This window comes from Panthera pardus, unplaced genomic scaffold (genome assembly GCF_024362965.1).
Source record: "Panthera pardus isolate Hobbes unplaced genomic scaffold, ASM2436296v1 HiC_scaffold_6, whole genome shotgun sequence".
Classification (NCBI taxonomy): Eukaryota; Metazoa; Chordata; class Mammalia; order Carnivora; family Felidae; genus Panthera; species Panthera pardus.
Window position 1 is genome coordinate 62,871,755 of NW_026526991.1, and position 58,042 is coordinate 62,929,796.

The 58,042-nt window shown below is 51.5% G+C and overlaps 3 protein-coding genes across 4 annotated transcripts; 2 read left to right on the forward strand and 1 right to left on the reverse strand.

Annotated features, from left to right (window-relative positions):
- The first annotated feature begins 7,027 nt into the window (after positions 1 to 7,027).
- Positions 7,028 to 15,085, forward strand: KRT84 (keratin 84). 2 transcript variants are annotated; one of them, XM_053895702.1, is made up of 10 exons: positions 7,028 to 7,252; positions 7,388 to 7,602; positions 8,781 to 8,989; positions 9,594 to 9,654; positions 10,139 to 10,234; positions 11,180 to 11,344; positions 11,516 to 11,641; positions 11,746 to 11,966; positions 12,421 to 12,452; positions 14,115 to 15,085. In XM_053895702.1, exons 1-10 carry the CDS (start codon positions 7,051 to 7,053, stop codon positions 14,456 to 14,458), a joined length of 1,671 nt encoding a protein of 556 aa, XP_053751677.1. In that variant the 5' UTR covers positions 7,028 to 7,050; the 3' UTR covers positions 14,459 to 15,085. The 2 variants fall into 2 exon arrangements, with proteins under 2 accessions (XP_053751677.1, XP_019274999.2); XM_019419454.2 differs by having other exon boundaries at positions 7,028 to 7,602.
- An 11,362-nt stretch (positions 15,086 to 26,447) lies between these two features.
- LOC109249149 (keratin, type II cuticular Hb5) lies at positions 26,448 to 34,630 on the forward strand. The gene is made up of 9 exons (XM_019419447.2): positions 26,448 to 26,954; positions 29,473 to 29,681; positions 30,255 to 30,315; positions 30,444 to 30,539; positions 31,253 to 31,417; positions 31,680 to 31,805; positions 32,230 to 32,450; positions 33,169 to 33,200; positions 33,637 to 34,630. The coding sequence occupies exons 1-9, from the start codon at positions 26,535 to 26,537 to the stop codon at positions 33,828 to 33,830; spliced, it is 1,524 nt and encodes a 507-aa protein (XP_019274992.1). The 5' UTR covers positions 26,448 to 26,534; the 3' UTR covers positions 33,831 to 34,630.
- A 4,753-nt stretch (positions 34,631 to 39,383) lies between these two features.
- On the reverse strand, positions 39,384 to 51,443 carry LOC109249151 (keratin, type II cuticular Hb5-like). The gene is made up of 9 exons (XM_019419450.2): positions 50,929 to 51,443; positions 48,028 to 48,236; positions 46,481 to 46,541; positions 45,795 to 45,890; positions 44,885 to 45,049; positions 44,524 to 44,649; positions 43,420 to 43,640; positions 40,930 to 40,961; positions 39,384 to 40,220 (listed from the first exon to the last, which is right to left on the reverse strand). Exons 1-9 carry the CDS (start codon positions 51,349 to 51,351, stop codon positions 40,069 to 40,071), a joined length of 1,485 nt encoding a protein of 494 aa, XP_019274995.1. The 5' UTR covers positions 51,352 to 51,443; the 3' UTR covers positions 39,384 to 40,068.
- Between the last annotated feature and the right edge of the window lie 6,599 nt (positions 51,444 to 58,042).

Below are 58,042 nucleotides of genomic sequence, written 5' to 3' on the forward strand. Positions count from 1 at the left end.
CCTGTAAAATGGTGCAGGCACTTTGGGAAACAGTCTGGTGGTTTCTCCAAATGGCAAATACAGACCTGCCATTCGACCCAGCAATTCCTCTCCGAGGTATATACCAAGGAGCGATGAAAACACGCGTGCACACAAAAACTTATATGTGAACACTCATAGAAGCGTTATTCACAACAACCAGAAGGTGGAAACAACCCAAATGTCCACCAATGGACAAACAGATCATCAAAATGTAGCGTATCCACACAATGGAGTATTATTTGGTCATGAAAAGGCATGAAGTACTGATCCGTGCTACCACACGGATGATCCTTGAAAACATCATAGTAAGGAAAAGAAGCCAGACACAAAGACCACGTGTTCTATTACTCCATTCCTATGAAAGCCCAGAATAGGGAAATCTGTAAAGACAGAAAGCCAACTAGTGGTTGCTTAGGGCTGGAGGGAGGAGAAGATGGGGGGCAGGGGGTGATAGCTAAATGCTTCCTTTTGAGGTGGTGAAAATGTTCCAAATTTGGCAATGGTGACAGTTTCGTGAGTCTGAGCATATACCACCACACTGTGTATTTTTAAGTGAGTGGATTCCATGATATGTGAATTATATCTCCATGCAGCTCTTTGGTTTTTTTAATGAGGCCCTGGCCCCAGTCCGTGCCTCCCAGGGCATACAGCCTAGCAGGGCATAGAGACCTGGAACGGGAGATTACACATGTGAGAACTGCTGTGGAGGGGGTCATAACTGAGGGTCCCACCCAGCCCCAGGTTTTGGGATGGTCCCAAGGAGGAAGGCAGGCAAACTGGACCCTGAAGGGAAGTAAGACTCAGGGGAAGAAAGCCCGGTGGCAGTTCCAGGCCAAGGGCCCGGCAACTGTGAGCCAGAGCACACCGTGCGTGAGCCAGTGAGAGTCAGGAGAGTGGGACATCCGCACAGGGGGCAGGCAGGCGGGCACGCAAGAGCAAGGCCTCCCAGCATCCGTTCCCACTTGCAGCCCCGTCGCTCTGGGCCTGGCCCTAGAGCCCTGCTAAGAAGCAACTTGCTGATGAATATACAAAGCTCTGAAAACTACAGGGGTGCTTTGGCCTGGAGTCAGCAAAAACAGAGATTTCAATAGACCACCCACCTCCAGCTCACAGATGGCTCCCTGAGGCCCAGGAAACACCCCACCGGAATAAAGGAGGGGACGGGTTCGCCACCCTCACTGTGAGGTGGGCTCCACATGCCTACGGTCCCTTTGGGACTTCCCTTTCAGAGGGCAGAGGCCCAGGGAGAGAGGAGGCTATCTGAACAGTCCACGAGGCAAAACTGGCCCCAGTGGTGGGAGACCCAAGCTCTGTCCTGGAAGGGAGCCCAGAGGCATGGGCCATCCCCCTCCAGACTGCCCACCATGCAGTCCCCCTCAGTGTTGTGCAGCACCACCCCCATTCTTCCTCCCTCCTCCCACTAGGAGCTGACTCAAGGCAGATGGGACAAAAGTGCCTCCTGGTGGTGGCCCGATGGTTCACATTCCATTCACCTAGGCACCTGCACCCAGGGCCAGCCCTGTGCAGAGAGGGTGCTGGGATACAGACAGAGAGGATCTGCGAGACCATCGTCTGCCTGATGTCTGAGTTTCACTGCATCCCTCTGGGCCTCGGGAATCCAAATCCTGGCCTCTTCCAGAGCACCCCTCTGAAGACAGGACGGGAACAGCCCAAAGGGGCCTGGGGACAGTGGAAATACCCAGAATGAAGCCCCTTGTTTCCGTGTCTGTCTCCCCAGAATGTCTCCCATTTCTTTGTCCCTCTCCTCACCAGGACCTCTCTTCTCCCCACGAGACCATTCCCAGCCCCACCTCCTCCTCCCTCAGGTCCCCTCTGCCCTGCCCCGACGGCCCTTGTCTGGCCAGGATCCCTTCCTCACCCCAGTCCTCTCAGTGGCCCCAGTGCACCCGCCACTGCTGCTCTCCACCAGGGCTTGGACTGGGGGAAAATGGCCTCCGAAGCAGCCCTGCGAACAGACCAGGGAACAGGATCGCTGTGTCTGCTGGAAGGCACCCAGCTGGGCCCCAGCCATCCCAGGAGCTAAACGCAGTGCCAGGCACACAGCAGTGCCCAGCAAGGCTGTAGAAGCGCCTTGACCGGTGCACCTTCCAGGAGCGGCATTTTCACCCTGGTCAGGTGACAGCTGCCTGGGCAACGTAAGGAACTGGGATTACATCTGAGAAAAATCCTCCTGCCTGGAAGAGTGGGGATCCCCAAACAAGAGGGGTGCTCTGTCTCTCCGGGGGAGGTGTTTAAATTCCATCCAAGTGTCATTAGTCTGAGAGGGTAGAGGGGTGGAAGGCCTAGGCAGGGGTGGGCTCAGCCTCTCCCCACCACTCCCCTCTTTCTGCTGGGGGACTCCCAAGCTTCCCTTCCCACGGGGGGGCTGCAGGTCCCAGCATGAACACCTCCCAGGGAGTGTCTTTTTCCAGCACAAACTTGTCTCGGGGCAAAACGGAAACATTTGGAAGAAGGCGGCTTTAAGCAAAGCCTCTCAGCCTCTGGGATTTCCCTGTCCTTCCCTCCCACACGCACACACAGCCACAGCATGCCCAGGGTTCCCAGACCCAGGACAGGGCCTCTCCCCACGCTTCAGGGGCTCTGCCTCCCCCCACGGCACAGAGGGCAGATCGCTGGCACCCATCCCACAGCCATCCTGGGAGGAGCCGTGGCTGGGCTCAGGCCCCAGATCTGGGGATTGCACCCGGACTGACTGACAGCAGCAGGAAGGAACTGTCAGGGCAGCAAAAGCTCCCGCCAGCCCAGAGTTTCCAGGGCACCTGCTGCCTACGTGCCACCCCCCTACCCTGAAGAACCTGCTGAGGGTTGTGTTCTGCATCATCTGGTGGAATGACACCTCAGAACTATAAACTGCTGATGGTGATAGCTCATTCCAGAACCGGAGTTATGCCTGACTGGTCCCACCTGCCCCGCCTGGTCAGGCCCGCAGGAAGCAGAAGCCAAGGACAGCCCCAGAATGGCTGGGCTGGCGGGTGATGAAAGTGAAGTGTGACTGTGGTGCAGGAAGAGGCGGTTGCTGGATAGGAGCAGGGGTGGCCGTCTAGCAGGGAGGGGAGGCTTGTGCAAAAGAGACGGGAGGAGCAGAGAGAGGGAGGGAGGGAGGAGAGCGAGGGGGAGAGATGGACTGCAGTGACCACACCAGCTGCCACAGCGTTGCCCCAGACATTTTCACATGTATCTCCACAATACTGTGAAGGAAAAGGAGGTGTCAGTACATTTTACGGATGAGAAAACTGAGGCTTAGAGAGGTTAAAGGACTTCCCCCAGGTCACCGGTATACCCCAGAGGGGGCATGTTTGCTGCCCAACACTGTTCGAAATGGCCAGTGAGCAGTGATAGTAACAAACAGACTGACACTCAGTCAGTTGTATTATAGTTTTGAAGTTCTCTACAGACAAGAACCCGCAGCAGAGCCCTGTTCCCCATCTGCCCTCGGTGCACCACCGTCCAAGGTCACTCTGCTGGCAGGTGGCAAAACTGGGAATGAACCCAGGTCCATCTGACTCCAAGGACTGTGTCAAGTCCCTGTCGTTGGCCTGGCACACTCACCGGTGTTCTCAACGCCTCTTTCCCACTTTCACATCCCCAGGGGTCCTCCATTCTCCTTCCCAACCACCTAGATCCCCTTACTCACAGCCCCAGAGGCCAGACCTGGAGGACAAACTGGGTTGGGTCCCCAATAAGCACTTGAGATTCTACCCCGCCATCATCCTCAGGGCCATGCCTGTCCACTTTGGAGCCCGGAGTCTCCTCTTCATGAAATATCCCCAAAATCAAATGCTCAAATTCCTCTTCTTCCTACTTCCTGCTCCTTTCTCCCCCTTGTCTTGCTTTGAATCTTTGAGGTGTATTCATGCATTCTACAAAACTAGGCATTCTCATCATGTGCCCCACTCTACTAGGCCCTGGGGACACAGAGTGCACAAAATGCACAAGTGCCTGCATCCTGCAACTTGCATTCCAGCCAGGGAAGGCAGAAGACCAGCAAGCAGACCCATACAGGAGAGGCCCCCTGATGGCAACAATGAGAGGAGGGATCGGGAAAGCTTGGGGAGGGGACTTTAGGGGATGACCTATGAACAAGGACCTTGAAGAGCTGAGGGACTGGGCCACGAAGCTATGTGAGGAAAAGAAGTTCCCAGTGGAGAAACAGCAAGTGGGAAAGTGTCTGAGGCAGGACTTTTCCTGTCTGTTTCATGGACAACCAGAAGGTCAGGGTGGCTGGAGCCTGGTAAGCACCCAGATGGATAGAGGGAAATGAGGTCAGTGAAAGGGGACCATAGACTTCTGCATGCCATTTACTCCGTGGGATGGGAAACCAGGAGGGCATAGAAATGACATGATCTAACAGGTTTTTAAAGGATCACTCTGTGCTGTTAAGAAAGACTGAGGGGGAAAGGGAGACTAGCTGGAGGGCACACCAATGGGCCCTGTGAGAAGTGATGGGCTTGGGCAACATGGTAGCAGTGGGGTGGTGAGAGGGAGTAGGAAGTCTGGAGTAGGATTAGCCAATGAATTGAATGTGGGCTATGAAAACAAAGCAGAGGAAGCAGGATGACGCTCAGATTTTTGGCCTGAGCTACTAAAGGGATAGTGAGCTTGGCAAGTAGAATGTATTTAGTGGGAATGGCATTGGGAAAACAGAGTTGGATACATTAGATTGAGACACCTATTTGATATCCAAATAAAGATGTGGATTATTAAAATGTAAGTGTGAAGGACAGAAGGGATGTTCACCATAGCGATATGTCTTGGTAGTCATCAGTGGATAGACAGTTTTAAAGACATGAGACTTGGGGTGCCTAGGTGGCTCAGTGGGTTAAGTGTCCGACTTCAGCTCAGGTCATGATCTTGTGGTCCATGAGTTTGAGCCCTGCGTTGGGCTCTGTGCTGACAGCTCAGAACCTGGAGCCTGCTTCCGTTTCTGTGTCTTCTCTCTCTCTCTCTCTCTCTCTCTCTCTCTCTCTCTCTCAAAAGTAAATAAACATTTAAAGTTTTTTTAAGGCATGAGACTGTATGATGTCACCAAGGGAATGCATGTAGATAAAAATGTGAACAGGTACGAAGCTTGGGCCCAAGGATGCTGCAGTGTGTAGAGGTTGGGGATACGATAAGAAACTGGCAACTGAAAAGAAGCTGTCAGTAATATGGCAAGACAATCAGGATAGCATGGTGTCTGGAAACCAAAAGAAGAAACGATTTCCAGGAAAGGGGAATGATCAACGACGGCAAATATAGCTTAGAAGGTAAGTGAGGGCTGAGGACAGACCATTGAAGTTAGCAACATGGAGATCACCAGTAATCTTCACAAAAAGAATTCTCTCGTTATTACTTTCCTGCTTCTCTCTTTACTCATGCACCTGATAGCTGGGTCTATGGAATGGAGTAGTAAACTAGGAACAGAGGGAAACTTCCTCAATTTGATTTTTTAAAAATCTACAAAAAACCTACAACTAACATCATACTTCATGGTGAGAAACTTGAAGCTTTCCCACTAAAATTAAAAATAAGGCAAAGATGCCCCCTTTTACCCCTGCTTTTCAACATCATACTGGAAGTCCTAGCTAATGGACAAAAGGAAATAAATGCTGTAGAGATTGGAAAGGGAGAAAATAGTGAAGCCTCAAGCTGGATAGCTCAGGGCAAAAGCACACACCTCCCTCCAAGTAGAGCCCCAAGCATCCTAAAGGATCCCAAGCATCCAGTCAAGCACAACAACCACCAGGCACAGGGCAAGTAGAATGAACCATGTGTCACACTACAATAGAAATGGCAAACACTTGTTTTTGGATCCTGAAAGAGCTGCAATATTGATAACAATGATAATATCCAGTTGCTTATAACTTTCATTTTCTGTCCAGATGCTTATTCTTTGTCTCCCATCCAAGTACCATCCAGACCTGACCCTGCTTAGCTTCTGAGACCTGATGAGATCAGGTGTATTCAGAGTGGTATGGCCATAGGCCAGACACTTATAGCTTTGGATCTCTCCAGCCTAACCAAAGATTCATCAATAATGCAAGAAACCTGCACACAAGACTATAGATCAACCCTAATGTGTATTTGGGGGGTTCAAAATCATGTGGTTAACTTTCCACACAGGTACATGGCCAAACCATTGGCATGCTTTGGCCTCATATTATGCCATGGAAGTATTGACTAGTGGAAGTCCTTAAGCTAAATCTTCCCCCACCATTGAGACTGTCTATCTGTGTTCCCTCAGCATCATGCACATTGCCTGGGACAGAGTAGGCAACTGATAATTTTTGAATGAACTAAAACTTAGTGAATTAATCTCTTCTGAGTATCTCAAATCAGACATGCGTCTGTACTAACCCAAATGAGCTTTCCTGAAGGTTCAACTCTTACATAGGCAGCCAGACTGGAGCATGGAGAACAGATAAGGCAGTACAAAAGGTTTTTGGCCTACTTAATCCATCTATAGAGATGCAATAAACTGTATTCTTGCCATACCATTTGTTACTCGGAACTGTGCAGACCCTGTCTTTTCTGTACACCCCCATCTATTCAGGAGTTTATATCTGTATGGATGCATCCTTTTGAACCTCTTGCTGGAGTTGTTACCAACCTAACTTTCTGGTGGTTAGCCACAGTAACAGTGAAAAAGTCTATTGGATTTATGACCAAGGCAAATTAATGTCCCCATAATGGCAATTGTGGTGGACTTGTGGGAAAAAATAAGACCATAATGTTTGTGTTTATGTGTTTTTAATGTTTATAGGTGTGATGTTGTAGCCCTGATCTTGAGGAGAATAGGTGTGTCTGAGATTAGCTCATTATTAATAAACTTACAGGCATGAAGAGTTTCTGCTAACTACCCAAGCTCATAAATGTGTCCAAATGGATTTTTTTTGTTTTTATGGGGCCAATCCTCAGATCCCCAGACACATAAAAGGGGAAAGAGGGATCCACTAGCCTCAGAGGGACTCCCAGCTCAAGCTTGCCCCACTCTGCAATCCCTGCTCTGTCCTCACCCAGGAAGTCATCATGTCTTGCCGCTCCTACAGAGTCAGCTCTGGTCGCCGCATGGGCAACTTCAGCTCTTGCTCAGCAGTGACCCCCCAGAACCTGAACCGCTTCCGGGCCAGCTCTGTCTCCTGCAGGAGTGGGCCCGGCTTCCGGGGTCTTGGCAGCTTTGGTAGTCGGAGTGTCATCACTTTTGGATCGTGCTCACCCCGGATGGCAGCAGTATGCCCTCGTCCCATCCGCTGTGGAGTTGGCTTTGGTGCTGGCAGTGGGATGGCCTTTGGCTTTGGTGATGGGAGTGGTGCTGGTCTGGGGTTTGGGGCCAGCGGTTGTGTTGGTCTGGGATTTGGAGCCCACAGTGGCCTTGGTTATGGCTTTGGCGGCCCTGGCTTTGGCTACAGAGTTGGAGGAGTTGGAGTCCCAGCAGCCCCATCTATCACAGCAGTGACTGTTAACCAGAGCCTGTTGACCCCCCTCAACCTGGAGATTGATCCCAATGCCCAGAGGGTGAAGAAGGATGAGAAGGAGCAAATCAAGACCCTTAACAACAAATTTGCCTCCTTCATTGACAAGGTACTTATAACAGCTCAGTCTCTGGGTCTGGGATGGTGAGAGCTAAAATGCATTGGGGTGTCCTCTCCCTTAAGAAGAAACAGTCCAGGCCTGGGGAATCAACCTTGACCCAGAACCTTCAGGCACCGCAGTATGATTTCTGGGTCACTCTGCTGCAAAACAAGGACAAACGAGGAAATGCTGCAAGGTGGAATAGACTAAGACAGAGGTTGTGTCTTCTTGAGGAGAGAGGAGCATCCAGCCAAATCTGAGGGAATCTGGACAAACTAAGTCCTACCATCTAGTCACTTAGAAATATCTCCCAAATAAGCTAGAAATTAAGACTTTGGCCAGATGTTGGCTACATGTTTAAAAGGTTTTATCCTTTGAGATCTTGGTGGCCTTTTTGAGATTGTCATAGCTTCTGAGGCTGTGTGACCACATCTGTCCAGGCTCAGGAAAGTGGAGTATGGAGTAATTTTTGCACAAAACAAATAACATATACTCCCCATGTGGGATACCCAGGTTCAGCTGAGTTGCCTAGATTGAGAGAAATAGTAGGGAACTACCAGAGGAAGTCATGATGGTCAGACTCATGAGAGAAACAATGATGTGGAGCTGACATCCCACAAACCATGTCTCCATGGAGCAGGAATGCTCTGTGTCTGAGAATAGAAACTCACCTCTGTGAGCTTCAGGTTCCTCATCTCTGAAACAAAGTGTTGGAGCAAATGATCTCCAAGTTCTCCTCCAGCTGATGGAGCTCTTCAATTCTCAGCTGATGGAGTATCCGGGATGGTGGGTATGACTTATGACCTGAGAATTCCTACCTCCTAATGCTTTATCCCACTTCAATATACTTTATTTTGCTCCTCATTCCCTGTGAGAGATGGCCAATATCAGTTTTTAGATACAGGTAAATCCCTGCTCCCCTTTCTTGGAGGGTAGAGGCAAAATGGTACTGTGGTGCTTTGGTTCGAAAGTTTCTGTTTAGCTGAGCCTGGCTGAGCATGAGGAGGGGGTCACAGACCTACTCTTCCAGCTTTTACTGAGCTAGAAGATGAATGAAAAGCCAACAGGCAAGAGGACAATGTCAACATGGGGCTGAGAGTCATCTATGGCCACCTGAAGAGCCGGTCAACGTGTAGGCGACTCTATCAAGCTCTTCAGGTGCCATTTCTTTGACCCTGTGGATTTAGGTGCGGTTCCTGGAACAGCAGAATAAGCTCCTAGAGACCAAGTGGAATTTCCTCCAAGAGCAGAAATGTGCCAGGAGCAACCTGGAGCCCCTCTTTGAGAACTATATCACCAACCTGCGGAGGCAGCTGGACATACTGAACAGTGACCGGGCCCGGTTCGAGGCTGAGAGAAACCACATGCAGGATGTCCTAGAGGGTTTCAAGAAGAAGTAAGTGGCATCTGGACTGCATAGACCAAGGATAGGCAGGGTTTGGTCCCCAAAGCAGCTGCCAAGTTCAGATAATAGCAGCTGGACAGATCAGAGTTGAATGCTGGTTTCAATACTCAGCCTAGAGATAGGAGTGGGGAAAATGATATGTAAGACAGGAGGGGGACGCCCTCTGTGGTTCCTGAGTAAAAACTAGTCTTGGTATTGGGCATGATTTGTCCCTAGTCTTGCCTGTGGGAATGGGTCCGTTGAGTCCAGAAAAATAGTACTCAGGTGCAACAATGAGTTGGGTCCTACATCCTCTATGTTCAAGTGCAATGACTCCAAGTCTTTTCTAGCAGAGGAGCATAGCAATGGTCCACATTTTCAGACCCCAAATCTAATTTGAGAAAGTAAAAAGAATTTGGAAAAACTGAGGGTCACAGGCTCATAAAAGGTCTTAAAGATGAGACAAAGATGAGATGTGAACATGTAGGTGCCAACAAGGACCTGTGCTCCTGGATGCAGCAGAGATGTTTTAAGAGGCTCACTAGGAAGAGGAGAGTAACTGGCTCTCAGCTCAGAATGAGAATGAGAATTCACCCTCTCCATCCTTATCATCCAGGTACGAAGAGGAGGTAGGATTCCGGGCCAACGCTGAGAATGAGTTTGTGGCTCTGAAGAAGGTAAGGGAGAGCCATAGGTCCAAGCAAACTTCTCCTCCAGACAGAAGAATGTTCCAAAGACACCTTCTGCCCTGGAAACTGCCCAGGCAGCCCTGTGGAGTCTGGGACCACTCGCACAGAGTGGGACCTCTAAGGTCATAACAGGTTCCCTTTGGAGTTCCGATTTGGCCTCAGATTATTTAGGACTGGGTCTTCACGAGAGCAGAGGTCTGAAGAGATGACCTTTTAAGAGTCTTAGATTATCCAGATTCTCCTTGCCTCTAAATAAGCATCAGAAAATGTCTACAGCCCCCAGGGGAGTTTTCATGTTGTAGTAGGGAGAAGAACAGTAGTCACTAAGCTGCATTCCAAGGACTCCACCATCCATCGCAAAGCTGGCCTGGCCCAGTGGGGAATGGCCTGATTTTTCCACCCATCTCCAGATCCTGCCAAGCTTAAACGGTGTACAAGTAATGGCCATTTTATCCTTCTTTCTTTTATGTAGGATGTGGATACATCTTTCTTAAATAAGTCTGATCTAGAGGCCAACGCAGATACCCTAACTCAGGAAATTGACTTTCTCAAAGCCTTATACATGGCGGTAAGCATTCATCCCCTTCTGAGCTAAACAAGGAGATCAGTGCTTGGCCTGAACTCCCAGGAGGAGGTGGGGCGGGGGGGGGGGGCGGGGTTCATCTGGACTGGCATAATTTCTAACGTTTGGTATTACACATCTTCCTCCCATTCAAATCTATATCCTCTATATGTTGATGTGTCTACAAATGGATAAGGGAAGGTAAGCAGGCAGGCTTCTTGGCTGCCTGACTCAGCTCTATGATAAATTCCTTGGATCTATGATCCAACTCCTTATTGGCCAATCCAAAGACTGGGGTCTAGGAGTTTCACTTCCTCTCTACTGGTCAAAAGACTCCAGAAAACTGATTTGCTAGGAGGTGTAAGAAAAATTGTGGTTGACCTACTTAGCTGGATGAATTAGTTACGTTTTGCTTTGTAAGTGGTCTGTTTGGTCAGGTACAGAGCCAGCCAGTGCTAATGTCTGGCTCCGAGTGGAAAGGCTGAAGAAAGCTCCCTCTGGAGCCCTTATAGTCCAAGCCACTGGTTCTATTAACGACTTGGGATATAGGAATTCCTAGACCACCATGTTCTAGAATATTATCAACTCTCAATGATCCACGAGCAGCACAGCCACTTTGTGGATATGCCAGGGAGAAGTTTCGGCCCTAGCACGGCTCTCACTCCCCTCCACTGAGCTCCTAGGCACCGTGTATTCACCTAAGCAAATGAAGTGTGAAAGGGAGTCTTCAAGTATATAATGAGCGTTTAAATTCAAACTGAAATGGTTTGCAGTTCATGTCCTTTCCTTTGCCCTCGGTTTGGATGGTCCACTCCGTTGCTTTGATCTGAAAAAAAGGAGCAATGCTTTCTGCTCCTAAAGCCACTCCTGGGGCCCCTGGGGCCCCTGGGGCAGAGTCCCGGCCACTGATGGGATGCTGAGCCCATCTGTCTCACTGATCCCCCAACACAGGAAATCCAATTGCTGCAGTCACACATCTCGGAGACATCAGTCATCGTGAAGATGGACAACAGCCGGGACCTGAACTTTGATGGAATCATCGACGAAATCAAGGAGCAGTATGAAGAGGTTGCCAGGCGCAGTCGGGCTGATGCTGAGGCGTGGTACCAGAACAAGGTGGGTGGCGGAATGGGGTGGGGGGCACTGAGGAAGAGGTGTGGGCAGCCTCAGAGTAAGACTCATGTACAATGGAGTGGATGCAGCAGAGGTCTCAAGCCCCCATCTCAGCTGGGGCTGTGGTCTTGACTCAGACTTTGGATCCTCGTAACATCCCTCGCTTGCCCCTAGTACGAGGAGATGCGGGTGACAGCCGGCCAGCACTGTGACAACCTGCGCAACACACGGGATGAGATCAATGAGCTGACCCGCCTGATCCAGAGACTGAAGGCAGAGATTGAGCACTCCAAGGCTCAGGTGGGCAAAGGAGAGGGGAGGAGAAGGAGGGGCAGTGTTTCTAGCCCCACCTGGGGATCTGCTAGTCCCCGCCAAAGCCCACCTGCACCCTGCCCTTCCTGCAGCGGGCCAAGCTGGAGGCCGCGGTGGCCGAGGCAGAGCAGCAGGGCGAGGCGGCCCTCAATGACGCCAAGTGCAAGCTGGCGGATCTGGAGGGCGCCCTGCAGCAGGCCAAGCAGGACATGGCCCGGCAGCTGCGAGAGTATCAAGAACTGATGAACGTCAAGCTGGGCCTGGACATCGAGATTGCCACCTACAGGCGCCTGCTGGAGGGCGAGGAGATCCGGTGAGAGTTCTCCGCGGGAGTGAGGTCAGACTTAGGCATCTAGAAAGACTCAGTGGGGGAGGGGACCAGGTGAAGAACCGCTAACTTGAAGTTAACAGTCTCTTCTCTGCAAACATTAGTCCCTTTGCCCTCACCAAGGAGTTAGAAGACGGTTCTAGATTTTCGCCCCCCAAATGAGAGTTTGTAGACAGGCTGCACCGGAATCACGGGGAGTTCTGCTTCACTGATTATCTGTTTAAAAACAATAATAATAACACATTTCCTCAAATATTTTGATTCAGTAGTTTTGGGGCAGAGTCTAGGAACATGTATGTTTTTTCAAAGCTCCCGGGATGCTTGTACAGCTAGGGGTAAGAACCACCGGTCCACTCTGCCAAGAAAGCCCTTTGGAGAGCAAGCGGGTTTTCAGGGAATAGCACTGGTTGTGAGCTGACTTATTCCTTTCCATCCCCAGGATCTGCGAAGGTGTTGGACCAGTAAACATATGTAAGAACCTTAAGTCTTTTCCTCTTCACATTTCTCTCCTGGGGCTCTGCAAATTTCCTTTCAACCCAGGCCCACGTTGGGATCAGGAGCCCATGGCTGGGCTGGCCATGACAGTCAGGGAAGCAAGGACCAGCAAGCCCCTGGACTGGGGACATCGCCTTAGCTGAGGTCCAAGATCTCCCCAGAGCCTTCCTTCCCCAGGGTTAAGCAATCACAAAGGTTTGCAGGGCTTAACAGATGGGAGAGGGTTCTGGAAGAGAGTCAGCCTTTTTTCTTTGAGTGGTCTTGCCCTTCAGGGACAAAGGCCAGAGACAGAATGAAAAGATCTGTGCCAGCGAGTTGCCGCATGCCCATGGCTGGGGATGGGACAAAAATGAGCGGATGTCTCCCTGCTGCTGCTGCTGCTGCTGCTGCTGCTGCTGTCAAAGTATTGTTTGTGGCCGAGCGTACAGGGGGTTATGCTGGGCACTGCAAGGTGGGGGCACAAAGACCAGGAAAGATCAGCCCCTGCTCTCTAAAATTACAATCTTCTTTGGAAGACAAGCCCTCTCCACTGTCCACCTAACCCTCAAAGCCCTGAGGAGATGAATAGGCATTAGTACCCCTTTTTTATTCACTTAGAGAAAATATGTGGTTTGCCAGAAGCCACAAAGCTAGATTTCTGATCCAAAGGTTTAAATCTACACAGGTGCATGGTGGAGCTGAATGCTATCCTGGGTGGGTCAGGTAGTCACAGCTACTTGTCCTCGGATGTCCCTGCCCTCAGAGAGGGGGAGGCAGCAAGGAGTGGCTTTCTGCAAGAGGTCAAGCTTGAGTGAAGGTCACAGATGGTAGGAAGGATTCTGGTAAAAGGGGAGGAAAGGAGGGGCGCCTGGGTGGCTCAGTCGACTCAGCATCTGACTCTTGATTTCGGCTCAGGTCATGATCTCATGGTTCATGGGATCGAGCCCCGTGTCAGGCTCTATGTTGACAGAACAAAGGCTGCTTGGGATTCTCTCTCCGCCCCTCCATCTCTCTCTCTCTCTCTCTCTCTCTCTCTCTCTCTCTCTCTCTCAAAAATAAATAAACATTAAAAAAAAAAAGAGAGGAAAGGACCGGGAGCCCTCTCCACAGACGGGGCTGAGCTAAGGAAGCTTTAGTTGGATTGGCATCCTGGGGTACAGAGGCAGGCCCAGGGGATACCAGAAGGCTACAGAACAGAGCCATCAGTGGGTGGGAAGAGAACTGACTAGCGACTCTTGTTGGAGGGACAATGTGGGGACCACCAAGGGGCATGATATAATCGGGAGAGAGAAGCCCCAAGCGTTATAGGAGCTACTGCTCCGGTATCTGGATAATCCAGCTCATGCCCAACCTGACTTCAGCCATATATAAATGACAGCCAATTTATGGCTATATGCAACCTGGGGGATTGGCTGAATTCTTCCATTTTAATCTGAATGTGCAACTTCAGTTGAGTCACGGCCTTGGAGTCACCCAGACAAGAGAAGGGAAAAATGGGTGTCATCTGTGTGGACGATAGGGACCACTTGCCCAGGCCACTTCCCCTGATGTCGCCAGTCCTGTCCCCTCCTCCGCCCCCCTCAGTGGGGAGACCACTGGAGGACTGGGCCCCAGGAGTGGGCAGCCCACCTCGCTGACAGTTTCCCCTCTCTCCTACAGCCGTGAGCAGCTCCCGGGGTGCCGTGGTGTGTGGGCCTGAACCCCTGGTCGCCAGCTCCACCCTCTCCCGCGGTGGGGTCACTTTCTCGGGCAGCAGCAGCATCCGGTCCAGCAATGCCTGTGGCTCCAGCCTGGGTGGGACCCGGATCATCACGGCTGGGGGGGACCTGCTGAATGTGGGCTCCCGGGGTGGCTCCGTGCTCACGGGCGAGGCCTGCGTCCCCAGCGTCCCCTGCCCGCTGCCCACCGAAGGGGGCTTCAGCAGCTGCAGTGGGGGCCGTGGCAGCCGCAGCTCCAGCATCCGCTTCGTGTCCACCACCACCTCCCGCCGGACCAAGTACTGAGAGGCCAGTGCCAGCCAGCCACTGCCCAGGGAAGAGCCATCTCAATGTCACCTGCTTCTGTCCCCAGAGGCATCTGGACTCTGGGCCAGAGGGGATTCCAGCTACCCCTCCTGCCAGGAGGCCGACACTGCCCTCCCCAGGGATTGATCCGCCCAGCCCCTGTCCTCTGGGGGGATTTTCTCACTACCTAGACACTCTGTCCGCAGTCCCAGTACACTGGCTTCTCCCTGACTCCCCATTCCTGTCCTTTGAATCACTCTCCACCATTGAACAGCCTGAAGAAATGCACATTCAATACAGTCACACAAATCAGTGCGCCAGGGAGAAAAGGAACCGTCCAAAGCCAAAAAGAATGTGCTTGGGTAGCATTGCCACCTTGGACTAATTTGGAGAATGGAGAGTTGGCTGTCCCCACTGCAGGCGTCTTTAGCCCACTGTCTTTTGCTTCCTTCTTCTTCCTTTCCCTGGCAGGAGAAGGTTCTTTCCTTCTCTTCCTCCCCCAGAAGGACTCTCAGTCCTTCGTGGCCCGAGGATCTCTAAGTCCCCTGAGATGGTTCTTCTCCAAGTGGCAGATGTCCTAGCTGCTTCTCTCCCAGGGTCATTGGTTTAATTCCAGCATGTGAGTGCACGAGGTGGGTGGGGTGCAGATGGGGAGGTGGGCTCTGCTGTGCTGCATGTGCCCCGTCCCTGTGGGTGGTGTGAAGGAGGCCCAGCCCTGTCCGCTGTAGAGGGGTTTATGTCTACAAGCTGCAGGGAGGGCCTGGGTGGGGGCACAGGGGCCTGTTTATACTTTTCTTTGCGTTGCTGGGTTTTCAATAAACTTGCCAAGCTAACATCACCAGGACTCTGGCCTCTCCTTCCAGATCACACTGCTGATGGGGGGAGACTGCCTCCTAGACTCCACCAGCCCAGCCCCCTGGGGACTTGCTGAGGGCAGAGGCTGCTGTCATGGGCACAGAGGAGGCACAGAGGAAAGAGGGCTCGGGACCCTCCCTGGAGGACCTCGCAGCTCAGGGAGGGAGAGGAAAAATGCAGCAAAGGCCCTGAGAACAAGTGCCCAGCAGCCCACTTCTCTCCCGGAGAGAAGTGCCCTGTACCTCACGACCAACACAAACCCTTCTACCTGTTCCCCAGCCTCCCCAGCCCCGCTTCTTCTGGAATCATTACAGGACCCTCATCCTTCTGTCCTCACTCTTGTCTCCAACCGGTTCACTCACCATGGCACTGTTAGAAAGCCCTTACTCACACAGAAAACTGATCATGGCTCTCCCCTACTTATAGCCCTCAGTGGTTCCCCATTGTCTTCTAGTGAAAGCCCAAACTCTTTAACATGGCGGAACATGAGCGTTCTGCGCATATACTTCCTCCCTCGCCATCCGTTCCATGCACCCCACGCTGGCTCTCCTCCTTTATTCATTCATCCAGCAGACTTTTGATAAACGCTTAATACACGTCAGACACAATGCTGAGAAAACAGCAGTGAACAAGACTTCGTCCCTGCCCTCAAAGAGCTTATAGTCCAGGCTGTGACCGGTAAAGAAGCACTTATGACTTGATATGCTAAGCGCTGGGTTAAGAGTGGAATCCATGCTGCGATGCACGGAGGAGAGGCCCAACTTAGACCAGGAGCATTATTAAAAGCTTCCTGGAAGATGTCATGTCAGAGCAGAGATGTGAAGGATGATGAATTAGCCGTACTGACAAGGAGGAAGTACTCCAATCAGAGGAAACAAGGTGTGCAAAACCCAGGAGGTTGGAGAAAGCACGCCCAGTTTGGGGATCTCACTGGGGCTGAATATAGCATAGCCTGCAAGGGACAGCACAGGTGGGGGCAGGAGGCAGCCCAGGTGCGCTCTCACCTTGAGAGTCCTCCTTCTCAGAGAGCAGGAAGCACACCCTTCATCTTTATAGATACTGCCTTGCCCACTCCTCAGCCAGCAACCTGAGAGCTTGCATGTTGCTCTGCTCACAGCTGAAGGCCTATCTGGCCCTGGACTCACCAGCCACCCACCCTCCTGCTTACAGGAGCTCCATACCACCTCCACACCGGTAGGCATTTCCAGAGACACTGGAGGCACATTGCAGGAGTAGGACTTTCCTTCCATTGAGCTCTCTCAACAGCTTCTCTACTGCCAGATTCCTGCACCCAGACAGCTGCTGTAATGTCAGCCTCCCACAATGCACAGCAGCAGCAGCACCCAGCAGCCAGGAGCTTCCCCAGCACCCTTCGTGGGAAGTTTCATAGCCAGTGCCCCCTGAAGAACACCTCTTCCTAAAAAGCTTTCCCCCAGCACCCTAGAGGGTAGATTTCTCCTAAGTTCTGGGTGGGAGATTTCCAGCAAGTTCCATTGATGTGGCATCTCAGTGACTTCCCTGGAATACAGTGAGCAGCAGCTGTGCCCTCTCCAATGAGACCAGGAGCTCAATAATGGTTTTTCCTTGGGGCCCTAGAGGTAGTGACTGTCCCTTACATCTGTCATTCTATACTCTCTAGAGTTCTCTGGACTTCTTACTAGCCACTCTCTCATGACTCCAGTCCTAATATTATCTATATTAAGCTTCCCCTGTTCAAGTTGCTGTGCAGTATTATCCCCCGATTGAACCCTGACTAACACATGCCACTTGGACAGCATGGCTTCCAATCTCTAAGACCAGACACCAAGCCAACATGTGGACTCCTCAGGCTCCAGTCATTAGTTTCGTCTCTTCTCTTTCTATCCTACCCCATAGGTGATCTCACCCAGTCAGTGTTATGGCTTTAAATGTCATCCATAGGTCAATGACTCCTGAGTTTATATCTCCAGTCCACACCTCCCATTAACTACAGGCTGGTATATAACAGATTGCTTATTGACATCTCCATTTGTGTATCTAATGGGCATCTCAAACTAAACACATCCAAAAACAAGCTCTTCTTCTTCCTTCTTCCCCCTCCATACTGTTCCTTCCATATTAACAGCATCTCCTTTCAATTGCTTAAGCCAAAAAAAAACACTTAACAATCATCTTTAAACCGTTTTTCTATCTTGTATCCCCATATTAAATCCATCAGCAAATCCTGTCTGCTTAATCTTCAAATAATATCCAGAATCCAACTGCTTCTCACCACCTCCATGACTACCACTGAGATCCAAATCACCACCATTCTTGCCTGGACTGCTGCAGAAACTTCCTGTCTGGACCCTCTGTTTCTCTTCTCATCTCCCCTCAGTATGTTCTCAAAAAGCAGCCAAGGTGATCCTGTTAAAACTAAGTTGACTTTCAGTTGCATCCATGATGAAGTAAGCCTATTATAGCCTGTCTCTCCCACTGATAACAACTAAAATCTCTGGATAAAATCCAACACACTAGAGGACTCTGAAAAGTAAATAAAAGCAGGTAGATCATGGCAGGAAGACAAAAGTGAAGAAGCAACCATGTTTTTCTTTCCCCTCTGCCCACATGGCAGGCCCCCGTGGTAAGGCTGTGAGTCATCAGCACAATCAACTATAACTTTAATAGAAATCCCATCTTTCCAGCCAGAGGAAGCAGGAAATGGGGCCACTGTGGACAGGAAAATATGAAGGGGTAATCTTCAGGTTTTCCTCTTTTCTCTCATAGGTTTGGCCTGAGAGCAGATTCCAGTCATGAAGCCATGCAGCAGCCATGATATGGCAGCAGAGACTCCAAGATAAAGCTGATATTTCTGGAAGGAGGAGCCAGGAAAACAGACCTCACAGAGGAAGGATTGAGAGAGGAAAGCTGGAGAAGGGGATTCTTCTATGTGTAACTCCACAACTCGTATAAGTCTTGGGCTGTCCCTTGAGCAACACATGCATGAAGAGATCCAAATAGCAAGCCAAAGCCTTGAGAACTGAAGTAAGATTGAAATCATTGCACATGTTTCAGACACACCCCTAAGTGGAACAGACACAGGACAGACACAAGTCAGCAAGCAAAGAAAGGCTTGGAAAATTGGACTAAGTTTGGAACCTCTTCCCGCAGATGGAGAACATTCAGTCTGAACCTAAGTAGGCAGATGCCCTACTAAAACAAACAAAACAAAACATAAACTTCTTCAGAAGATTTTAGCAGGACCAAGAGTCTATACATCATAATATTTAAAATGTCCCAGATTCAATCTAAAATTTTTTTGATATCAAGGAAGCAGGAAAATGTGACCAAGTTTTAAGGGGTAAAGAAAATCAACAGATGCCAATCCCAAGGTGATACAGATGTTGGAATGATCACACAAAGATTTTAAATTGCTATTATAATAGTGTTTCATTAGATAAAACTAAACACATTTGAAGTGAATTAAAAGGTAGGAAATCTCAGCACAAAATAGAAACTATAAAAACAGAACGAAATGGAAATGTTAGAACAAAAAAAAAAACACTGCATATAAAATTTAAAAACTATTAATGGGCTCTACAACAAAAAGGAGAGGACAAAAGAAAGTCAATAACTTGAAGACAGATCAATAGAAATTATCCAATATGAAAAATAAAGAGAAACAAATATTGAAAAAATATTTTTAAGTTAGAGAAAATGGGCTATTCAGCAAGAAGACATAACAATTCTAAATGCAGATGCACCTAATAACAGAGCTTCAAAACACGTAAACCACAAACTGATAGAACTGAAAATCAACATGGGCAAATCCACAATCATACTTGATTTAAACACTTTTTTCTCAGTAATCAACAGAATAAGTAGACAGAAAGTCAATGGGAATACAGAAGACTTGAGCCACACTATCAATGAACCTGACTTAATTGACATTTATAGAACATTCCACCCCAAAACTTAAAAAAAATACATATTCCTCTCAAGTGACAACAGGGAACATCTACCAAAATAGCCCATTTCTGGGCCACAAAACAAATCTTAACAAATTTAAAAAAGCCAACCCCATACAAAGCATGTTCTCTAACCATATGGTATTAAATCATAAATCAGTATCAGAAACATCTGGAGTATACCTCCAAATAGTTGAAAATCAAGCAGCACACTTCTAAATAACACAGAGACCAAAAAGGAAGTCACAAGGACAATGAGAAAATATTTCCATTGAATGACAATGGACACAGCATATCAAAATTTTAAGATCCGGCTAACCCAGTGCTTCGAGGGAAATTTACCACATTGGATACTTAAGTTAGAAGTAGGGTCTCAAATCAATTATTTAAGCTTCTCTCTTAAGAAAGTAGGAAAAGGATAGCAACATAAACATAGAGAAAGCAGAAGAAAGGAGATAAGAAAGATAAAAGCAGAAAACAGACATTGAAAAGCAGAATGACAACGTCAGGCAACTGAAAAGCTGGTTCTTTCTGAAGACTGGTAAGATGGGGAAACCCCCAGCCAAACTGAGCAAGGGGCAGGAGAAAGCAGACAAAAATTAGCAATATCGGGAGTGAAAAGAGGGACATCTCTACAGACACTGCAGATATTAAAAGGATAATAAAGGAGTATTACAAACAGCTCTATGCCCATAAATCTGGGAACTTGGAGGAAATGGATTAATTTCTTGAAAAACACAAGTTCCCAAATCTCATTCAAGATGAAATCAATAACCCAAATACAGGGCTGGCTTTATGGGCACGTGTGGTATTGTGATTTATAATAAAAAAATAGATATTTGGATTTGCCCCTTCCTGGCTTAGGGATCCTAAAACCCTTGGAATTTCCCAAGCGAGGAGAGTGATAAAGTTGTCTTTTGTTATGTTAGTAACCTGACTTTTAGGCTGTACCTAAGGAGAGAGGCTAGTTGCCAGGAGACCAAACCAGTGATTACAGGGTTGAAACTTCCCAGAGTCGGGATAGGGGCTGGAGGTTTAATGGATCAATCAGGACGAGGTACTGAAGCCTCCATAAAAACCCAAAAGGACTGGGTTCAGAGAGCTTCCGGGTTGGTGAACGCATGGAGATGTGGGGAGAGTGGCGAAGCCCTGTGCCCTAGCATCTCTTCCATCTGGCTGTTCCTGGGTTGCATCCTTTTATAACAAAACAATAATCTAGTAAAGAAAATGCTTCTCTGACTTCTGTGAGCTGCTCTTGCAAATAGAAGGGATCCAAAGAGGAGGTCGTGGGAAGCTTGAATCTATAGTTTAGCAAGGTTGCAGAATGCAAGGCCCAGATACAAAAACCAACTGCCTTTCTATGTCCAGGCAAAGAGCAGTTGGAAATTAAACATTCTTTATGTATCGTTTGCAATAGCACCCCCAAAGTGAAATGTTTTGGTATACATAAGCCTTTACGAAGTATGGGAAGGATCCATCTGTGTGCTGAAAATCACAAAACAACAATGAAAGATATCAAAGATGACAAATAAATGGACAGAGACGCTCTTCATGAACTGGAAGACTCAATATTGTTAAGAGGTAAATTGTCCCCCAAAATTCTCCCCCAAGGATCACATAGGGGTCAAATCCGTGGACTCTGGTGTGGGCAGAGCCACTATCAGGTGCTCCAGGTACCAGCTTTGTGGCCAGTGGTCCTAAATAATAGGCAGGAATTTTTCATGCTTTAACTCACTTCATTCTCTCAATAACATTATGTGGTAGGTACTTGTATTATTCTCTCTTAAGATATTTCATGATTATTTGACAGATGACAGAAGCAAGTCCCGGAGAGGCTGAGTGAGTGGTGGACACAAAGGCGCTCTGACTCCAGAGCCCATGCCGGTCACCACATAGTTGTTGTGTCAATCTCAATAAGCCTCTTGCCTCGTCTGTAAAGTGGGAAAACATTCCTTCCTTCAAAGAGTCGTTGCGGAGGTGACACACAGTGACAAAACTGAGGGGCTCAGCACCCAGCCTGGCGCACAGTGGGTACACAGCAAATGGCTACTGTTTTCATGATGGCAGTGGCGGTGGTTCTGGTTTTATGACTAATGGAGAGTAGCTGTGTTCAGCAGTTCTGCCAATCCGGTACCAAACATGGGCGGATGCTGAAGTGTCAGCAGACTCTTTTTAGCATCTTCTCACCGGCCTCTCCCATTCTGCATCCTGGGCTCAGACTCGCGGGGCCAGTGGTGGGGGTTTGCTGCCCTCTGCTGGCCACCAACCTTCCAGGAGGCGCTGCATGGGATTTTCCAACTACATTCCCCTAATGCTCTTGTGGGCAGTTTAGAATCTTTTAAAACAATTTTGTCCTCCAAAATCGTGCTTGCGACACAAATATTACAACAACGCATAGCATTTTTAACAAAGAAACCCACCCTCTCTCTCACCAGCCCAGCATAGCCCTGTTTACACCATTCTGTGTCTCTGTAAGTCTTTGTTCCCTACAGGCGTTCAAGAAACCACCACCTCACACAGGAAAAAGCCTCGGTGGGCTCTGAACCCTGAGGGCTTCAAACTGGGTGTGCTCCTTGGGGCTGAAAGGCCAGTTCTTCCCACAAGGCTTCATTTTCTGCCAACATTAAATATCTAACATATCCAAGGTATCTATTCGCTTACACAGTCAATAAATATTTACTATATTTACTATTAAATATATAAATATATTTACTATTAAATATTTACTATTTACTATATTCCCAGTGCTGTTCTAAGTGCTTGGGGGCCACCAATGAACAAAACAGACAAAGTCTCTGCTCCTGTGCACTTTTGTTTTCTTGTTTGGGAGAGTAAGAAGAAAGACTGGCAATAATCAAACAGAATAAATAAGTCAATTATTGAGTGTTAGAAGGTGTTAAGTGCCATGCAGAAGAAAAAGATCAGAACAAGATAGGCCTGACAAAGAATGTCCTGGGGATGGGAGGCCACAGTTGCCATTTTATAAAGAACCATCAAGGAGCCTCTTTGAAGGCAAGAAAAGACCCACAGGTAACAATGGAGCAAGCCTGAGACTGAGGGAAGAACATTCTGGGCAGAAGGAACAGCCAGTGCAAAGGCCCTGAGTTAATAGTGTTGCAGGGGTGTCCGGGGAGCAGCGGAAGGCCAGTGTGGTGGCCGAGAGTGAGATGACGTGAAAAGGGGGACAACAGGGTCAGGTGGTACAGGACCCTGTTGGGCATCCTGAGGACTATGTCTTACTCTGAACAAAATGGGGAATCACCAAAGCATTTGAACAGAGGAGTGACAGGCTCCAACTTCCTATTTTAAGGGGATCACTCTAGGTGTTGAAAATGGAGCAGAGGGGAGCAGGGCAAGCAGAGAAACCACATGCCAATCTTACCTGTTTTATAAATAAATACATATGTGTATACAGTTACAGAGTTACATACTTATAGCTTTATATAGCTGTTTTCCTGTTGTGATTTAGGGAAATGGTTCTAGTGCCAAAAAAAAAAAAAAAAAAAGTCAAGAAGGGGGCACCTGGGTGGCTCAGTCGGTTTAAGCATCTGACTCTTGGTTTCGGCTCAGGTCACAGTCTCATGGTTTGTGAATTCCAGCCCCATGTCAGGCCCTGCACTGGCAGCTCGGAATCTGCTTAGGATTCTCTCTCTCTCCCTGTCTCTCTCTGCTCTCCCCCCTTGCACTGTCTCTGTCTCTCTTGCACTGTCTCTGTCTCTCTCCAAATAAATAAATAAACTTTAAAAAAATGAGTAAAAGAAAAATTTTCCAAACCATTACTAAGGTCCGATTCTGAAATTAGAGGCCCTGTATTAATTGATGAGCTGACCCAGAGTGGCCACAGGCAACAGCAAAGCCACCAGGGAAAGCCACCTGCAGGAAGGCACATGGATAGGGTTTAGGAAGAAACTACGGGGATTCTTGCAGTTCCTGTAGGGAAGCCTGTGAGAGCGAAGGTGGGCAGGCCTGGGAACGGCTGTACTGACTGCATGGGCCCTGCAGGGCCCTGTCCTGGATGCACTGGGGACAGCACAGTGGGTCATCCAGCTCCTCCCGGCTGCTCAGACCTCACTCCTCTCACCTAGGGTACTGAGTCATGCCCAAGTTTTATAAAAGCCAAAGAAAGTGTCACGCGGCTAGAAAACCCTTAAAGATCGGTGTCCCAGCACCAAGACATGGTGTTGATTCAAAAACTAAAAAGTGTGGAGACCAGCAGAGATGATGGACGACGCCCAACTTGAACGGGCTGTGCGGGCAGTGGGCAAGTAGCCTGGGTCTCCAGGGTGGGGTAAAGCATCTCTCTCACTCAATTAGGTCTCGAAGACTTCCTGGAAGAAGTGACCTCTTAGGAGCATTTCACGTTGCAAGAGAGATGTGGGTTATTAAGTGCACATTCCTGACACTGGGTGTGGCCTTCAAAAGATATGGGAGCAGGAGGGGACAGGACCAAAGAGGGGGATGAATGACAGCACCCAAGACAAATGGGTGTGGAAGGAGATAATTGGAGTTACCTGGGAAGCCCTGGAAACGGCATTTTACAAGCTGTCTGCTGAGACAGGAGGAGAAATCACAGCCTCCCTCTGACTAGTTCACAAAGGCTTCCTGGAAGAGGTGGCCAGCCATTTAGGAACATTCCAGGGAAAGGTGTGACCAGAGAGGAGGCTTGGGAACCTATAGGGCTCAGTGGCAGTAAAAGAGAAGGAGGCCGGTGAAGGGAGGTCGACCCTCACCCCAGAGTTGGTCCCATAAGCAGAGGTGGTTATGGGTAATGAGTAGAACCAGGCATGGGTCTATGGCTTCTCTGTCCCTTTCTTGGTAGAACCAGACAGCAAAGACCCAGGTCCCATGGGTCTACGTAACCCCCCACCCCGCCCCAACCGGGGCAGCTATGCCAGACTGGCCTGGTGGCTCCAGTCCAAACCACCATGCAGACAGACTTCTCCAGCAGCCCCGGCCAGCCCTGGGCTTGGCTGCCAGCTACAGCAATGCAAACTTTGCCCAGTTCCCATGCACACATCCCTATGCCAGGCTGGAGGCTGGCCTCACTCCTGAAACACTCAAGCCCTTGTTCCCCACATCTCCTGAGTCCCCCAGCATCCCCTTCCCCATCCTCAGTGCCCAGGCCCAATTCGAGGTGGAGGTTTGGGAGGGGTGTGTGTGTGTGTGTGTGTGTGTGTGTGTGTGTGTGTGTTGGAGGCATGGGGAGCAGCTGACTCAGGAGCCTCCCTCTGGGACAAAGCCTCCACTCCCTCCTGGCCCCCTGCCCCCATGGAGAGGCAGAAATGGATCTAGGTCCATCCTTTTCAACAAGCTGAAGGAGAGTAGAGGCTTACTAGAGTTGAGAAGAGTTTTGTGGGCTTTCCAAGCTGGCTGAGCAGAAAGTCCACCCACCTTCCACCTCCCACACCTGCCCATCCTCCCTCCCCCTGGCCCCCCACCATGTTCAAAGGGCCCAAATCCTTTTTGGCCTACACACCAGATCCAGGTCTACACAACAGGCAGTCAGGAGCTTACTGTCCAAGGTGCCAGAATACATCCCTGGACCCAGGACAGCAGCACCCCCACTAAGGCGGGGGGGTGGGTGGAATCAGCCCCTGAACTCCTCTCTCCGCCCCCAGACTCCACCTCCAATTTTTATACTAGTGAAATCAGGTTAAAGGAAACATTAAAAGCAGCCTTGAAAGGGTAAAGAAGTCATAAATGTGCAGAGGAGGTGAAGACCATGGGTGGGGCAGGAAGTACACCCACTCTCTGCTGGGTGCAGGGGTGTGGTAGGGGCATTCCCGATGGGAAGCAAATCTGAAGATCTTTTGGGGCCAGCCGGTAAAGCTGCCTGCTCCTCCCCACCAGCTGCCCAAAGTCTCTCTGCCCTCCTGAAAGAACACATGGGGGGTGTGGAGATAAAGGGCAATCAGCCTGGTCCTGGGTAAAGACTTGGGGGGGGGGGCATCTGTGGAGATGAGAGCAGGCCCAGGACAGACCTTCAGGCACCTGAGGGAGGATGCAAGCAGTGGCAATGATTGGCTCTGGGAGGCTCCCTGGAAGGGTTGTCACCCCTCCAAGGAAATTCCTCTGCCCTTCTTCCCTTCTTCTAGAAGCTCCTAACACCTCGGGTGCCTAGCTGGCCTCCCTGGGGGCAAAGACCACATCCTCCAGCTTTGTGCTCAATGAACCTTAAAAGAATAGCAATCATTATCCTAATAAGTGGCTCCAGGATAAACAGGAAAGTAGGGACGTTAGGAGGAGCTAGGCTCCCACAGCCCCTAGGAGCCAGAAATCACGATGTCCTCTGAACAGAAAAAAGCCTCTTTCCCGCCCCCATCTCTAAAGGTTTCTCTAGGGATGACAGTGACAAGATGCGCCCCTCCTCTGGCTGGTAGTCTTGGCAGGAAGAGAGACTCAGAGAACCCGTTTCTTCTTAAAGAGCCAAGAGAAGGTGCCCAGAGCAAGTTCGCAGAAGCCAGGTTATCCCAGGATTGGCTTCTTCCCTCCTTGCCGTCCCTTGGGAGAAAGTGGCTAAGAGGGAAGGTTCCCCATTATCCGCAAGTGGCCATTATTGTGGCCACTGAGAGTTGAGTGGTTTGCAAATTGCTGGGTGAGAAGCAAAGGCTCTGAAACAGAGCCTCTGGGCCGGAATCCAGAAGGTTCTAAGAGACCATGTGCTCTAGCCCTCTGTCCTGCAGGGAGCATGGTCAAAACGGTCCCACAGATCTGAACCACGTTCCAGCCAATCACGCCTGGGTGGGTTCGACTTGCCCAATCCATCACAGTGATTTACTTGAGAACGTGTCCTGCGTGGAGCCCAGAAGGACAGAGGTAATGCGTTCGTGGGATCTCGCCCCAACTGGGGCCCTAGACCTCCCCGCCTTGAGACAGCGGCCACGGCCTCGACCCCAACGCCAGCCACCTCAGACAGTTATGGAGTTCAAATCCGTCTCCAAGTGTGGGTTGGGGCCATCTGAGACTGAGAGAAAATTAATTACTTAATGTACATAAACGAGCTTTGAAGATGAAAAGTGCAAACACAGTGTCCCTAATAACATCTTCAATACTTTTACGGAGGCCCCGAGTCGCCGCTGAGCTCACCTTTAAGATGAGTCTTTGGGGAGTTGCTGGCAAACTCCCCAAGCTAATAAACAACATAAAATGGCTTTTCACTCCTTTTATGCAGCCAACCCCAGCTCTCCCCACCAATAAAAGGACCAGGGAGGATCAGAGAGGCCAGAGGATCCTAAGCAGCGCACCGAAGACTTGGCTCATTCCCGCGGCACTCAGCCTCTGCTCAGACCCACACGATGTCCTGCCGCTCCTACCGGATCAACTCAGGATGTGGGGTCACCAGGACCTTCAGCTCCTGCTCGGCTGTGGCCCCCAAAACTGGCAACCGCTGCTGCATCAGCGCGGCACCCTACCGAGGGGTGTCCTGCTACCGGGGGCTGACGGGCTTCGGCAGCCGCAGCCTCTCCAACCTGGGCTCCTGCGGGCCCCGCATGGCCGTGGGCGGCTTCCGCGCCGGTTCCTGCGGCCGCAGCTTCGGCTACCGCTCCGGCGGCGTGTGCGGGCCCAGCCCGCCCTGCATCACCACCGTGTCGGTCAACGAGAGCCTCCTCACGCCCCTCAACCTGGAGATCGACCCCAATGCGCAGTGCGTGAAGCACGAGGAGAAGGAGCAGATCAAGTGTCTCAACAACCGGTTCGCTGCCTTCATCGACAAGGTCAGTGAGGCCTGGGATGATGATCCAGAGAAGGCCCTGGCCTGCCCTCCCCTCGGGAAGGTCCCCGTGTGTTGGGGAGACAGCATGGAGCCAGGTTTGAGACAGAGGCCAACATAGGCAAAGGCCTATGCAGCCTATGTTGCAGGCCAACATAGGCAAAGGATCGGTTTCTGTCTCTTAATTCCAACAAAGTGCAACCGAGGGCCCAGTGTGGTCCAGAAACGGAGTCTGTGATCTAAAGTGTGTGTGTGCTTCTGGAGACAAGACAACACAGGAATATCAGAGGTGCCCCCCCAAAACTGGATTGGGCACTGGCTGCTGCGAGAGTGGAGAAAAGGGGGAGAGTTAAAGAGTAAAAGGCATATGGCTCCCCGCCAGGCAGCTCGGGGGAAGTGGGGGCGGGGGCACGGCTCGCAGCCACACCACCTCCCTATCTTTGCTCTGCCTCTCGGCAGCGTGAGACCTCGGGCTTGTGACTTGTCTGTATAACAGAACCAGCCTCACATGCTTGCTGTGAGCATTGATGGGTTCGTGCTTGAAAAACGCTGGCATGTAGTAGGTGCTCAATGAACATTCGCTGTTAGCATTATTCTCCCAGGACGATAGTGGACGAGGGAGTGTGACACTTAACCAGCCAAGGTTGGCACAGCCGCCTTCATGGATGGAAGGCTGGGAATGTGGAAGAGGGGCACCCAGTCTGGTGGGAGGAACGCCACAGATGCCATGAGGCTGCCTCCCAAGAAAGCCACCCATGCCCCTCCCTTTGTGCTGGCCCCTCTGTCCATGTGGCCTCACTCTGGCAGAATAGATGGGACCCAGCTCTGGGGTTGGAGTCAGGGGATCTTAGTGAGTTTAGTTCATCCTCAGAATGACCCAGTGGGGTAGGTATTATTATCTCCATTTTGCTTAATGTTTGTTTATTTTGAGAGAGAGAGCATGCTCAGGCAGGGGGGGGGGACATAGAGAGAGGGAAAGAGAGAGAATCCCAAGCAGGCTCCGCACTGTCAGCACACAGCCCAACGTGGGGCTCGAGCCCACAAACCATGATATCATGACCTGAGTTGAAACCAAGAGTTGGATGCTTAAGCAACTGAGCCACGCAGACGCCCCTTCATTTTTTTTTTTTTTAAATATCAAATTGAAGCTGAGACAGTTTAGAGGAGTTCTTAGGCATACTATGGTGGGGCAGGCAAAGGAGACTCCAGAGACAACAGACCCCGACTCTCACTTACCTTTGTGGGGCAATGAGCTAGGCATCCCAGTGTCCCCCATCTGTACTAGAAGGGTTATAATATCTGCCCCTCCCGAAGGGTTGTGAGAATGGAATGTAATTGATAGACGGGTAGGTAGAGACCGATAGAGATACATACACAGTTGACTCTTGAACAGCACGGGTCGGAATTGAACAGATCCGCTTATAAGAGGATTTTTTCTGATAAATACAATGCAGTGCTGTAAATGTATCTTCTCTTCCTTGTGATTTTCTTAGTAACGTGTTATCTCTAGCTTACTTTGTCAGAAGAATACAGTATTTAACACAGAAACAAAATACATGTTACTCGACTATTCACATTATCAGTAAGGCTTCCCATCAAACAGGAGGCTAAGAGTAGTTAAGTTTTGGGGCGCCTGGGTGGGGCAGTCGGTTAAGCGTCCGACTTCAGCCAGGTCACGATCTCGCGGTCCGTGAGTTCGAGCCCCGCGTCAGGCTCTGGGCTGATGGCTCGGAGCCTGGAGCCTGTTTCCGATTCTGTGTCTCCCTCTCTCTCTGCCCCTCCCCCATTCATGCTCTGTCTCTCTCTGTCCCAAAAATAAATTAAAAACGTTGAAAAAAAAAAAAAAACTAAAAAAAAAAAAAAAGAGTAGTTAAGTTTTAGGGGAGTCAAAAGTTATATGCAAATTTTCAACTGTGTGGGGGCGGTGAGGGGAGGTGTCAGTGCCCCTAACCCCTGCATTGTTCCAGGTCAACTGTAGATATAGACAGATGTGTGTGTGTGTGTGTGTGTGTGTGTGTGTGTGTGTGTGTGTGTATCTTAGCATGGGCCCTAGCACCACACATTAAACTTTCAATAAGTGTTGCATAAATTAATAAATGAGGAACTGCTAATTATAGTCATGGTTAAATTAGTTGAGCATTTACCATGTGTCAAAAATGTTCTAAGCACTTTGCATGTATTAACTTGTTCAGTCTTTACAACTCTAAGGGAGGCACTATTATCATCTCTGGTTTAGAAATGAGAAAACAAAGCCCCAAAAGGTTAGAGGATCTGCCCACTTAAAGTGGCAGACCTGGACTTGAACCAGACCTCTGGCCTCAAGCCCCAGGGCGCTTTCCCCCATACCCACAGTGCCTCCTGGAGGCCGGGAGCGGGTCCCCTTGAGTCACAGAGACTCAACCCCATGCTTGGCCCTTGGCTGGCCCTGGCTATTCAGTGCGGACCAAGGGCAGAAAGATCGCCAGGGCACCAGGCACCTCCTGGGTTCCCCCTGAATCCCATCCTCACACCCTGGGCGGCAGGTGCGCTTCCTGGAGCAGCAGAACAAGCTTCTGGAGACCAAGTGGCAGTTCTACCAGAACCAGCGCTGCTGTGAGAGCAACATGGAGCCCCTGTTCAATGGCTACATCGAGACGCTGAGGCGGGAGGCCGAGTGCGTGGAGGCCGACAGCGGGAGGCTGGCCTCGGAGCTCAACCACGTGCAGGAGGTGCTGGAGGGCTACAAGAAGAAGTGAGTGCGGCCGGGCTGTGGGAACACAGGGAGAGTAGGAAGGCTCCATCCTCAACCTTGCTGAAGCAGCTTAAGAATCCTGCCTGTCTAGCAGCAGGGGCTGTCTGGAACCTGAGGAAGGGACTGCCTGGGTTTCTTCCGATTCTTTGGCCCCTCTCTACACCTTGGAGGCCCTGTGGAGCTTAGAGCTGCTTTCACGGGGAGTGAGGAGAGGAAACCCAATGGAGTTCTACAGTTTTCTGTGCTCCTACCCACCCCAGCTGGCGTTATGATGTTCGCTCTGTGTTCTCACTGCCCAAGGCACTGGCTCTCTTTGGCTCTAGGATTCACAGAGGGAACAGAGTATGCATTCCCTGATCTCATCCCAGACACAGCAGGACTGGGATGGATTGAGCCAGGCTGGGACAAGGGCTAGCCCAAGTGAAATAATGCACAAACTAGACCATGGAAAGGAAAAGATAACGTTCACAGGGACAATCCCTTTTGAGCCCTGGAAGAGCTTGCCTGGAAGCTGGGATAGTATCCAAGCCCCAACCCCTCAGCTGTGACCCCTCTCTACCCTCCCAAATCCAGGTATGAAGAGGAGGTGGCTCTGAGAGCCACGGCAGAGAACGAGTTCGTGGTTCTGAAGAAGGTGAGAGGGCTGATCATGGAGCAGGGAGGGAGGGGACCCATCTGGCCAGCCTCCGTCGGGGCACGGTCACCACACTGACCGCAGAGGCCTCCCACACACACACACCCTCCCTTTCCCTCCACCACCAGGACGTGGACTGCGCCTACCTGCGGAAATCAGACCTGGAGGCCAATGTGGAAGCGTTGGTGGAGGAGTCTAGCTTCCTGAAGCGCCTCTACGATGAGGTAAGGGGGCCCCTACCGACCAGCCAGGGCAGGTAGAGGGGAGGTGGGGGACCTGAGAAAGAGGGGAGACAGTGCACCGTGTGCACGTGTTTTCCCGATGTGGGTGATGTACGCACGAGAGAACATGCACACACATCCGAGAGAGCCATGTTGCACGGCTGTGACAGACACGGGTATGTATGTACCCAGGGAGAGCCTGGCACGCATGTTTCAGGGCCGAGGAGAGTGTGTGCATGCTTGGGCTTCTCCACGTCTGTGGAGTTGTTGTTGCAGTGTGTGCCCGTGTGCTGGTCTGGGGGCGTGTCAGTCTGTACATGGATATGAAAGTACATATGTGAGGGTGGCGGTGGTCAGGGTGGGTCTCCGGTTAGAGAAGGGGTCTTAATGAATGGACAGATCACTGGTCTCGGCATTCAAACCCCAGCTACCCAGCTGGGTGACTTTGAGTCAGGTCTTTTCCACATGCTGGGCTTCAGTTTTCCCATTTGTTAAGTCAGGGGCTGTCCCCAGCTCCTCTTTGGGGCCCCTCCCAGCTTTCTTGTTTTATGACGTACCTGTGTGTGAATGAAGGGGGGAAAGGGAAGCACGTGGAGCAGGAGTCATGTAACATGCATGACCAGTGCCCCCTCCAGAGAGTGGACACTGCCCCTAAGGGTGGAGCCCATGGCCCAGACCAAGCACCAGACCCAAACGCATTGACTGTTGGCCCCCAGGAGCTCCAGGTTCTCCATGCCCACATCTCAGACACCTCGGTCATCGTCAAGATGGACAACAGCCGGGACCTGAACATGGACTGCGTTGTGGCCGAGATCAAGGCTCAGTACGATGACATCGCCAGCCGCAGCCGGGCTGAGGCCGAGTCCTGGTACCGCAGCAAGGTGAGGGGCAGAGGACACCTGCCTTCTGGACGTGACAGTGGGCAGGTTGCCAGATATATGTTAAAGAAGGCCTCTGCTGTCTGGGGATTTTGATTTGTAGGGATGGTAAGAGGACAGACATGTCTCAGTTTGGATGGCAGAGCAGGGCTGCCATGTATAGTTGCACAGGCTGAGCACTGTACAACCTACCCAACCATCTGTGGTGTCTGAATGGGTGGGAACCTCCATCCTGAGCCTCAGGAGCACCTCTGCTTCCCCCCAGTGCGAGGAGATGAAGGCCACGGTGATCCGGCACGGGGAGACCCTGCGCCGCACCAAGGAGGAGATGAACGAGCTGAACCGCATGATCCAGAGGCTGACCGCTGAAATCGAGAATGCCAAGTGTCAGGTATGGTATGAGAGGGTTGGGGGGGGGTGGGGTGAGGGGTGTAGATCACAGTCTGCACAGGCAGACTGCAGCACCAGGCACCTTGCCCCCAGGAGGGCAAAAGCCTGGCCCAAATGAGGCCTCACAGCGTGCCTGTGAGGAAGCAGAGACCCAAGCAAATCACACAGCACTTGAAGCGGGAGAAGCCATATCACTGATGTCACCACCCCCCTCCCCTTGGCCACTCAGCAACCACCACCAGGGAGAGAAGGTGAAAGCTCCCATCTCTTTCCTCATGTCCCAGGTCTCATTAAATACCTGGTCGTACGTAGTTAACCTAACTTCTCTCTGGACCCTGCTCTCCTTGCCCCTGCTCCCTCAGTCCAGGTGAGCCGAGCTGTGCCTTCTCTGTCTCATCCTTGCCCTCACATCTCCTTCCTCATAGCGGGCCAAGCTGGAGGCCGCCGTGGCCGAGGCAGAGCAGCAGGGCGAGGCGGCCCTGAGCGACGCCCGCTGCAAGCTGGCCGAGCTGGAGGCCGCCCTGCAGAAGGCCAAGCAGGACATGGCCTGCCTGCTCAAGGAGTACCAGGAGGTGATGAACTCCAAGCTGGGCCTGGACATCGAGATCGCCACCTACAGGCGGCTGCTGGAGGGCGAGGAGCACAGGTAGGGCTAAGGAGGATCTGGCCCATAGGAGGCCCTGGTCCCCTGGGAGGGGGCTTCCCTCAGCCCAAGTGTGAGCTACATCTCTACCCACTGCTAGGACAGCTCAAGCTTTGAGAATAGTCATAATTTATCAGACACTTACTATGCGTCGGCCTATGCTAAGTGCCCCTTGTAATCTTCACAATCCAATGAGGTAGGTGTCACTTTTCACATCCAAAGACGAGGAAATAAGGCTCAGTGTGCAGTGACTTCCTCGTGGCCACAGGTAATAAGTGCAAGAGGCAGGACGTGTGGCCAAGTCAGGTGCCTCTCAAACCCAATTTTTCCAGAAGCTTCCTACACGGGGCTTGGGCACCATAAGGACAATGCACTCCGTATGTACTAGCTCTTCACTGGCACAAAGCCCTTCCACACACACTGCTGCATTTGATTGGACTCTCCTTCCTGTGAGCCTGACCAGCACTAATGGTGAGGGGTCGCTCAGACTGGCAGCAGCCGGCAGAGTTCATCATGGCGCCCACCTCTGCTGGAAATCAGAAGGCCTTGTCTCTGTGCTCAGAGAACGGTTAGAGAGAGAAGGTGATTGCGAAACGTAGACTATGGGGAGCCCTCCCTGCCTCTCGGGCGGCAGGATCCGGACATAAGAGGGCCTTCTCTGTCCCTGCCTCAAGGACTCCAGCTCCGGGTCCAGTACTCACCAAGTTTTCTTTCCCTACAGGCTGTGTGAAGGTGTGGGCTCCGTGAATGTCTGTAAGTATCTCCTTGAACATCCTCCAAAAAAAATGGCTTTGTGAACGGGCAAAGCTGAACCTGGAATGCTTTCCCGACAGGGAGGGGGTTGTCTCTTCCGCGGGCTCCTCACTAGGGAGCTCCTCCGGAGTTAGGGATGGACGCATTGAGCGCCCTCAACTGGTGGCGATGTGAACTGCAGGCCATGGAAATGGGGGTCCTCCCCCAGGAAAAGGGGGTCCTGGATGGGGGTCCTCGCTTTGCCCCTCTGGATGGGGGTCCTCGCTTCCTCCCTGTCCCAGCCCCCTAGAAGGACTGAGATGCTGAGAGGAGCCGGACCTCAGTCATTAACCAGTAAACTTCCTTCCGGAGGAGGAAGCTCCTGCTATGCGGAAGTCCCTTGGTTGGTGAGGTCAGGGCAGGCCACTCACCCTCTGTGTCCCCTCTGTCCCCACAGGCGTCAGCAGCTCCCGTGGCGGAGTCTCCTGCGGGGGCCTCACATGCAGCACCACCCCGGGGCGCCAGATTGCCTCTGGCCCTGTGGCCACCGGAGGTAGCATCACGGTGATGGCGCCCGACTCCTGTGCCCCCTGCCAGCCCCGCTCCGCCAGCTTCAGCTGCGGGAGCAGCCGGTCTGTCCGCTTTGCGTAGAGTCCCCGGCCGCCTGCGTTCCCGTCCCCGGAGCTCGGGATGGTGTGTGAATGGAAATCGTGTGCTTGCTTCCGGAATCTTCCACATGTTCCTACAGGGGGAAAGACCCTCGGCCGCACTCTGCCACCTGCTCGTTTTAGGGAGTTGTTTCCTGGTTCTCCTCCGGCCTTCAGTTAGAGAGTCATTCCCAGCCCTTCCCATACCTCCAATCTGATTCCAAAATACCCGGGGCCAAACCACCCGTACTATTCTCCGACCTCTATGGGACACTACCAATCACCCAGGGTGGCTGGACTTCATGGGAGCTTGACCTTCCCCTGAGACAAGGAGTGAGCCTGACATCCAGCCAAGTGTCCCACAACCTGAGAATCTGAGACCAAGTTCTCCCTCCCAGCAGCTACCCCCTCCTGGCAGGGAGGTCTGCGGGAAGCACTTGCCCCAAGGGTTATTTCCCTTTGAGTTTTGCTTGTCTCTCTAACTGACTGCCTTCTTCGGGTTAACCTGTCCCAGCCAAACTCCTCAGGTGACCTCCCAGTTGAGGGGCCCATTACAGAGGGGAAATCTTTTTGATTTGGGACAGGTCTTGCTATTCATTGCACCTGTATACATTTCAAAGAAAACTCCAAGGTTGTTCCAGATCTCCCCCTGCCGGTGCAGGAGGGGGTCTGTCCAATGCAGAGCCGGTGGGATGGAGAAGGTGAGGCCACTTCCTGAGTCTCCCTCTTGTTATGACTGTCTGTGGGTGCTTGCCTTCTGGGTTGTCTCAGCCTGTGTTTCAATAAATGCTGCTTCCATGCAAGAATATGTAGTCTTGCGAATGACAGTGACTCCGCCCCACCCCCACCCGTGAGACAGCCCGGTCTCCAGGGGGCCAATCCTTTCCAGCCCCAGAGCAACGTTTCCCTAGCCCTCCAGTGATTTTGCCTCTTCTCCTCCGCTTCCACAGCCTGATTCCAGCTCATTCCTCCTCAGTCCAGTCAGGCCTGGACCACAGCTCCAACTCCCCCCTTGGCCTTTTGCTGTCTGCCCCCACCCACCAGGACCCAGCAGCCAGAATCCCACCCCAAATTCATTGTTCTCACCTCCCGCCACCTGGTTCAAACCACTTCCCAGCATGCATTTGAGATCCTTATGCTAAGCGCAGGCTCCCTCTTTCTCCTCTTTCCACACCTGCTCCTCAGCCCTGGGCAAGCTGGCCCTTCCCAGTGCTAATCTTCCCAGATGCCAGCTCCATCCCACAGAGACAAGCCTACCCTCTAAGCCACCCCTGACCATCCTACCTGGACACAGAGGCCATCCCACGCCTCTCCTCCCTTTGCCCAGTGCTCTCTGCTCTCGCCCTTTCTACCCTCCATCCCCCACACACCACCCTCCTACCCCTGCCCCACACCGTCTCCCACTCCGAGGATGTCTGGTTCTGACTTTGTGGCTCAGGGCCAGGGAGGTCACTGCGTGTATCTGGAGACTGGATCAAGCTGTGAAAGTTCCTTGAGGGCAGGAAGGATCTCCTCCTAGCTCTGACCCCCAGCTAAGTCCCAGGATGGGGCTCCAGGATATGTCAGGCCAGGGATGGTTGGATGAACTCAGGCAGCTGATAGAGCAGAAGCCACGTGGACTCACTTCCATGTCGCCATTAGGAAAACAGATTGGCTATCACCATACCCACCTGCCAGTCCCTCTGCTCCTCCACCCCCCAGTCTTTCCCTGGGAGGAGAAGTTGAGGCTCTGTGTGCTCTGATGAATGCTCACTTCAGACCCAAAGGGTTGCAGATCCACTGAGCAGGCGGCTGGTCCCTTCTGAGTGCTCAGGCTGCTGCCATTTGAAGTTTGCCCGCTGACACTGGGCAGGCCTCCTCCAAGTTTCCCACTGGCCTCCCTCCTTTCACTCCCTGGGCCTCAAGGGCATGCTCATAACCACAACAGGGCAACGTTCAATGTAGGGCACATCATTCATCCACAGGAAAGGTTAAAACTCAGGAGCTGAAAATCAAAACCTGAGTGTGAACTCTGCCATGTCTCAGTGAGACATCGGGAAGGAAGTGGCCCCCATGCTTTTTGCATCAGTCCCGGGGGACTGTGCGATGAGCCCTCGCTGGTTCTGTTAGCTCCTGTGGTTCTGGGTTACCCGAGTGAGTCTGTGCTTGGGGAAAACACTTTGATGTTACTATAGGTCTGGGACAAGCATAACCAAGGTGCCAAATCTGATTAGCCCCAAAATAGGACATTATGCACTGAAAAAGTCAAACAACCACAAACTGGGAGATATTAACAAGTTTTTTAATAAATTTCTGTGCTTTGTGTGCAAAGACCAGTCAACTGACTCATCCAGCCAGAGCTGCCGGTGCTTATAAGAATGAAACCTCCCCTCCCCACTCCAGCCTTCCCTTGCAGCCAACAGCAAAAATGCCAAGCAAACTCTAGTTCAAAGGATTCTGTGGCTCCCATAGCCCTATCCTGATAAAAGAACAAAGCAAAGGATATAATCCCAGGGCAACTAAGGATTAAAGTTTTATTAGAAAAAAAATTAAGAAACTCTTTTAAATGTTTATTTTATTTTTGAGAGAGAGAGAGAGGGGGAAGGTGGGAGGGGCAGAGAGAGAAGGAGACAGGATCAGAAGCAGACTCCGCGCTGTCAGTGAAGAGCCCAATGTGGGACTTGAACCCATGAACCCTGAGATCATGACCTGAGCCAAAGACAGATGCTTAACTGACTGAGCCACCCAGGCAACCCCCAAAAAAAATTTTTTAAGGAGAAGTCAAGTGGTCTGAAATCAAGAGATCAGGTAAATTCCAGAGGGAGTGGCCCAAACAATAAAGTTGGCCCATGTAGGTGATTCCAGAGTTCTTTCCTGGGCTCCTTTCCCCTCGAAACTCCAAAATCAGACATTCTGTTTGTATTCTACACTTATTCAAATAGTCAATGCCCCCCCACACACAAAATACAAGAATCTCCAAAGGAAGATGGAAGTATGGATTATAGTCCTTTCCAAAAAAGTCAGGTCAGTTTGGGCTTTGGCGTTTCTCCTTTGCTCTCTGAGGCCACACGCTCTCCTCTGCCCAGTCTCAAACACCCTCCCCTTGCACCTGCTTCACAACACTCACTCCCAGGTCGGCTCCTTCCACCAGCCCAGTATCTCCAACTTCCCTGCTTTTGGTCTTTGGGATCCCAGGAAATACAGATGAGTGCTATCATTCACCTGAACAGACACACAGTGAGATATGTAAATTCACCACGTGATCAAGGAAATGGCTAACTGTATCAGTCTTTGTAATGGACACTGGAAATGGCTATCAGGGAATTACTCCCTGTCCGCATCTGCATGCCACTGCCACGCTCTGGGAACGTGGACTCTGAGAAGACACTGTATTGAGTGTTTTGTTCGTTGTAAACTAGAGCAGCGAGGACATCTAACGAGGTTCTGCTCTCTTGGGGTCGGGAGACTTGCACTGGGGAGAGGCTGAGTTCACAAGTGCCTCACACCACTTTGCTGCCCCTCCTCCAACCCTCACCACACCCCCTTTGGGCCCCCTGGAGATCCCTGCCTACTTCCACTTTGTTCAAAAACCAAAGGGTCCCCCAACAGGCCCACTCTTCCTCTCTTGGTGCTGTTGGATGGGGGCATTGAGAGGTGGGAGGTGAGAAGCCAGGGGATGGAGCGGGATAGAGGCAGCACTCAGAAGAATGAGCTTTAGCATTAAAAAAAATGGAGAAAACAGGGGCATCTGGGTGGCTCTGTCGGTTAAGGGTCCGACTTCAGCTCAGATCATGATCTCATGGTTCATGGGTTCAAGCCCCACCTTGAGCTCTGTGCTGGCAGCTTGGAGCCTTGGAGCCTGCTTCGGATTCTGTGTCTCCGGCTCTCTCTGCCCCTCCCCCACTCACACTCTGTCTCTCTCTCAAAAATAAATAAACATTAAAAAAAATTTTTTTTTAATGGAGAAAACACCAGGGACACGAAAATGTGTACACAGGCCTCCACCACCACCACCAGAAAGGAAAGGCAGACCCCTGCTCCCACCCCCTGTTCTGCCACTTGGGACTCCTTTTCCTCCTCAGAGCAGATCTAGTGGCCCTTTGAACCTGATTTTACCTCCACTCAAACTTGGTGGGCCCCAGACCGTGGTGTGCCAGGGGGCAGCCCCTGTGGGACGCTCCAAGGCCAGGAGGCAGAGGCTAGGGGAGCATATATATATATGTACTAAGAAAGATCTTGGTCCTCTCCGGGGCCCACATGTGTCCCAGAGGACAGACTCTGAAGGCATTAGAAGGACTGCGTTGCCCAGAGAACTGCTCCAAGGTTTTTCTATGTCTTAAGATCAAGTGTATATTCTTATGGCAAAATATCTTCTGCCCAGTCAGGCTGTATTTAAATCTTTTTTTTTTTATCCCAAATAAAATAAAGTGAAAGAAGTAGAATTTTTCCTATAAATCAAATGAAAGAAACTTGTCCATCAGAAACCCCTCTCTCCACATCATCAGGGGGGACATCCCTTGCATCAGAAGGGACTCCAAACAGACTTCCCCAGGTGGGACTTGTTGGGGACTGTCAGTTCAGGAAGAGGCCAGAGACAGAGTTCCCCAATCAATTGCCCCATTCAGGCCGTCAGGGAAAATGTCCTCTAACCAGAGGTCTGGATTTTATTTCTGGGTCCCCACATAATTAGCCTGTTATTAACTGCCCCATAATAAGATCTGTCCAAGATTCTTGGAGAGCAGACTATGAGAGTTGTTCTTACAGACGGTTCCAGGGGGTTCCTTTAAGTCATCTTCATGTCTTATTTCTGAAGGGTCTGACTAGCAAGTAGGATCAGTTAGAATGCCTCTTCCAGGAGTGTTGCAATAAGCCAAGATGCTTAGTCTGAAGGAACAACTGGGGGTAAGACAGTGTAGTATTGCAATATGAATATGAACTTTGACATTCCCTGAACCTCAGTTTGAATGCTGGACTAGCTGTGTGACCTTAGTAAAGTTGCTTCACTTCTTTGGGCCTTAACCTCCTTATCTATCAAATGATATACATGACCCATGAATGAAATACATACGCTGTGTGCCACTTAGCAGGTGCCTGTGGATAAAGGCTCCTGTCTCCTCCCCTCTTCTAGCTTTCCCTCCACCCCACCCAGGCCTGGGTGACTCAGATTGGCTCCGACCTTTTGGCAAAGTCAAAGGAGAAATGCAAAGAGATGACTCTGATCCTGTGAGAATCAGAGAGGAAGTCAGCTCCTCGGTCAGAATTATCTGACCCTCTTCTTCTGTCTGCGCACACAAACCAATGGTTCTCAACTTTAGTTCCTACAGAAATCACCTGGGAGCTTGTTTAAATTCATATTCCTGGGCTCATCCCTAGAACTTCGGATTCAAGAGTTCTGGATGGAGCCCAGGATCTGCTTATTTAAGAAGTCCCCTCCACCCCTCACCCCCATCCCGGCGACCCTGATGTATGTGGTGGTCTGTGGACCACATTTGCAGAAGCGTTGAAAAGGTCAAGGCTTTGAAGGGGGCTGGGAAAACCACAAAGGAGGCAGACATTAATTTGTTTGCTGGGAGAAAACTTGTTGCCATCGATATTTAATCACGCACACCCAAAGAAAGAAGGAGCCATAACAGGAATCACCCAAATACAAAAAAGAGAAAAAAAAATCCAAACTGCCAACCATAAACACCTCAGCTGTTAGCTTCAGTCAATCTTTCCATCCTGGCATACAAATAGCTGGGGGTCTCTCTGGGAACACACAATCTCTCAGAGTGTGAGGGGCCTCCCGGACCCCTAGTCCACTTCCCCTTTGCTCCCTCAGTGCTGAGGTGACATGTCCCGCCCCTCATCCGGGGGCAAAGCACAGGTGCACTTACCCATCGCCATTCTCCTACCTGGCTCCCTGCCCAGAGGGCCTGGCGCACGGCCAGTACTTAGTAAGCAGACTTAGTAAAATGTTTGCTAACCTGAAATTAGCTGGGGAAGAAAGCGGCTGAGCATCTTATATCAAAAAGCCTTTACACGCTTTTCCTGGACCACAGGGAAGGGGGAATTAACAGAGGTGGCAGTAATGTTAACACCCAGGGTTTGCACACAAAGAGTAAATCATAACTGCAATAGGAAGAAAACTGGAGAGACAGTCTGGGTTCCAGCCAGGGGAAATTACTAAACAGGCATGGGGGTCTGGGAGAGAAATGATTTTCCCCTCCTGCTCCCCACCCCTGCCCTATCAGAGGGGGGCACCCGCCGGAGTCCCCTGCCCACTATGCAAACCGCACAGATCTCACACCGGAGCAGGCCCCCACTACAGAGGGGGAGCAGAGGGCACCACTGCTGGAAGCCACAACCCCTGGGCCACGAGGGACAGTGGCACTGAGGTCACCGCAGATCACGCCACCCTGGGAACGGCTCACACCTGCGGGAGGAGACACTGGGTCAGAATTCTCCTCCATCCCCGACACGACATGACCCAAAACCTTTTGCCACCAATGATTGACTTTCATGTTTCTGAGGGATCAGCATCATGAATCTTTAGACCTATCGGCAAATCCAAAGCCATTGCCATCTGCTTCTTGAAGGAGTGTGGTTAGCAAATTGGACACCTAACTCTGCTTGAACCAGACTAATGTTGAGATGTGTTTATACAATCTTTGAGCAAAAACTGATGGGTCATAGTGAAGGAATCATCTAGAACCATGGTTGCTGGAAAAATGAGAACAGATAGATACCTAGCCTAGGGACTGTGTACACATTGGATTATTCAAGGTAAAGAGTTGCCTGAAGTGGGCCCAAACGGTCAGAATAAACATCAAAAATGTTTCTTCCTATTGAAATATTGTGCCACTTGAAGAGTATCCTGTGTGTAACTGAAAGACTTGAGCTGTTTTTGCAGAACCAGTCAGCGGGGCAGAATTTCCCCCAGTCATTCACTTATGCTTCACGGATATTCCAGATGGCTCCACGTAGGGACCAAATATTTTGGACCATCCATTTGTCCAGATCCCAGAGACCTCAGCTCACATCTCCCCTGCCCGGTGCCCCACAGACAGAGATTCAGTCACCGATTAGATGCAACCCAATATTAACACCCAAAAGAACGATGCCCACACATGCACACAACTTACAGATATTGACGGAGCCCACGCCTTCACACAAGCTGCAGGAGAGAAAGAGAGAGTGAACATTTAGAATGGGGTTCCTCTGTTCTTGCGGCAGGTCTGTTCTGGTCCATCCTGAGCGAAGAGAGCAGGGCTGAGGGGAGGGGACGTGTTGCCCACCTACCACAGAGAGCATCAGTGTCGCCACTGCTCCCAGGGACCCCAAAAGGACAGGGGAATGTTAGGTTGCAGGACCCAAAGACCACTTTATATGCCTTGTTTGCTTCTTGGCCATGGAAATGTGGTGTACTGGAAGGTACACGTGGGGTGCAGTGGGGTTATCCACCTTGTCCCCTGGCTGGAAGTTCCAGCATGGCCAAAGAGGTGATGGGAATAGCCACTGCCTAACTGGGACACCTTCAGGTGGGAAAGAGCTTGCCTAGCATGCTAATTGAGCCATTTTTTTTATCCCACAAGCTTAAATGCTACCCCGGATATCTATCTGACTTGATACATGCAGAGGGGGCAGGAGGGAATGGTGGTCAAGAGCCTGGCGTCCTGGGCGCAAATCTGGCTGAGCCAGATCACTAGCTGGGTGACCTTGGACAAATCACCTAGCCTTTCTGTACCTCAGTTTCCTCATTTATGAAATGGGATGATAATACCCACCTTCCAGCACTGTTGCAAGCTCTACATTGCAAAGTGCCTACAGGTAGAGCCTGGCACACAGTAAATCCACTGTGTTTGCTACTAACATTATGAACATCTCATTGATGATGAGACATTTATATCACTGCCATGGGTCCCTCCTCCCTCACGCCCACCTGCACTTTCTCTTCTACATCACCTTCTTTGTTTATCCCCCAGCTTCAAACCATCTCCTCCAGTAAATCTCCAATCTGATTCCTTCTGCCCGACTGAGCACTTCAACATACTACAGCTTTTCAGTAAGGATCTATGCTTTGGGCTCACTCTCCCACCACGTGAATCTGACCCTGCCACAGCCTTGGAACTGTGCCCTTCCAGAAGATTCTAGCCAATGCCCATCATGGCGCCTGTTGCTCCACAATGCTGGCAGCAGCTGTCACCAAGTTGAGTGATTACGGCTGCTTTGTTTTCTCATTTTCTGTGTTTTCTGCAGTGAGGGTTACTTGGGTAATCCAATTACACTTGTTAAATGCCAAGAAGAAAAGATCTGTCAAAAGGTCAGTGGCCACAATATGCAAAGCTCCATACACCCAACCATCTTGTAAAATCTCATGTGTTGGAGACAGTGCCTCATGCGTTATAGAATTGAGTTCTTAATACATCAGTGATGATGATGATGATGATGATGATGATGAAAGTAAGTTTCACAGCACAAATGCTGAGTGCCTTACTGAATGTTGATGAGTGGGCCAGAGGCTTAAGTGTAAAAGGAGGAGATCAATCTGGTGGCTTCACCCAGAGTCCTGAGGAAATGGACAGAAGAGTTTACCTGCTTTGGTCAAGCGTGGCACAAATCCAGCAGCATGGCCAGCTGCCTAGGGGGCGACACACGTCAGATTTCTAATGCTAACCTGGTCAGTAAGGAGCCTTTCCTTGGTACAGCCCTGCCTGGCTACCCTGGATAGAGAGATTCTTGTTCTGACCGTAACCTGCCCCTACTGGTGATTTCCATTCACACTAACTCATTTAATCCTTGCAACAGCATAAAGTGCTGGGTTTTATGATTATCTGTTGTACAGATCGGGACGCTGAGGCCCAGAGGTTCAGAGCTAGTAAGTGGTAGAGCTGGGATGTGAATCCAGGTGGTCTAGATGGCTCACAACCTGTGATCTTAACCTTTCTATGCAACTGTCCTCCCCCCCAGTCTAGCTTGCTCCCCCATGATGGGACCCAGCTAGGAGGCAGTAACGATGTGGCTACCTCCAGGCTAAATGCTCGTCACTACCCCAGGTGTAAATCCACACTGCTCCTTCCCTTGCTGACTTCACTTGCCCCAGTTCTTGGCTCAAACTGTCAGCAGAGCCCGATTTATGCTGCCCCTGCCTTTCCCTACTAAGCAAGGACCCTGTGCTGGTCATTTCTATCTGCTGCTCCTGAACATGAGACTATAGGGTTCCTTGTCTGTACACGCCAAGTCAAATGGCCTTTAGCAAATCCTCTGAATGATTCCAGCTTTTACAATCCACTGTGATGTGATTGCAGAAACCCCTTTCCAGTCAACAGGGTAAAGTAGTTGCCTTGGAATGAGCTTAGTTGCATCAGGAGGGGCAGTGTGGGAGGGAAAAAATCACCAGAGATGGTAATTTTAGCATAGCCACTACCTAGCTGTCACCTTGAACAAGTTCCTTCCCCTCTTTAGGCCTCGGTTTCCCCATCTGAAAATGGGAAAATGGTTAGACTTCTTGATTTCTAGAGTCTTTCTGGAGTCTTTCCCAGTTTGAACACTCTCTGCCTGGAGGATGATAGTCTGTTGAGGCAGTCCTCCAGCCCTGAGTGGGGATGTGAAGAGACCCTAAGCCCTGTCCTCACCGGCTCTCCTCGCCCTCCAGCAGCTTTCTGTAAGTGGCGATCTCCACGTCCAGGCCCAGTTTGGAGTTCATCACCTCCTGGTACTCCTTGAGCAAACAGGCCATGTCCTGCTTGGCCTTCTGAAGGGCGGCCTCCAGCCCCGCCAGCTTGCCTTTGGCATCACCGAGGGCTGCCTCGCCCTGCTGCTCTGCCTCAGCCACGGCGCCCTCCAGCTTGCACCGCTGTCAGGGAGGGAAGAAGGGGAGAAGCTTGAGAAGGGGACCTAGTGGGTCCCCAGTGGCCTCCATCAACCTATTTCACCTCTATTCCAAATGGTCCACTTGCAAATTAACTAGGCAGGAAAATAATGGCCCTTTGGAGCTTTCTTCCTCCATGTATGTGCCTCTTAATTTTATTGTAAAACTCAAGTCCCCAGTGAGCCATTAGAGGGAGGAAATGCTAGTGCTGGAACAGGACTGATAATAATTAGTGATAGTATCTTACACTTGTTTACCATTGTTGGTTTACAAGGCACTTTCACAGATGTTGCCTATCTGCTTCCAGTTACTCTGAGCGTGTCAGAACAGGCACAGTTATTTCCCATTAAACAGATGAAGAAATTGAGACTCAGAGAGGTTGTGGGGAATGGAATGAGAGACAAGCCATGTTCAATTACAGAGATGCACAGACGGTGCTAGTGTGCACTGTGAACAGAGTGGCGTGGGACCAGGTCAGGTCTGTGCACCTCAAATCCATCTGGAGAGGTGGAGGGAGAGCCAGCAGAACACAACCTGCACTAGACCGCATTGCCTAATGTATGTTTAAAGGAAAGAAACCTTGGAGGGATATAAAGGGAAATAGGAGCAGAATTCAGAGAAGGTAGACAGACCAACCCTCCCCCACAATGCTCTGTGCAAACAGTGCTTGTCGGTCCTTCAGATGCAGGTGGTTAAAATATAAGCCTCTCCAAAGACAGCAGCAGCCCCTCAAGGCAGGAGGAAAGCAGAAAGCAGATCAGAAGCAGCAGGAGAGCAGATCAGAAGCAGCAGGAGAACAGATCAGAAGCAGCAGGAGAACAGGTCAGAAACAGCAGGTACACCGAGCAAGGTCTCAGCACCCCCTGACCTGCTGCTTGGCATTCTCCACCTCTGCCGTCAGCCTCTGGATCATGCGGTTCAGCTCATTGAGCTCATCCTTGGTTCTGCGGAGGTTCTCGCCCTGCTGGCTCACCGTGGCCTTCATCTCCTCGCACTGTGGGTTGGGAGACAAACATTCAGGACCAGCCAATGGTTGTGACATTGCTGGAGGGGTGCTGGGTCGTCACTATGAAGAGCCAGCCTGCTGTTCTACAGTGGTCCCATCTCCTACCCCTGCTCTGCTTGGGCCTGTGATGGAGCCCCTCTGAATGCATGGGTGCATTTCCCAGAGAAGCTTCAGGTTCTGGCTATCTTCCCTGCCCAAAGGGCAGCTCGGCCCTCCAGTTCACCTTGGTTTGGTACCAGGACTCGGCCTCAGCCCGGCTGCGGCTGGCGATGTCGTCATACTGAGCCTTGATCTCGGCCACCACTGAGTCCATGTTGAGCTCCCGGCTGTTGTCCATTTTGACAACCACCGAGGTGTCAGAGATTTGTGACTGAAGGAGGTAGATTTCCTGTAAGAGACAGCAACCAGTGCCCTCAGCTCCAAATCCCCCTCTGATTCCCATTGCTGTAGGTAAAAAACCATCCCCACCTGAAGCTTTAGGAAATAAAATTGGAGAATTCCAGAAGTGCAGCTCTAGCTATCTGCATAAATCTAATCAACCAGACAATGGACAGATTTAGAGTGCTGGGTTTTCTAATGAACTTTTCACACTACCTGAATTAATAAGATATTATTACATCTATATACCCACACCTATATTGTCATATCTCCACTTCATGCTGTGCTGTGTAGATAGGCAATGAATCACAGTCCTTCAAATCATCTGTGTGGGGTTTTTTTTTGGGGGGGGGGAGAGAGAAAAAGAGAGAGAGTGTGCAAATGGGGTAGGGGCAGAGGGAGAGAGAGAATCCCAAGCAGGCTCCACACCCAGTGCAGAGCCTGACGTGGTACTCGATCCCACAACCATGACATCATGACCTGAGCCAAAATCAAGAGGATGCTCAACGGACTGAGCCACCCAGGCACCCCACAAATAATTTTAAAGGAAGGGAATCACCCATTTCCATTTTGAAAGGAGGCCTAAGCAAGAGAAAAATCTCCTCTGATCACAGAAGGAAAGGATGTTTAGGTTCTAAAAGTGTTAGGGATGGACAATACTTTCTAAAGCCAAAGGACCAAGACAACCCACAACTCAAAAAACCCTCTGCCCTCTCCTCCCTCGCTTGCTCTTCTGGAGAAGGGGAGAGACTCACCTCCTCATAGAGGGCCTGTAGGAAGCCCATCTCCTCCCTTAGTGCCTCCACATTTGCCTCCAGGTCAGCCTTGCGCAGGTAGGCACAGTCTATGTCCTGGTGGACACACATGGGAAAGGGTGGAACAAGGGTCACTCAGGGCCCCTGGACCTTTGCCCTCTATATGGGGCCCCGAGGCTATGTTCTGTCCCACTCTTCTCCTATCACAGAAACATCCATGGGGCCACCTCAAATAGGGAGTAGAGAGAAGTCTGACCTCGACAGATTTTTTCTCTTTCCTCCAGAATTAGAGACCTTCCTGAAGCGAGTAGCCTAATATCACAGCCCAAAATGCCAGGCTGCTACTACTAAGTTAGATTGGCCCATGGAGCATGACCACGTGGTGGCCACAGAGCCATGAGTGTGCCCCACCCACAGGCCGTCCTTGGCACCCAGGCTGGGCAGCATCCAAGTAGCTGACTCTCGGGCCCGAGGTCTCACCAAGCTGCTGTCTGGCTGATTAGCCACAGTGGTCACTTAATCAGTCTCCCTCTCATGCGGGCATTGCCAACCAAGTGGCCCCCATTGGTCAGGGGAGTCGAGTGCCTGGCCACCACAACTGGACTGCCGCAAACTTGGCAAGTTGCTAGTCTCAGAGGTCCAGAATCTAAGATTTCACTCTTCCCCATGTGGGAGGACTCACTCACCTTCTTCAGCACCACAAACTCATTCTCAGCCGTGGTCCTGAGGGCCACTTCTTCTTCATACCTGAGGAGAGAGAGCACAGATGGAGAGGTCCTTGGGGATGAAGGCTTTGGGTGGGCCAACCAAGCCCTAGCTTTTCAAGACTCCTTAGTTCTGCCCTTGACTTGCTGTGTGCTTTGGGGAAAGAGGCTTGGCCTCTCTGGACTTCTATTTTGCAGTCACGAAGAACCCACCAAAAGGACACTGGACATGAAGTTCAAGCCTCTGGTTTCTGGTCCAAGCTTGGACTGAAGTTTCTGGAAAACGTCAGGCAAGCCATTTAATCTCTCTGCATCTTGGGCTACATTGCCTGATGTGCAATAAGGCATGCTGGAAATATTTGTGGGATGAGCAAAAGAGAGATGCTCCAGGGGACGGGGGGGGTGTCTTTCAACCCGAAAATTGTACAAAACGTAAAGCTCCATGAAACCATCCCTGTGATGTTCTCTTCCCTTCCCCCAATACTCAAGGACTTGAAATCCTGGAAGCACCCCATTATGCCCTGGCTGTGGGGGGGGGGGGTGCATTTCCACAGCCCTCCTGCACCACCTGGCACATTCTCTTGTGCCTGCCCATGAGGTCATTCCTGCAGCAGCCCTGCCCAGCCCACAGGGATGACCAGAGTCCTCATAGCATGATTTTCACGACTTTTTAATGACAGAGTAATTTGGGCTGCTATAAACTCTGGGCTATGTAATTACTGGCCCTCACACCCCCCCAGACTGGGAGACAGGCCTTGACACCTGCAAACAGAATTGTGTCTGCATTTGCATCCCCCCAAGGAAAGTGTAAACCCATTGCTGGGTCCATCTGGATGGTAACACCCGATCTCCCAAGATCCGAATTCCGGTTACTTCCAATTAGAATGATCAGGACAGATTATATCAGGATCACCTTTCTCTCCATCCCTATCAACAGGGAAAGAGGAGCAAGGTGTCAGTGACCCGGTGAGTTTAAACTAGGCAATGGCCAACCTAAACAAGTCAGGTTACAAGGGAAGATTGACGCGGGCCTTTGAATTGCAGAGCCTTGCAGAACAGGAGCCTGGTGATTTATCCACAGAGTGAATAAACGACTTCTCCAAACTTATTGGCTATCTTGAATGGCATTGGCCGGATCATCTTGGAGATACCTCCCCAGGGACCTTTCCTCTCTCCACATCCTAGTGCTGACTATTCCCAAGTTCTTTCCTCCAGTCTGTTGACCTCTCTCTTCCCATTCCGTTGTTGTTCCTCTCTCTGTGTCTCTAGGCCACTGTGTGCCCTGGATGTGTGTCCTACCCTCCCAGGCTGGGACTACCTCTTCTCCCCAGCTCTCTCCCCATTTCCCAGGATAGGGCTACAAGAGCTGGGAGCTGAGACCAGATAGAGCAGACTGAGAAAACAGAACCATCAGAGAGGTAGCCTGGGCTGGCCCTGACCTTCAGCCATCCCCACCTCTGGTAGAGTGGTGTGGACCCAGCCAAGACCTACCCCACACCCATAACCACCCCCAGCCCGGCCGCACTCACTTCTTCTTGTAGCCCTCCAGCACCTCCTGCACGTGGTTGAGCTCCGAGGCCAGCCTCCCGCTGTCGGCCTCCACACACTCGGCCTCCCGCCTCAGCGTCTCGATGTAGCCCGCGAACAGGGGCTCCAGGTTGCTCTCGCAGCACTTGCGGTTCTGGTAGAACTGCCACTTGGTCTCCAGAAGCTTGTTCTGCTGCTCCAGGAAGCGCACCTGCCAGCCCAGGGTGGAGGAAAGAGACTCAGGGGGAGCCCTGAGCCCTCTCTGCCCTTGGGGATGATCTCTGACCCGCAGCAGGCTGTGACCTTCCCCCAAAGGCCAAATCATTTGGCAAAGTCTGAAAGTGCAGGTCACGGCTGTTCCCCCAGGAATGTTCCCTCACCCTATCCCCCTCTCCCACTAGAGCACACAATTTATTTGCGGTATTTATTCTGCACAGAATGAAGTAACATCTGATCTTGCAAAAACACTCTCGACCGTGTGTGGTGGGCCAAAAATGGCTCTTCAAAGATGTTCACGTCCTAATCCCTGGAACCTGTGAATCTGTTATGTTATGTGGCAAAAGGGACCCTGCAGGTGGAATGTAGATTATGGCACTGAAGATCAGGAGATCTGGAATTATCCAGGTGGCCCCAAGGTGTCATAATGGGCCTTTTAAAGTGGGAGAGGAAGGGGGCGCCTGGGTGGCTCAGTCAGTTGAGCATCCGGCTTCCACTCAGGTCATAATCTTGCGGTTTGTGAGTTCGAGCCCCGTGCCAGGCTCTCTGCTGACAGCTCAGAGCCTGAACCCTGCTTCAGATTCTGTGTCTCCCTCTCTCTCTCTGCCCTCTCCTGCTTGCGCTCTGTCTCCCTCTCTCAAAAAATAAATAATAAACATTTTTTTAAAGCTTTTAAATAAAGTGGAAGAAGAAGGCAGAAGAGTGGAGAGGTGCACAGAAGGAAGAGGTGGAGGAGAGACTTAAAACCTGAGGCAGCCTTGGCCACGATCACCGGCTTTGGAGGTGGAGGGAGAAGGAGCCTGAGTCAAGGAATGCCAGTGGCCTCCAGAAACTGAGAAGGAGCTCCAGCCAGCCAGCCAGCCAGCAAGGGAACAGGGACCTCAGTCCTACCATCACACAGAACGCAATTCTGCCAAAAGCGTGCGTGTCCCTGAAAACAGGTCTCTCCTACGGCCTCCAGAGAGAAATGCAGCTATGCCAACACCTTGGTTTTGACCTCATGAGATAAGAAATTTGTGTTGTTTTAAGCCACTAAGTTTGTGGGCATTTTTATGCCAGTGATTTAAAAACGCACACACCACGACTCTCCCTCACTCTGATCCTGGGGCAGGAGAGCCCATCCCAGGGACCCTGGATGGGGAATGAGGAGACCTTCCCCTGCCTGACTCTGCCACCAACCGGGCCCCTGTGCCCCACTCTCCCGGAGCCTCATTGTAAACCGAGGCAGTGGAAATGCATCAGCAATGTCCCCTGGCAGGCCCCAGGCTCTTTCTGCCCTGCAGGCACGTTTTACTTGGCCCGCAAACCGTGTCATAGAAATGTGATTTGTTGCCGAGGTTTAATAACTGAATAATTTCAGGCAAGAATCTGGATCTCGGACCGGAACTGACTGCTCACACAGACTGCATACCTGTGTGCTGTCCAAAAGGCTACGTGCAAAGGTCCTTGCATGTTCAGGGACCTTACTGTGCTTTCAAGCAAATTAGGCAAAGGGGCCACTCCAGGCAGACACAGCCTCCTTCCAGGGCATACAGCCCGGTGAGCCGAGCATGGGCTGGATTTCAACCTCATCCTGCCGCCCTTGGTGGGTGTCCTTGCATAATGAATGACCCACACGATGTGCTGGCGGAAGGGACGAGCCAGCAGCATGTGAAGAGTAGGTGTCCAGGGGCGCCCGGGTGGCTCAGTCGGTTGAGCATCTGACTCCAGCTCAGGTCATGATCACGTGGTTCGTGAGTTCGAGCCCTGCGTCAGGGCGCTGCTGACAGCGCAGGGCCCACTTCAGATTCTCTGTCCCCTTCTCTCTCTGCCCCTCCCCTGCTGGCGCTCTCTCAAAAATAAACGAACATTAAAAAGAAAAAGAATAATGGACAGCACCTTCGCTTGCAGAGATGCTTATTTCTGATGGTGGCTCTTATCAGAGATAAAGGCCTCCATGTACCGTCACTCTTGTGTGTGTCCACTTACAAAGACCCTTGATGTAGATGCGCACAGCACTCAGCCCTAGAAGGGGACCCTTTCCTCTCCTGGACTTCAGGGGCTGTCCTCCCCCAGAGAGGCTCACCGAGGGGGTGCCACTGAGCTAGAGGACACCAGAGCTATGCGTCCAACCAGAAGGTGGACTCAGAGACCCCAGCATCTGAAGAGTGCAATTCAACAGCCCCTCCAGGGGCTGCCCCCTTAAGTTTCTCAACTCACTGTGTTTAATCTGTGTAACGTTGGGTGGGGAAAAGCGCCTGGGGCAGAAATCCCGGGAACTCACAACCTTCCTACTAGAAGGAGCAGGCAAGGAGCTTCTGGCCCCTCCTCATCCTGGATCCTTTCACCCTGGGGAGGGCGGCACCTCCACACAAACCTAAGCAGACATCCCACCCCACCCACCCCCCCTCTCACGGGGTGATGGCTGAGATCCCGAAGATGGAGCCACAGACACACACGCAGCTCTTGCTGGGCAGGGAAGCCGCCTCAATAAACTTCCCGTTCTGTCTGGTTTCACATTCATCGTTGTGTTTGACTCTCCTGGTAGCGTTTGAAAACCAAGAGCCCGATTCAGTCATGCTCCCAAGGCCACGTGCTGACGGGTTGCAGGCCTGGGACTAAGAGAACGTGAAGACGGCTGGTGATTGGGTTCCAAGTCCCTCGCCCCTTCCTGTGCCACAGCCCCAGGGAGCAGCCCACAGACCCACCTTGTCAATGAAGGCAGCAAACTTGTTGTTCAGGCACTTGATCTGCTCCTTTTCCTGGTGCTTGACGCACTGCGCATTCGGGTCAAGCTCCAGGTTGAGGGGCGTGAGGAGGCTCTCGTTGACCGACACGCTGGTGATGCAGGGCGGGCTGGGTCCACAAAGGCCCCCTACGCGGTAACCAAAGCTGCCCCCGCTGCGCAGGGGCCATCCACAGCTCACCGCCATCCGCGGGGACCCCACTGCGCACAGGCTCCGGCTGCCAAAGCCCCCGAGGCGCCTGTAGCCGGCCCCCCCAGGACTGCCCCCGCAGTAGGCCATGGCACTGGAGCAGCTGTGGGCCGACGGCTTGGGCAGGACGGCAGAGCAGGAGCTGAAGTTCCTGACCCCATAGCCGGAGCGGATGCGGTGGGGACGGCTGGCCATGCCTCCGCGGTGCAGGGCAGTGCAGGGAAAATGGAGAGGCCCGAAGCACACAGGTCTCACGCTGGAGACCTGTCCGTGCCCCTGCCTTTTTATCGGGCAGACGATGGGCCTCCCAACAACATAAAAGGCAGGAGAAAGTTATTAAAGCTATTTATGAGCGTGGGAATCTCCCGCTAGGCAGACGGAGAAGGAAAGCTGAAACTTGTCTCCTTTAATGAGCATCTCAGGGAGACCCTGCATCACAATAAACCTGTCCCCTGCCTTTGCAACCCCACAGGCCTAGACATATCTATTTGGCCCCTAATTCCCCTCCCACCCTGTGAGTCCACCTGGGATCATTATCCCACAGGGGCAAGTGGAGGCTTGGGCCAGCACATTCCTGAGACTCGAAGGGTCCCATGTCCCATAAGGTCCCACGGGCCCGTCCTTGCAGGCAGATCACGTGTTTTCCCCCCTAAGGCTGCAAGGATGCCTGGCTCATCTTTCCAGGGTGAGTACAAGTAGAGTGAACCCTTCAAGCCTTCCCTGCACCTGCTTTTCCTACATTCTGTCTGACAGTAGAGTGACTGGGGTCGGTACAGCCTCCTTGATTCAGAAAGCACGTCTTCTCTACTTTGATAGCCTTCATGGTAACTGACACATAGTAGGTCCCTGGGAAGCACGGCTTGAATTGAATAGACTGGACCCAGGAAGGAATGGCCAGTATCTGGACAGCTTCCTCATCTGGTCCACAAATAGTGATTGAGCTTCCTGTACGCCAGGCCCGGGGGCTGTCCTGGAGGAGGTGCCTCCATTCACAGGCCAGTGCTGAGGCCCCACCAGAGCGAGGCCCTAATTCAGATGCCGAGGGAAATAAAGCTCGGTGGACAGAGCTCGCTCTTGAAGAACCTGGGTCTCATGGGGACCCCAGACAGAGGCAGGAAAGATCCATGGCAAGAGGGGGAAAGACAAGTGATCGTGTAAAAGGAATGCTGAGGATTGAGGAGGGCCACTCATGGCAGGTGGAATGTCACAAGGAGGCGAGACCCGAGGCAGGTCCTAGAGGATGGCGACATGTGGCAGAGAGAATAGAAGCAGAGGTGCCGGGGACAGCCACCACCGCAGGCCTGGTGACGAGACAAATACCCAGTTCCTCAGGTCCTTTGCAAAACTGAGCCATCAGCCAAGACTGCTCACCCCCAGCCTCCCACCCCGATCGTACAGGATGCTTTCCCTGTGACACCCCAGAACAGCAGGATGGAAATGGGACCCAAAGGGGAAAACCCCTGCCTGCAGCCCCGACTATCATGATACCCAAACCCCCAGCAACCCAGTCCTTGGAGTAAAGCTCTCATTACAGAGAATCTCTGTGCACAAGGACCAGAACGAGGAGTCATCTTCCAGAACTCCCTCTTGGGGGAACAGGCTTGGCGAGGGGACATAAGAAAAGAGCCAAACAGAGCCAGAAAGAATGGGAAGGGTCTTTCCGCACTCTCTCTCTCTCTCTCTCTCTCTCTCTCACACACACACACACACATACACACGCACCTCACACCAGGAAGACACAGAGGACAGAATCGCACTCGAGGTAAGGAGTATAAGGATGAATCCAGAGGGAGCACCGGTCTGAGATGAGGACCTGTTTCTGAATCTGGAGGACAGAGCTCCAAGGGGGAACCAAGTCTGGGGTGAGCCGGGGGAGACACCCCACAAACTGCACTCCTGCAGAAACAACTTGCTCTACGCTTTTGCTCTTGTGGCCCCCGAAGCACGGCTCCCACGCTAACCCTAACAGGTGGGAAGGGGAGCTGAGTGTGCCAGAAGCTGAGAGAGTTCCTCCATGGGGGGACAGGAGGACCAAGGAAGCAAAACAGAAACCTGATGGTCTGGAAGGGCCTGTCTCACACTGGGCCCTATTTGTTTCTTTTTTTCATTCAACAAGGACTTATTGAGCACCTACTATGTGCCAGGCACCTTTCTATGAGCTGGGGATACCTCAGTGAATAAAATACACAAAGATGTATGTTTTCGTGGGTTCCCATTCCAGGGGGAGAGATCGACAATAAACTTAGCAAGTGAATGGATTGTATATTTGATGGTGGTAAGTGTCCTAAGAAGAAACAGAACAGGAAAGGGGAACTCTACAGAAGTGGGAGAAAGATGGGGTCCAATTTTAACAGGCTGCCCTGCTCCCCATTGAGCACAGAGTTTGAGAAGCTGAGGGGACGAGCCAGTGCCAAGACCAGAGGTGGGAACAGGCCTGGTGGGAGCAAGGAGGCCAGTGTGCTTTGAGCAGAGAGAGTGAGAGGGAGGCCCGGGCGTGGCAGTTTCGGGGGGATACAGGGAGGGAGCTGGGGACCAGTGGGCCGTGTGGGTTCGGGCCTGCTCCTCACTCGGCCACGCGGCTTACCTGTGGGTGACTGAGCTGCTTCCGGTCCCAGCACTGCGTGGGAAAAATAAAAGCAAACTCACTTTGGTGTCTTTGGAATTGAAATTATGTGGCCCGCCTTCAAAGTGGGCCCCTCCAGAGTGTGCAGGAAGGCGTGGCAGAAAGCTTCCCACCGGTCAGGACCAGCAGCATCTCTGGTGACCCAACTACAAATGTCTGGCCTAATCTTGCTAATCTTGTGGCCGGGGTCACAGGGCACAAAGATAAGCACCTGGGACCTCTTTCTCCACAAGGGCCTACTTGCTGGAACAGGCAGAACTCCCAGGATTAGTAAATGTGTTCCTGTATTCCTGTATCGTAAAGGAAGCTCACTGTGTTAAAAAAAAAAAATGCGTAATGGCTCCAGCGATGGGGGGGGGGGGGCGGGGGGGGGGTGCACTGAGCGGGTGGGGAGGCAGTGCACTCTGATAGGGAAGAGTACTTTGTCACTGGGATGCCTGGGTGGCTCCATGGGTTAACCATCCGACTTTGGCTCAGGTCATGATCTCGCGGTTCGTGAGTTCAAGTCCCATGTCGGGCTCTGTGCTAACAGCTCAGAGCCTGGAACCTGCTTTGGATTCTGTCTCCCTCTCTCTCTGCCCCTCCCCTGCTCACGCTCTGTCTGTCTCTCTCTCTCAAAAATAAACAAACCTAAAAAAAATTTTTTTTTAATAAAAAAATAAAAACAAAAGAACTGCTCCTGCTGGGTGATAACAAAAGCTAACTGATTTTTAGTCCATTTTATTGTTGTTTTTAAATTCTCTACAAAAAAAAAAAAAAAACGCACCCCTATGGCCTCCAGCCAGGGTGGACCGGTCTCACGGCACCCCCACTCCATCCCATATATCACCGAATGTCTCAAATATAGTAAGAGTTTATTCCTTGTTCACGGAACACTGCTGAAGGTGTAGATTTGTGGGTAGGGTGGCTTCCCCCAACATAGTTATTCAGGGACCAAGGTTCTCATAAACGTTTGTGATTCCCCACCTCGCCCAGCATATGTAGAGCGAGCCTGTGGGTGTAGGATGCTGGGTGAATCGCCAGAGGAAAACTGGGGATCTTCTATTATGGGCCCTGAAGGTACTACATACATGGTCTTTCCATTTTGTCTCCAGCTTAAGGACGCTTGGATTTCTTGCTGATATCACCAACATTATGAGAGTGCCCCCTCCCTAAAAAAATCCAGAAGGGAGGATCTCAACTTGAATCTTCTGCTATGTTCGCTCCTAAAGGAGAGTTGGCGATTCCTAGCCGGATTCTTCAGCTGGAACACCAGCAGGGTTGGGAGCGTGGGAAGCCCCTGAAAACCGAGAACGTGGCCGTGGATTGAGCCCTGTTCACAGCCCGCCCAGGCTGCCCTGCCTGGCATCCGTCTCCAGCAACAAGCCTTTCCCTAGCATCTGAATGTGTCTGAATGTGTCTGGCAAGCGGATGTTCTGTGGTTTGGGGGGTAGGGGAGCAGGGTGGCCCCTGAATACCCATCTACCCCCTCGTCTGTGAGTCCTTGGTCTTAGCACATCCACTGATCCATTCATTCAGCAGTTGCTTATCAAGTGTCTGGTGGTGGTGTGTTGGGCTCGATGCTGGTGACCTCAAGCCGGGCAAAAGCCAGTCCTTTCCCAGTCCAGTGGCCCACAGCCTACCGGTCACAGTGGGAAGTCAGGCATCTATAGTACAGTGTGGTAATAGACATGGGCAAAGATACTGAGCTCCTTTTAAAGGAAACACCCCTGAACCAAGCCTTGAGTTGCCCAAAGCCAGGGGACACTGTGTGCGAAAGTATGGAAGGACATTCAGCTGGCTGAGTGTGGCAGGAGGGCAGGGCATCCCCTGCAGAGTGATGAGGGGGGCGGCAGGAGGGAGCTCAGGCAGGACCCAGGAGTTGACGCTCACCCTGCCAGCGGCAGAGAATTTCAACTCTCGGTGGCAGGCGGGTTGGGCTGGACAGTGAGGAACGGGTAGGTGGGTGGGAGGAAGGTGACTGCATGTACAATGGGATCAACTAAGAAGGAGGGTGAAGAGCTGCTTGTGGGAACATGATAAGAGGCAGAAAATCCAGCTAGCAAGCTATCATGTGAACAAAATGAGAAATAACACAGCCTGAAAGAAGACCGCGTTGGAGGGAGTGCAGAGGACATGGAAAGGACCACAAGGTATCAGAAGAGCGTGGCAGTTTATTGGATGTGGGAGAAGCAAAAAAAAAAAAAAAAAAAAAAGACGGAATGGCAAAGAGCAAGTGACCTGCCCATCCCTGAGCCGCAGCACCCCCGTCAGCCCTGCAGCAAGACGCCCCGATCACAGCCCTGCCTGAGCGCGTGGAGAAAATCAGATGAGACGGCTGCACAGTGCACTTAGCACAGCGGTCAGTCAGTGGTCACTTGTGCTGTCCTTTCCCCCTTGGGGACCCAAGCCAGTGTGTACTAGAAAATAGCACAGACAGGGGTGTCTGGGTGGCTCAGTCAGTTAAGAGTCCGACTTAGGCTCAGGTTGTGACCTCACGGTTTGTGGGTTCGAGCCCCGCGTCTGGCTCTGTGCTGACAGCCCGGAGCCTGGAGCCTGCTTCAGATTCTGTGTCTCCCTCTCTCTCTGCCCCTTCCCTACTCATGCTCTGTCTGTCTCTCTCTCTCTCTCTCTCTCTCTCAAAAATGAATAAACATTAAAAAAAATTTTTTTTAAAGAAAATAGCACAGACAGTGGGATGTACCAGCATGAGGACAAACTATCCTGCACATCACACTAGCTCCCGTGTGCAGGTCACATTAAGCGTGGGTGTGAAACGTCACACTCAGTGAAACGCTACCCCAAGGAGCAGGGTCTCTGTTCGGCTGGCGGCTGTGAAAATGAAGCAGGACCTGTCAAGGACACAGTGGCAGCCTCACAGCCGGGAGGCAGCCTTCCGGTTCCGTCTCCGCCTTGAGCTGGCGGTGGGGCCTGAGGACAGCCCCTTCCCCTCTCTCCGGGCCATTTCCCAGTAAAAGGAGGGGCTGAGCCATGATCCCTAATCCCTATAACCCCAAACCGCTGAGTCAGCTTCACATCACGTCCGATGCACTTTACTGCAGCAGGAAAGTCGGTAACAGACTTTAGGAATATTTCCATACACACAGAAGTTTGGGGTCAAACTTCCAGTATTTGAAATTTTACTAAGAGTAACATCTCTTTCCCTCGCAATTCCAGATCAGCAGAAGGTCCTTGCCTGTGGGTCAGATCCCTGCTCCTAAGATGCTTCCAAGCTAAGTGCGAGAAGAGTACAGACAGCCCGGTGCAGAGCAAGAGTGTGGGACAGGACGAGAAGGACAGGGACGCAGTTACATCCCAGGCAGGTGGGAGATAGGAGCTGACGTCTGGGACGTGGGTCATCAGGAAAGCATGTGTATCACCAAGGAAGATGGTGGGGGACCTGGGGAGAAGAGCTTTAAGTCTCCTACACCTGATGGGGGAGGGAGACATACACAGGCTCTTCTGATTTCCAGGGTGAAGCGGCCACTAAGAAGCTATGAGGCACATGTCCAGTAAATAAAGATATTCGGAGCCTTATTCTGAGAGGGATGGAGATCCAGCAGATTTCTCCTGTGGTCCCAGAACGGCAGCCGAGTCCCAACGCTGAGCACAAAAGGGCATTAGTCCCCCATGTTCTAAGAAGCTACACACGGACCCAGCCACCACCCCTCACGGTCACCAGCTTACCGGGTGGAGAGTGGAGACGGAAGGGTCAGGCCTTGTCAGCGCCCAGTAGCATGGAAGGCAAGGTGTGGCCACAGGTCACAAGGCAGCACAGCGTCGGGGGACCTCACTGAAAGCCACCCTTGAGCAACAGGCATGTGGGGCCACCACCCACATGGCGGCCATGGAGCCTCCCGCCCCCACCAGCTGTCACCGAGGCAGAGCCCTGTGTGACAGTACCTCCTGCGACACAACACATGTTTGGAAATCTCGAAAAAGAAGGAGGCCATGAAAAGACTGTGCCCCATGAACCGAGCCATTAGAGCCATAACAGGCTGTCCGGGTGTGGGGGAGGGGCAGGTGGTTTAGGGGCCGGGAGAGAGAGGAGGTTGGAGCAGAGCTTAAAACTGAAATTGTGGGGGCGCCTGGGTGGCTCAGTCAGTTAAGCGTCCGACTTCGGCTCAGGTCACGATCTCGCCGTCCGTGAGTTCGAGCCCCGCGTCGGGCTCTGGGTTGATGGCTCAGAGCCTGGAACCTGCTTCCAATTCTGTGTCTCCCTCTCTCTCTGCCCCTCCCCCGTTCGTGCTCTGTCTCTCTCGGTCTCAAAAATAAATAAACGTT

What these genes read in the sequence shown, in the direction of transcription:
- LOC109249151 (XM_019419450.2), bottom strand. Translation starts at nt 51,351, where the DNA reads ATGGCCAGCCGTCCCCACCGCATCCGCTCCGGCTATGGGGTCAGGAAC. An exon ending in CTGGAGGGCTACAAGAAGAA is followed by an intron (nt 46,542 to 48,027) that starts GTGAGTGCGGCC and finishes CTCTCTCCTCAG; the next exon opens with GTATGAAGAAGAAGTGGCCC. An exon ending in AGTTTGTGGTGCTGAAGAAG is followed by an intron (nt 45,891 to 46,480) that starts GTGAGTGAGTCC and finishes TGTGTCCACCAG; the next exon opens with GACATAGACTGTGCCTACCT.
- KRT84 (XM_019419454.2), top strand. Translation starts at nt 7,051, where the DNA reads ATGTCTTGCCGCTCCTACAGAGTCAGCTCTGGTCGCCGCATGGGCAAC. An exon ending in AGTTTGTGGCTCTGAAGAAG is followed by an intron (nt 9,655 to 10,138) that starts GTAAGGGAGAGC and finishes TCTTTTATGTAG; the next exon opens with GATGTGGATACATCTTTCTT. An exon ending in TGTTGGACCAGTAAACATAT is followed by an intron (nt 12,453 to 14,114) that starts GTAAGAACCTTA and finishes TCTCTCCTACAG; the next exon opens with CCGTGAGCAGCTCCCGGGGT.
- LOC109249149 (XM_019419447.2), top strand. Translation starts at nt 26,535, where the DNA reads ATGTCCTGCCGCTCCTACCGGATCAACTCAGGATGTGGGGTCACCAGG. An exon ending in TCGCTGCCTTCATCGACAAG is followed by an intron (nt 26,955 to 29,472) that starts GTCAGTGAGGCC and finishes CCTGGGCGGCAG; the next exon opens with GTGCGCTTCCTGGAGCAGCA. An exon ending in TGTGGGCTCCGTGAATGTCT is followed by an intron (nt 33,201 to 33,636) that starts GTAAGTATCTCC and finishes CTGTCCCCACAG; the next exon opens with GCGTCAGCAGCTCCCGTGGC.